Source organism: Tasmannia lanceolata, unplaced genomic scaffold (genome assembly GCF_043159265.1).
Source record: "Tasmannia lanceolata isolate RefF3 unplaced genomic scaffold, GAP_Taslan_0.1 ptg000018l, whole genome shotgun sequence".
Classification (NCBI taxonomy): domain Eukaryota; kingdom Viridiplantae; phylum Streptophyta; class Magnoliopsida; order Canellales; family Winteraceae; genus Tasmannia; species Tasmannia lanceolata.
In genome coordinates, this window is record NW_027518695.1 from 30524352 (window position 1) to 30596146 (window position 71795).

The window sequence follows — 71795 nt, forward strand, 5'->3', positions numbered from 1 at the left end:
TTATCAATACATATAAGGAGAGAGTTACTAACGAGTGATTGTGATGGTCACGTGGTGAATATGACACGAAAACGACGATTAAATTTTAATGGTTTAAATCTCTATCAACAAGACTAAATTTTAGAATTTTGGTTGAAACTTTACTTTTTCTTAGAGGGAGAGAGAGAGAGGGCAACCCATATTCTTTAAAATTGAGAAAAGTAATAAGAATAAAGAGTTAAGCCAACCCACTCTTCCCTAACTCAAATCGCTAAACGGCCTAAAAAATCAAATTGGGAGGCAAACATAATAATTGTACTCTCTTCATCATACCAAAAATATCTCTAGGATTTTAGATCTGGTGGAGACTACTACGTGTCAAGTGGGCTACTTTTCTCAATTTTTAAGAGCATGGGTTTCCCCCCCTTCTCTCTCTCTCTCAAAAAAAATTAAATTTCGACAGAAATTTAGAAATTCAGTCCTGTTGATAGAAATTTAAACTATTAAAATTAAATAGTCGATGTCGTGTCATATTCACCACATGACCATCACAATCACTCGTTAGTAAGATTCTCCCTACATTTATTGATAGCATGCCCACCTGACTCGTAGTAATCTCCACCGGATCTAAAATCCAAGAGACAGAAGAATAAAAAGTGAAACCGACCCAACTCTTCCTTAACTCCAATCGCTAAATGGCCTAAAAAATCAAATTGGAAAGTAAACAAAATAATTACACTCTCTTCATCATACCAAAAATTGCTCTTGGATTTTAGATCCGGTGGAGACTACTATGAGTCATGTGGGCATGTTATCAATAAATATAAGGAGAGACTTACTAACCAATGATTGTGACGGTCCTGTGGTGAATATGAAACGACCATGATTATTAAATTTTAACTTATTTAAATCTCTATCAACATGAATGAATTTCTGAATTTCGGTCGAAATTTAATTTTTTGAGAGAGAGAGACAGGGCAACCCATGTTCTTTAGAATTGAGAAAATAAATAGGAATAAAAAGTCAAACTAACCCCACTCCTACCTAACTCTAATCTCTAAACGGCCTAAAAAATCAAATTGGAAGATAAAGAAAATAATTATACTCCTTCATCATACCCAAAATATCTCTTGGATTTTAGATCCGATGGAGACTACTACGAGACATCTGGGCTACTTTTCTCAATTTCTTAGAGCATGGGTTGCCCCCCCCTCTCTCTCTCTCTCTCTCTTAAAAAATAAATTTCGACCGAAATTTTGCAACTCAGTCTTGTTTATAGAGATTTAAACTATTAAAATTTAATAGTTGATGTCGTCTCATATTCACCACAGGACCATCACAATCACTTGTTTGTAAGTCTCTCCTTATATTTATTGATAACATGCCCACATGACATATAGTAGTCGCCACTAGATCTAAACTCCAAGAGATATAAGAACAAAAAGTCCAACCGACCCAACTCCTCCCTAACTCCAATCGCTAAACGGCCTAAAAAATCAAATTGGAAGGTAAACAAAATAACTACACTCTCTTCATCATACCCAAAATATCTCTTCGATTTTGGATCCGGTGGAGACTACTATGAGTCATGTGGGCATGCTATCAATAAATATAAGGAGAGACTTACTAACGAGTAATTGTGAGGGTAATGTGGCGAATATGACACGACATTGACTATTAAATTTTAAAGGTTTAAATCTCTATCACCAAGACTGAATTTCAAAATTTCGGTCGAAATTTCATTTTCTGAGAGAGAGAGAGAGAGAGGGTAACTCATGTTCTTTGAAATTCTGAAAAGTAATAACAATAAAAAGTCAAACCGACCCCACTCCTCCCTAACTCCAATCCCTAAACGGCCTAAAAAATTAAATTGGAAGGTAAACAAAATAATTATACTCTCTTCATCATACACAAAATATCTCTTGGATTTTAGATCCGGTGGAGACTAATATGAGTCATGTGGGCATGTTATCAATACATGTAAGGAGAGACTTACTAACGAGTGATTATGATGGTCATATGGTGAATATGACACGACAACGACTATTAAATTTTATTGGTTTAAATCTCTATCAACAATACTGAGTTTCAGAATTTTGGTCGCAATTTCATTTTTTGAGAGAAAAAGAGAGAGAGGGTAACTCATGTTCTTTGAAATTCTGAAAAGTAATAACAATAAAAAGTCAAACCGACCCCACTCATCCCTAACTCCAATCGCTAAACGGCCTAAAAAATTAAATTGGAATGTAAACAAAATAATTATACTCTCTTCATTATACCCAAAATATCTCTTGGATTTTAGATCCGGTGGAGACTACTACGAGTCATGTGGGCTACTTTTCTCAATTTCTAAGAGCATGGGATTGCCTCCCTTCTCTATCTCTCTCTGTCTCTCTCTCAAAAAATGAAATTTCAACCGAAATTCTGAAATTTAGTCTTGTTGATAGAGATTTAAACTATTAAAATTTAATAGTCGATGTCGTGTCATATTCTCAACATTACCATCACAATCACTCGTTAATAAGTCTCTCCCTACATTTATTTATAGCATGCTCACATGACTCGTAGTAGTCTCCACCGGATCTAAAATCCAGGAGATGTAAGAATAAAAAGTCAAACCGACCCAACTCCTCCCTAACACCAATCGCTAAACGGCCTAAAAAATCAAATTGGAAGGTAAACAAAATAATTACACTCTCTTCATCATACCCAAAATATCTCTTGGATTTTTTATCCGGTGGAGACTACTATGAGTCATGTGGGCATGTTATCAATAAATATAAGGAGAGACTTACTAACGAGTGATTGTGATGGTCATTTGGTGAATATGACACGACAACGACTATTAAATTTTAATGGTTTAAATCTCTATCAACAAGACTGAATTTTAGAATTTTGGTCGAAATTTCATTTCTTTTTTTTGAGGGAGAGAGAGAGCAACCCATGTTCTTTGAAATTGAGAACAGTAATAAGAATAAAAAGTCAAAACGACCCCACTCCTCCCTAACTCCAATCGCTAAACGGCCTAAAAAATCAAATTGGAAGGTAAACAAAATAATTATACTCTCTTCATCATACCCAAAATATCTCTTGGATTTTAGATCCGGTGGAGACTACTACGAGTCATGTGGGCTACTTTTCTCAATTTCAAAGAGCATGGGTTGCCCCCCCTCCTTCTCTCTCTCTCTCTCTCTCTCTCTCTCTCTCTCTCTCTTTGTGTGTGTCAAGAAATGAAATTTTGACCGAAATTCTGAAATTCAGTATTATTGATAGAGATTTAAACTATTAAAATTTAATAGTCAATGTCGTGTCATATTCACCACATGACCATCACAATCACTCGTTAGTAAGTCTCTCCGTACATTTATTGATAGCATGCCCACATGAGTCGTAGTAGTCTCCACCGGATCTAAAATCCAAGAGATATAAGAATAAAAAGTCAAACCGACCCTACTCCTCCCTAACTCCAATCGCTAAACGGCCTAAAAAATCAAATTGGAAGGTAGACAAAATATTATACTCTCTTCATCATACCCAAAATAGCTCTTGAATTTTAGATCCGATGGAGACTACTATGAGTCATGTGGGCATGTTATTAATAAATATAAGGAGAGACTTACTAACGAGTGATTGTGATGGTCATGTGGTGAATATGACACGACAACGACTATTAAATTTTAATGGTTTAAATCTAGACTACTATGAGTCATGTGGGCATGTTATCAATAAATGTAGGGAGAGACTTACTAACGAGTGATTGTGATGGTCATGTGGTGAAATGACACGACATCGACTTTTAAATTTTAATGGTTTAAATTTCTATCAACAAGATTGAGTTTCAAAATTTTAGTCGAAATTTCGTTTTTTGAGAGAGAGAGAGAGAGAGAGAGAAGGAGGGGGGGCAACCCATGCTCTTTGAAATTGAGAAAAGTAGCCCACATGACTCGTAGTACTCTCCACCGGATCTAAAATCCAAGAGATATTTTGGGTATGATGAAGAGAGTATAATTATTTTGTTTACCTTCCAATTTGATTTTTTAGGCCGTTTAGCGATTGGAGTTAGGGAGGAGTGGGGTCGTTTTGACTTTTTATTCTTATTACTGTTCTCAATTTCAAAGAACATGGGTTGCTCTCTCTCTCTCTCAAAAAAAGTAATGAAATTTCGACCAAAATTCTAAAATTCAGTCTTGTTGATAGAGATTTAAACCATTAAAATTTAATAGTCGTTGTCGTATCATATTTACCAAATGACCATCACAATCACTCGTTAGTAAGTCTCTCCTTATATTTATTGATAACATGCCCACATGACTCATAGTAGTCTCTACCGGATCAAAAATCCAAGAGATATTTTGGGTATGATGAAGAGAGTGTAATTATTTTGTTTACCTTCCAATTTGATTTTTTAGGCCGTTTAGCGATTGGTGTTAGGGAGGAGTTGGGTCGGTTTGAATTTTAGTCGAAATTTCGTTTAAATTACAATATGTATATGCCATCCAACTTGTTCAATCTGGACCAAATCATGATGGCCCGGTTTGGATTGCATGAATTTTAAGAAAAATGAAAGGAAACACTTATCCAATATTTCCTTCTTTTCCATTGTTTGATTTTTTATGAAAAAAATAACTTGAACCAGTTCAAGTTTTAGTGAAAAACAAACTTTCAATTTATTATGGTATTCTTCTAAATATGTCGTAACCGTATCATTTTCCTCTATTTTCCTGAAAGGAATGAATTCCTACAAATCTGCAATCCAAACACAGCCTATATTTAAACATTGGCAGGGTTTGATAGTTAGGATCATTGTTAGCTCTATAGTTTTTTTTGCGGTCTAGATTGACAAAAAGTAGCTTTGATCTAACTCTCATTTTGTACCATACCTACATCTTCACCTATTTTTTCAAATTGAAGCGTACCGTCCACAACATAGGATGATCCAAGCCGTCCATGGTTTGGATCATCCTATGGTGTGGTTCGTACAGTAACATTAAGGCCCAATTTAGGCGCCACCCATATTTTTGAAAATGAAGTGTACCGTCCAGACCATAGGATGATACGAGCCGTCCATAAATGGGTTGTGCCCCCAAAAGGGTTGGCCCATCAAATGAATGGTTTGGATCATCATGTGGTCGTACAGTAACATTAAGGCCTGTCCACAACATAGAATGATCCAAGCCGTCCATGGTTTGGACAATTCTATGGAGTTGGTCATACACTAACATTAAGGCCCAATCGTAGGCCCCACCGATATTTTTCAAATTGAAGCATACCGTCCACAACATAGGATGATCCAAGCCGTCCATGGTTTGGATAATCCTATGGAGTTGGTCGTATACTAACATTAAGGCCCAATCGTAGGCCCCACCGATATTTTTCAAATTGAAGCATATCGTGCACAACATAGGATGATCCAAGCTGTCCATGGTTTGGATCATCCTATGGTGTGGTTCATACCAATTTAGGCCCCACCCATATTTTTGAAAATGAAGTGTACCGTCCAGACCATAGGATGATCCGAGCCATCCATTTGATGGGCCACAATGTAAATAGGTTGTGCCCCAAAAATCATTTCCGTAGGATGATCACAACCCTACAATCTATAGAGGTTGCATAAGATGTAGTTTCTATTTAGATCGGAGGGCAAGGATCCGCCTATGGAAAAATATTTTGGGACGCAACCTATTTACGTTTATGGCCCATGAAATGGACTGTTTGGATTATCCTATGGTGTGGTATGGGCGGGGCCTACGTTGTTCAAAGATGGGCCCACCATTCCACCAATGGTTTTTGTTGGGCCCACCAACTGTTCCTATTGTGTGTGTGTGGAGAGAGAGAGAGACCGGTCAAATGGTGGGAATACGTTAGCCAGCCGTCAACAGGGGGGAAATAGCCTACAGGGGGGAATATCAGCGCCCTTAAATAAAGATTACACAAAATAATAAAGTGTGGGACCTACCATCCTTCAATGTAGGTGAAGAAATTATTGAGGAGTGATTGAGATGGTCGTCTAGGCCTCTAGGGTATGTAGCACTAGTGGATGTATTCTCTTTACTCTCATGTTAGATGGATAGAGAAAGCGAAGACCTTTCCTGTCAAGGTTGTGGGTCTCAGTCTTTAAGAGATGTCACTATTGGTATGTGTTTTTCCCCTATTTGTGAGCTCAGCTTCTACTTTAGACATTTGGATGGACGGTCTAGATTTATTATCGGTGAGGTGACGAATACGGGGAAGACTTTGGATCCACCTTCCACCTTTCCTTCTCTACATATATCTATGTTTAAGCTTAGAGTGAAACTACAACCGAGCTTTTAGTTTGGAGTTTGGAGATAAACTTGTTAAAAATATGAGGGGTTTACATGCGTATAGCATTGTTGGGGCGGTGTTGTTTGTGAGTGTGTATTGCTGCTTTTACGGGGCCCAAGCATGTTTAAAGGAAGAGAGAGAAGCTCTCTTACAACTGAAAGATTCCATCAACAAGCATAGTAATGCTACTTATTATGTCTTGGAAGATTGGGTTGGAGAGGATTGCTGTCAATGGCCGGCTATAATATGTTTTTCTTCTTCATCTCGCGTGATAGAAATCTTCCTTAACAGTGCAAGGGATTCTTCTTTAGGAGTGTGGTATCCTAATGCTACTCTGTTTGCCCAATTCAAAGAATTGGAGTCACTAGATTTGAGTGATAATCAGATTGGTGGATGGGTTGTGCTGGAAGGTAATACTCGTTTCCTCCAATTTTATAAAATCCTTCCTCAAATTGCATAAAACCCTCAATCTATTTTCTTAGGCAATTCAAAGATATTGATGGATGTTTAGCAAATCATGTTTTTCTTTTAGCTCAACAAAGACCTAAAATGGATTAATTGTCTATATATTTTTCTGGAATTCTCCAAAAGGAAAAAGAACAAAAACAACAATGCACAAATGGTAATTTGAAAACAGTGGTATCCAACAATCATTACCGGCATGAGGCCCATATATTTATTATTATTATTATTATTATAAAGGGGGAGGAAATATAGTCATCAACACCTCACTCTCTCATTGTCTCCTCCTTTTTGCAGGGTTCATTCATATGAAAAACTTAAAAGACATTGTATCTTCGGCACAATATGCTAAACCAAAGCAGCAGCCAATCCTTGTCAGGTATCAAGTCTAGATCGAATTTTGCGAACTCATACGCATTCAAAAATTCCAATAAATATTTAGTGGAGTAATAGTTGATAGAATCATATTCTAACGACATCCCTTGGATGGAAATTGAATCACGTTTATGATTTGTATGAAACATCTTGTCTTATTTTCTTCTTAGTTTTCTCATTTGTAAAAGGCTTGTTTTCACTATAATTTGCTCATTTCTTGCAGGATTATGTGGTTTGAAAAACCTACTATCTTTGAATCTTGGCGACAACAAATTTGAAGCACTTCCACCGTGTCTGCTAAGCAATCTTTCTGCATTGGAAGTGTTGTTTTTATATGGGAATTACCTGAAAGGAGACTTACCTGGTATTTTGCATTTTGCCATTTTTTTTAAACTACATTTTGCCATTTCATTTCTAGGTTTGTTGAAGCAGTGTGAAAAATCAAGGAGTAGATTTTTTCCATTTAGACTTAGTGATGTGGAACAGGTGAGTAAGTAATGGGTTTTAAGCTGAACAACTTTGATCTCTATAGACTGAGGTGTTTTAGGCAAAATTCAAGTTTAATTTTTAGAGAAACAACACACTCTATCTTGGAACATTGTTATGGATGAGGATTTATCAATAACAACTCAAAACCAATCGACTGAAAAGAAAAACTTAAAACAGAATGTGAACTCCAACTCATTAAAGAACATGTTTCTAATTTTCCCAGCCACAAATCACTTAGGGAAATCATCAGATTGGATCATTGTGCATGCAAAACTGATTTAGTAGGTGGAAGCTAATGGAGATTCCTTAATTTCTCTTCACACTTGTCATTTGAACATAGAGATAACATGAGAAGGGAAAGACCCTTGCAGATTCAAAGTTGACTTGAAAGAGAAATTTTACAAGCTTGGGACTGATTACATTCAAAGAAATTCAAGATAAAGGAGATGAAATGGAGCACCTTACTTGGAAGGAATCTCTCACTTCTCTTCCTCGGAGGAGGGAAGCCTTCTAGAAGTTGCTGCCATCTTGTGACTGCTCAAGCCAGCTGGCTTGCTAGAGTGGCATGCCACATGGCTTCTTGTAAGGCTCCCAATCATGTGGTCCCTTCATGCCCAAATGGACCCCCTTCTCTAAGCTCCCAATTGAGTGGCACATGGTGTGTTCTTGTGCTTTCAATGCAATCCCACTTCATCCTCTGCAAATACAATCAACTCTCCATCATCCTCTATGAACTGCTCCTTTGTATCTATGACGTCAGACTGACAATCCTCCCAAATCTCAACTTGTGTACCAAAATCCACACAAATCTCATTTTGTGTATCAAACTCCCCTGTTTCCACACAAGAATCTATCATCAACCTGCTCATGTACACACATCAATTGATGTAGATCGCCAATTTTAGATCAAATTGTCATGCTAGTCCCCAAAGGTAAGCAGAAAACTCTAAAGATATGATCTTTAATACTTGGATCTAAATGAAAAGCTTTCAACAGTAGTGATGAAGTTCGATCTACTCACTCTCCAGAAATGAGTTTTAGAATTCCGATCAGGCTAAGGCTTCGCTATCACTATATTCTTTGTGAAATTAATGCTCGTGAATCTCCATATTGCTGCTCAGATTGAACTCTCAGATTGAAGATTCTTCTAAACAAGGACTTTTGATTCTTTAGGATTCAGTCGTGTTTCAGTGATGGAATAATGCTAGTGCTTAAGAGGGAAGAAGAAGAGAAATTAGAAATCAAGAACACAACAAGAGAAGAAGAACCAAAATGGGAGCAATGCTCAACCCAATTGATATTCCATCAATTACATAAGTTTATCAACATTCAAAATCCTCTCTCAAGATGGTTTCTAACTCTTTAAATAAAATAAAACCAAAGAAAATTCGTCCAACTTCCTCCACAAGCTAACTTAGGAACTAACATAACATTAATTGCATTGGAACTCACTAACTATGACTGTTTTGGGAACCCACAAACACAATCTACTAAAACTGCCTTCACTTTCTAACCACTGGACAAATGTTTGAGCACAAATACATATTGGAAAGATCTCAAAGAAACCTACAACTTTCTAGTTTACCACTTTCCATGATTCTTCCATTTAATAGCCCAAAACTTGGTTGAAAATCGGTCAGAAGCTTTAATGCGAGAATGCACCTTGGAACTCCACCAAAGCCACCTAAGCATGACGTGGCTGCCATGTTGGCAGTGCATCATTATCTCCGGGTATCGCAGTCATAAATAAAATATAGCCTAGAGATATGGGTGCACGACTCCAAGCCTTGTGATAACATTCTGCAACCATAGTGCCCGTATCGCAGTCTTGTAGCATGGAACAAACTCTGCGTCCATACTAGTAGAAAAGATCTGACACTAATGCTTCATGTTTTCTATGAGATGAGATTTCCCTCCTTCCACATAAGTAGGAGGACATCCCCTAAAGTAGACTTCATTTAATCGAGGTATTCTATTTATAAGAGAAAATGTGCAGGTTAGCCTTTTGTGACTGATCCTTAAATAGAACATCGCTCAAACAAAGCTTCAAATGAGTCTTACGTTCAAGCCTAGGGTCATCATCATGTTATACATAGGGACAAGGGTGTAGAATCAAGATCATGGATCTGGTGAAAATGAGGAAAACCCATATGGTTCTATTCCCGCACCTAATGGACATCCCATTCACCCAATTAACTGCTATAAACAATCAAAGCTTTAGCGTCTGATAGGGAAAACCTTAACGAAGCCTAATAATACTCAAGTGCTAGTATCATTCAATCAAGTTTGGGCAAACAATAATGGGCTAGGTTTGTGTTCGCCAGTTAGTTAACGAAACAGATCACATCCACAGGGCACAAGTGGCGGGCCCAGGATGTGAGCCCAGGAAGTGATACGTCTTTGTGGATGCGAAGATTTGATAATGACTATTTACCTCGTAGACTATGAAAATATAATAATACAAAGTTAACCTTTTTTTTGGAAAGCTTAAAATGAGGGTTGGTTAAGATCCTAGTATCATGTCTCTTGGCAAAAGTAACAAATTTTCCTTCCTTCAATTGTCTATTCGGTTTGAGCTAAAACAACATACTTTTGTTGTAAGGTGGGGTCCATTTTTTGGTTATCCATGTCATTCAACTCATGCTCATATGTTGGTAGATGAGTAGATCAATGCTATTAAAAAGAACTTTATTCTTGGACAAATTATGCAAAAAAAGAAAAAGAAAAAGAAAAAGGGAGTTAAAGGGGAAGAAATGGAAAGCAGGTCCATTGGCCCACACATAATCAAAAACTACTATTGAGGCATTTTATGTTAAACTTCGTGGCTTTGATGCATGCAGGCATCATCATTGGGAAGTTCGTGGTCATGAGAGTCACACCTTTGATTGATCTAATCCGTTTTTTTCGTTAGCATTGCTTTGGATCTCTAAAAACCCAAGTGTCATTCCAAACGGACACTCCTAACATCTCACAATGTGTCTATCCAAAAGAAAACAAGGCCTAAGAACCACTTTCTTAGCATTTTTCTTATAAGTAATACAGAAATTTGATTTGTTTTCCTTTGCATTGAAAGGAATTTGGTTTTTGGTAATAAATGAAATGTGCTCATATTTTTGTCTTCGTCATTTTCTTATAGGTTTATGCAGCTTGAAGAGACTCCAGACTCTATCTCTCTGGGGAAACCAACTTGGTGATCGAAGTCTTCCACCATGTCTAGGAAACCTTTCGTCCCTAGAAGATTTATATTTATCATATAATAATCTTGGAAACCCAATTGGCATGTCAACAGGTACGGAGTGACAATAGTATTTTCTCATCCGAAATGATGATGGTTAAAGTAGTTTTTCTCTTCACTTTCGCTTATCTCATAATTTCAATGATAAATATTAGATATATTAATAAAAAGTTAACCTTTTTTCTTTTTTGGGGAAACCTTAAAATGAGGATTGATTGATCCATAGGCTAGTATCATGTCTCATGGCAAAATTAACAAATTTTCCTTCCTTCAATTTATAAAGTAACACAAATACCCATTAGATCAATTGTCTATTCGGTTTTAGCAAAAACAACATATTTTTGTTGTAAGGTGGGGTCCATTGTTTGGTTATCCAAGCCATTCAACTCATGCTCATATTCTGGTAGATCAATACTCAACTCAACTCAACTCAACTCAACAAAGCCTTTGTCCCAAACTAGTTGGGGTCGGCTAAATGAATCCTTTTAGAAAAAAATTCATGAAGGAGGTAAAAGGAATCTACCCAGCTCTAATCCTGGTTCTAGTTGGGTTCTTCTACATGGATCATTTTCTTTCATTCTATCCTATCCAAGGTCATGTTCTCTGTTTATGTTCCTTGCTTTCCTCACCGTTTCTACCCAAGTTGTTTTTGTCTACCCCTACCTCTTTTTACTCCATCAATTTGTCATGAGTCGCCTCTTCTCACCGGAGCATCCAAAGGCTTACGTTGGATCTGTCCAAACTATCTTAAGCTGGTAGATCAATGCCATGCAAAAAAGATTTTTTTTTCCTCGACAAATTAGGGAATAAAAGTGGAATAAATGGAAAGTGGGTCCATTGGTGCGGCGATCTAAGGAGAATCCAAGATCAAGGTCAAAATCCATTAGGCCAAAACCAAAAGATCTTGGGTTCGATGGAGATCCAAGAACAAGGTGAACCCCAAGGAATCAAAGATCAATCACGACAATCCTCAAAAAACACAATTATATGTAAAATCGATATTATAGCACTCAATATATGTGATATCCTCTTGTATGGTATTAGTTGCATGGTAAATATGGTAATCCGTAAAGTTAAAAGCTAATCAATACGTGTTCATGCCTTCTTTTGAAGGAACGGTACCATCACATTAATTAAAACATCTAATTACTTTGGCTTCTAGCCAACATCTTAACCATGATAAGTCATATGTGCCTTGAATTATATATATATATATATATATATATATATATATATATATATATATATTATATGCACATAGTTAGATGGAGCATGTGTTGCTAGGATATCTCACCATCTCACTTGATATCAATTGAATATCCCTAGCAAACATGTAATTGTAGCCCAAGGGTTGTTTCTCAATTATTCACCTCTCAAACCCTTGGTGACTCTGTATTGGACAGCCCTTTGGATTCATACTATGTATGAGTCTCTAACAAAGGGGGATGTATATAGTTAATATCTGTCCTTCTATCTTATCATATGTTGTTTGATATAGATGTTACATTACATATGATAATTACACTCATTTGGAGCCCCATTGCTCTATTTGTGTTGTAGTTGGGTCTTGTCTCATGCTTTCATTTTGAGATCGTTTCTCATTCATGACAAGTACGCTTAGCCTGAGCCTCAGTGTTACATATTTCTTAGGCTTTATACTTATCTTGTATGGCCTCATGATAGTTATCTCATTGTCATTGATAAGTTTCTATTCCTATGCCTTATCCTGCAAATCCTTGAAATTCCATTCAAAGGATCTTATCTCACTTGATCAATCTCTTTTCCTATGAATTCCTTCTCTTATCATGTACTTTTGAAGTTAAGTATATCACTCTCTATGATAAGATCCATTGGCTATGTACTCATTGTCACATCTATAGCCATTTTGTATTGTCATGCCTTGCCATAGGTTTCATCTAAGGCCAATGACAAATACTAAGGAGGAGAGCTTAATTGTTTTATTCTCATCTTTATATGAACTATTGTGATGTGCTCACAATGTTCATTGCCCCATTTGTTATGATAAAATGTAAATCTTATAAATTAAAAAAAAAAACTGCTTATCATGCACTGTACTTGATTCTTCTTCTTCAATCTCTATGATAAGCATTAGGTATGCTTAAATGTTATATCATCGTTATATTCATGGGCCATAGAAGTAGATTATAGTATTTTAACACCATTTACTTGTGCCCATTCACATACTAAATATAGGATTGTTTCATACTGTCACATTGTATCTCTATGTTTGAGTGTTCTTATAATGCATATTCCACCTTCATCTCATACTCATGATAAGTAGATTGGGGGAGTAATCTTGGCACTATTGTTTTGAACTTTAACTATTAAAACCTTCATTTTTGCTGCTGCCAAAAGGGGGAGAATTTTTAGAATTAATTAGGCAGTCCATAGTTTATATGCACCACTTGCTTTACATTTATATATTACACTTGTACATATAGTGAGGGGGAGCTATGCTCTAGGGTTATATCATTTAATGCTTATTTGTCTATTCTTTTGATATCTTCTTCATCCCTAATCAATTTGGTTAGCCATCATAAAAAAAGGGGGAGAATGTAAGCCCAAGCATTCCCATGGGTTCAATCATTCACCTTTACCTTCTTGTTTTGATGCTAGCACACCAAAATTGATTGGTCTTTATGGACTAATGTGTTGTCTTTGAGTGTTGTGTCTTAGACACGAACTTGACATGTCATATCACCATTACACAACTCAACACAACACATGGCTTGTGGATCAATGAACAATGGACCAAAGAGCTTGCACATACAGTGGAGACATCATCCTTGGAAGATGTTCAAATCAAAGAGCTCAAGTTGAAGATCCCACAAGCATGCCTAGCACATTCCAGTAGAAGCTTGGAGTTGAACAAGCATTAGTGACACCTCATGTACCTCTCAATATGCTTTGAAGAACGGAGGAAGTCACAAGAACCAAATCAAGTTGAAGAAGTTCACTCCCAAGTCAAAGATGTCCAAAAAACTGCGGAGGAGCCAAGCAATCCAAGAAGACTAAAGGGTATACACTTTAGATTGTATTTGGAGTCCTCTTGTTATTTGTATTTGCACTTTCAAAAAGGGTTTTCAAAATGGTTTCATTAAAACATATTTGATATCTTTAGAAACCATCAACACTCCCCAAAATATGTTTGAAAACCTTGGACAAAAGCCCAAAGACCATGGACCAAGTCCCTGAAATTTTATAATTAAAACTGAGATTTCAAAGCAGGATCGGTCGACGGGGGTTCCCTGGGCGACCGCGGTAAGGTGGCTGGAATTCCAGCACCTGCCGAATTTTAGCGGGCCGGTTGACCGGGACCTCCCGGGCGACTGCGGATATGTTTCTGTCGATCAAAAACAAATCCATCATGGACGGACCAGTCGACCGCCATTGGGTCGGGCGACCACGGATAGGAACCTGGATAAAAATAAAAAAATCCAAGTTGCTCACCTGTGGGACCCGATCCCACGAGAGGGGAGTGGCGAGCCGCCTCCCTCTCTCCTGGTCTCTTGTACCCACGCAGTTGGTGCGTGCCTTTTATTATTCATTTAAATCGTACTTTCCGTGAACTTGGGATCACTAAAGCAATCTGAACTTCACGCAAAAGAGAATGACAGAGTCGCCAAACTGTGGGACCCGATCCCGCGAGAGGGGTGGCGCGACCCGCCTCCCTCTCTCTTGGTCTCTCGTACCCACGCGATTAGCGTGTGTCTTTTATTATTGATTTAATTTGTCCTTTCCGTGAACTTGGGATCACTAAAGCAATCCGAACTTCACACAAAAGAGAATGACAGATTCGCCACCTAGATAAGAGATCTAAGACCCGTAAATGACCAGAAATCTAGATTCGCTACCTGATTACGAGAATGGAAGGTATGGGGAATTACCACCACAAGCACCATTCTTGCCCGATAATCCGGTCTTCAATTCCAAAAGTTAACCCTCTTGAATTTCTTTTAAATGGCTCATTTAACTCTTTATTAATATGCGAACTATGTGACATGCATCATAAAATCTAATCTCAATGTGTTCCCTAATGTGTATCTTGATTTTCTTAATTTATTTGGATTCAATCTAAGTGAATGCTCTTCTAAAATTCTAATTTGAGGAAAATTCTATATATTTTATTAATTTAGTTAAGAATTTAGAAAAAACTAATATACAAAACCCCACCATTTGTGGTGGGCCGACTCGTGCTTATTTTGCCTTTCAAAGCATCCGAAGCTGCCTACATATCCAAGCCTCATGGAATCAGAGTCGATCGTAATTCGGTGACCTAAACTAAGCTACTTGCCTAAGACATCTAGGACACCAATCTAGACTGGAAGGACTGTTTCAACAGTTTAAGAGAGATTGTTTAGTTCAATTTGAGTAGCTTTTATTATCTGACGACTTCATCTAAGATGCTATATGGTCATATCTAAGTGCAAGACATCCCTTAGACTAATGCAGGTGAACCTACATCCTATGTAACTAGGTTTGTCCTATAGGGAAAAATGGGTAACTAGTGTAACTAGATCTATGACTCAATTACTAATAATAACAATCGGTCGTGATGAGGCTGAACTCCCTAACTCTAGGACACCCTACGGCATAGAACACGACATGACATAATTGTTCCTAAAGGGGGTTCTAAAGGTTCCTACGATGGAGACCGCAATCCAACGGTTCCGAAAGACATGAGGTAAATTGATTCAATTTGTTGAAGTTAATGATTTTCAATTCCTTAAAGGTTTCCGACTCCTAAAATATAAGGAATACCAATGGCTTTAATATTGACAAGTTTCCGCCTTGAGTTACATCCATGGAAGGGAATCGTGCTTTCAACCCTTAAATAATTTAGCACGTAAGTTATAATATGTTATTGCCTGGCATATTTCTCAGGATTTTCGTGGACAATGGACCTCGGAACCAATAACATACTATAATTTAAATGCGAAAATCATCGAGGATTGATCGCAATTAGGATACGATTATGAATGCAATCTTGGTGGTTAAACTATCCTACCCAGGCCATTTTACAAAGGAAATCTATGACCCCTACGGTTTCTGTTTTAACGGCTTAAGGAATGAATACCTGATATAAAATTAAAGTTTTCTGAAAGTTTTCATGATGTTTATGATTAATTGCGATTTTTAAGAGATTTTATCAATTTCAAACCAAGTGGATGATTTTACAAAGAAATTCATTGCAAACAAATTCTAAATCACTTGAAAATTTTAAAGTAACATGATATGAATGAATATAGCTTACTGGGAAAATTTCATGGATTTTATATTAATTTTCTATTAATTTCTAATTTAATAATAATGAAACCAGATTGTTACAATTACAAAGAAACCCTTAGTAATCGAGCTCTAAATCATTTAAAATTTTTACAGTAATAAGGTATGAATGAATATAATCTACTGTGAAAATTTCATGAATTTGGAATACGATTTACTATCAATTTCCGATTTCTAAAGATTCAGGTCAGATTATAGATTTACACAGTAACCCCTAGCAAACAAATTCCCAATATGTTTCAATTTTTACAGTAATATGATATTTGTATTATATGACTACTGTAAAAGTTTCAAGGATTTTAATTACGATTTGATATTAATAAAAAAAACCTCAAAAAATCTGGTTGTTCTGAAAGAAAACATCAAAAGCATACCTAAAAGAATTCTAAAATCATGAAAAATTTAAGGCAGGATCATATCAGTACCAAATTATTTTACGACAAAATTTCATTAATTTTAGAAATTATTTGGTATATTTTCCATTTTTCTTCTTGAAAAATATGTCTTTTAAGAGTTTTCTATTTTTTAAACATGATTTTTGATAAAATTATGACTTTGAAAGATGTTCTCTAACATTGTTCTGATATGACGAACACAAAAAAATTATAATATTCTAAGAAACACATCATCCTAAGTTTTCCAATTTCCTAATATTTAAGCCATTAATTTAAATTAAATTTCAAACTTCATTGAAATTCTAGAAATGCTTAGGTCCAACGTCCGATCCGATCCGATAATTCTTTTAGACTAACTAAATAGATTCTCTTATTAAATTTTGAGACGAATCGGACTTCAAAAACACTCATGTAAAACATAATTATGAGCCTACCACCACAATATTAAATTAAACACATATATTTCTATTGCATGCCGAAAATAATGCAAAAATATACTAAAAAAATACACAAATATCTGAGAATAGAATACCTACCTTTGATGATGATCCGTTCAATAATGAGTGAAGGAATTTGATTCCTTTATTGATATTGAGTTCCAATTCGAGACAGTAAGTGAAATTTCGAAAATCAAGTCTCGGCCAATTCTAGAAAGGAGAGGACTCATTTATTCTGACAAATTAATGATGGTGGCTGATAGGTTCGACCACTTGGGGGAGAGATAATGGTGTTGTTATGGGATCTATTGGATTTTTATGAATGAAGGGCACATGGATGTGATCATGATAGTAGATACATAGAGACATGGCATCATGATATAGAGGTGAGAGTGTTTAAAAGCAGGGGAGGAAAGAGAGAGAGGTCGAGAGAGAGGTGTGTGAGATAAAAAAAAATCATCCAAATCTTCTTCTTTTTTTTCTTCCTCCCTTTGGGTCGAGCCAGAAAAGAGCCTTTATTCATTTTTGATAACCCATTATATGGACATCCATTATGGGATGAAAATACAATACATTGCCTAAAGAGATATCCGATTCTAAACTTTTCTCCCAAGCTATACCAATTTTATTGCCATATACTTTCGGTTTCTTTGAAGAGATAGCAATCGCCTTAATACCTGGATCCAACGTGTATCCAAAGCTCATATAATTTGCCAAGAAAAGAGACCTTTCTTAAAGTTAATTGCATGCATGCCTTTTATAAAAAGACTCGGTCAATAAGGGAATCTTATCATGATATCTTTTAGAGAGAGAAAATTAAACCATGACTTGCCTCTCTTTGCAATGACACCCCTCACTTTCCTAATTAGCTGTGAACATTGAATTAAGTGAGTAGTGTCATTATAGAATGAGGGGGGCAAGTTTTAGAAACAATCCCAGCCTTCTATAATAAAGAGTGTAAAAAAAGTTAGGAACGTTTCCCGAGTGCGGTATATCTCACACATGTGGTCCCTACATGTGAAATTTCACATTTTGCTCCCAATAACAGCCGAACCACAAATTAGAATGGACTTTTGATTTTTGTAACCACGAGACTCATTTGCGAAAGCCGAATTTGGGGGAAGAACATAAGCGGGCTCGCACATGTTGGATGCATGGGCTGGGTGGAAATCATGGACCATCAATGGTAGGCCCCACTCACATCTTAATAGGGAAAGGATATATTCAGTCACTTTTCTTCCCTGAGCCACCTCTTCTAGTGTAGATAGAAAGAGAAATGTAGTGAGTGGGGAAAGAAAGAATTGTGTGTTGTGTATGGCTCACATTTTGGGGTGATCCAAACTGTTGAAATGATGGCTTACAATGTAAATTAGCCATGCCCCCTAAATCCCCTCCATTGGATGATCCAATCTATCCAATTATTGGGCTGCAATATAAATAAGTTATACCTCAAAACCACTTTCAATAAAATGATCTACAAGCAAAGACTTCTACAGTAAAAAGATCTCACGAGGCCTAACTCTGATTCCAATCTCAAGGTTTTTTGGAATACGATTTATTAAATTTTACACCTCGGTCGACCGCGACGGTAAGAAAATTCAAAATAAAAAAGGTGAGCACCCGATAGGGCGGACGACCGAGCAACCTCGGTCGACCGCGCCGGTATCGAAAAGTAGTCGTTGGGACTAAAACGGCTAGATTTTTCTAAGCCAGTTATTTACGTTTTTACCCGTAAACGGTCATTTCTTTCCATGGGCTATTTATACCCTATCCAAATCTATCTAAATGACCTTTTGGAAAATCGTTTCACATCTACTTGAGCCTAAACTTTCAAATCTCAAGGTTTTTTGTTTATTCTCTTCATGCTTTGATTTGTGCATCTTTCATTTATCAAGAGGACCTCCATAGGCTTTATCTTTGTTATCTTTTGGAGAGTTTGTGAGAGCTATCATTTTTGTAATCTGCCTATCAAGAGGCTTTGAGTGTTTTTCTTTTTAGTTCTTCATTTGTATTAAGGGTCTCCGATTCGGCCCGTTAAGAAAGGTGAATCTTGGAGTTGTATTGATGGTCTTCGATTCGGCCAGGTAAGAAAGGTGAATCTAGAAGAGGGTTTTCGCTTGGGCCTTATGGAGAAGCTTGATTGTAAGAGGGTCTCCGATTCGGCCCGTTAAGAAAGGAGAATCCGGAGCGAAGAGGGTTTGTCCCCTCGAAGGTGGAGAAGGCGTTTGTAACCGAGGGCTCATTGATCCGCCCCGTTAAGAGTGGAGGATCGCTTAGTGAAGCTTCAAGGAGGTCTTGAAGAGTGGACGTAGGACTTAGTCCTGAACCACTATAAAATCATTGTGTACCTCCTATTGTCTCTTCCTCACTCTATCTCTCTCACTCCCTTGGTGAATGGTAATTTCTAACCCTCTTGTGTGTTTATATTTTAATTTAACAAGGGTTAATAAATACATGATAGTGATATCTAAACCCTAACTCTATTGTCTTAATTATTTGAACAAGGGTTAGATTAATTAGTGCTTAATTGGTAAATTAATTTCAATCTTCTAAATAACTAAACCAAAATTTTTAATTGAACAATTCAACCCCCTCTTGGGTTGCCACACTTGCATTCCACTATACCTAATGCGACGTAAGTTTGAGACCTTTGAAAAGTTAAGAGAATTCTAGAGTGAAGTTGAAAACCGGTTGAACAAGAAGATTAACACACTTCGCTCCGACAGGGAAGGAGAGTTCCTCTCAGATGAGTTTAAGGACTACTTAAAAGAAAATAGAATGGTTTATCAATGGACTCCACCTGCAACACCAGAGTTAAACGGTGTGTCAGAAAGGAGAAATCGAACACTGTTAGACATGGTTGGATCTGTGATGAGCTTTGTACAAGCACATCTGTTTCTGTGGGGATTTACCTTAGAAACGACGCTATACATCTTTAATCGAGTCCCAACTAAATCAGTACCAAGGACTCCATATGAGATATGTACGGGCAGAAAACCCACATTGAATCATATGAGAATATGGGGTTGTCCTGCCAATGTTAAGAAGATAGGTGTTGAAAAGTTGGAGGCACGAACCAATAGGTGTCTTTTTGTTGGATATCCTAAGGAGACAAAAGGTTATATGTTTTATAATCCTGGTGAACAAAACTGTTTTGTAAGCTGGAATGCCGCATTCTTAGAACAAGAGTTCATTCAAGATGCGAGCGGAAATGATAAGATTGCCTTAGAAGAACAACCTGAAAATCCAATAGAGAGATATGAGGAAGTTGAGCAAGTACCCATTAAACCTATTCCAACACTCTGACGTAGTAGTAGGGAGGTCAGACAACCCGATAGACTTGTCTACTTGGGTGAAGCAAGCACAGAAGATATAGATCCCCTTAACTACAAAGAGGTGATGTTAGACATCGATGCGAGAAAATGGGTAGATGCTATACAATTCGAAATGGACTCTATGTATTCCAATAAGGTCTGGACTCGGGTTGATCTACCTGAGGGTATTAAACCCATTGAATGCAAATGGATCTTCAAGAGGAAGAAAGGCCCTGATGGAAAGGTGGAGACCTATAAGGCTAGGCTAGTGGTGAAGGGTTATAGTCGAAAGGCTGGTATTGACTATGAAGAAACCTTCTCACCAGTAGCCATGCTAAAGTCCATTAGAATTTTACTAGCTATCTCTGCCCATTATGATTACGAAATCCAGCAGATGGATGTCAAAACTGCCTTCTTGAATGGAAACATTCAGGAAGATATTTACATGGTCCAGCCAGAAGGTTTTGAGGCTACTGGAGAGGTAATCAAAAGGTGTGCAAGTTGCAGAGATCCATTTATGGATTGAAGCAAGATTCTCGTAGTTAGAACCTTCATTTTGATTAAGTAGTCAAAGAGTTTGGCTTATGTCAAAACGTAGATGAGGCTTGTGTTTACAAGAAGGTCAATGGGAGCGCGGTGACGTTCTTGGTTCTTTATGTGGATGACATCCTACTCATTGAGAATGATGTACGAATGTTATCAAGCACAAAGTTATAGCTTTCAAGCACGTTTGCTATGAAAGATCTGGGAGAAGCTTCATATATTCTAGGGCTTAAATTGTTTAGAGATCGAAAGAATAGGAAACTTGGGCTTTCACAAGAAATTTACATAGATAAGATATTGCCAAGGTACAACATGGTGGATTCCAAGAAAGGATTAGTTCCTTTCAAGCATGGAATCAAGCTATCCAAGAAGATGTCTCCCAAGATACCTGAGGATAAGTGGGTTATGAACAACATTCCCTATGCTTCGGCTGTGGGAAGTCATATGTATGCTATGTTATGTACAAGACAAGATATTTATCACTCTTTAAGTGTGGTAAGCAAATATCAGTCGGACCCAGGTCTAGAGCATTGGACGGCAGTCAAACATATTTTCAAGTATCTTAGGAGAACTAAACATTATTGTTTAGTTTACGGTGCAGATGAGTTAGTCGCTTCTGGTTTTACCGACGCAGACTTTCAGTCTGACGTTGATGATAAGAAATCATCATCGGATTTTGTGTTCACCGGGGCAAATGGGACAGTGTCATGGAGAAGTTGCAAGCAAGACACTACGACAAATTCCACGACTAAGACTGAGTACATCGCTGGAAGTGAAGCAGCGAAAGAGGCGGTATGGCTGCGAAAGTTTTTGGACGACCTTGGGGTCGTGCCCTCTGTTGAGAAACACATTACGATGTGCTGTGGTAACAGCGGAGCGATTGCTCAAGCAAAGGAACTAAGGTCTCATCAGAAGTCCAAGCATGTACTTCGAAAGTATCATGTGACACGAGAAATCATTGACAGAGGAGATGTGGCTATTGCAAAGGTTGCTTCAGTGGATAATGTGGCGGACCCTTTTACCAAACTCCTTAATTAAAAGGTGTTTGACAGGCACGTTGAGGGGAAGGGTCTGAGATATATGCATAATTAGCTTTGAGGGCAAGTGGGAGATTGTTAGAGTAGGTGTCCTAGAACCCAGTGTATTTCGCATGTTAATCAATAAAAGTTTCTTTTCTTGACAATTAATGGGTACAAAAGGTTAAATATGTGTGATATAAACACGTATTTGTCCTTAGGTAGCAAAGTAGGAAACCCATGCTCATGGATTCACAGATCCTAAGGAGCAAGGAGATATGGGATTCCGGTTCTTTGCAAAACTTAATAGTTCCTAGTTGGGGTTGAGGTTGGACACCTCCTCCTATGTACAACTAGCATCTATCTTGTCTACATGCACGAGACGTGGAGTGACTTATCTCAATCACTTGGGTAGTGGACCCTAAGCAAGATAGAATGGGTACGACAATGAGATTGCGTACCCTAAGCAAGATAGAATGGGTATGACAATGAGATTGCGTACCCTAAGCAAGATAGAATGGGTACGACAATGAGATTACATACTGAATAGGATCACATTAGAATGGCTTGTGGACAGGAGACAGTTGAGCTAATCTACCAGACATGACCCTTTAAATGTCCTTTGACCTGAGGGGTCATATTGGTCTGTTGGCGAGTCTCTCATTTTTTTCTATCTAACCATGATTCTCTTGGAGTTACCAGAGGGTAGTATTAGAGTGTTGGACAAACCTTCAAGGCCAATAGTGATGCCCAACATGGAATTCTCCGCCTATAATAAGATAACATTTACGATTTTGGTCAGAGCAGTAGGCCTAGAAAAATAACTGGCCAGGTGGATTTGATAAAATGTTTATCAAAAGGTTTTCACAAAATAAGTTTTAAAATAGTTTTAACAAATGCATTTGTGGGCCGACACTGCTTGATTGAAAGGTATACCATGGGTGAGCCCGGGGGGTAATTAATGTCCACCCACCGTAGGACTCAACTCAGTAGATGTGGACTTGGAGAAAGGACTTGCACATTTGATGTGATTACGGGTATGATGATTTGACGGTTATCTTCAGGGTTACGTCTCGATGGAGGCCACAGACTCAATGTGATTGTAGCATTGGCTACAGAGCAATAATTGCAGTGGGGCACATTTATGGGTTCTGCAGGATCTACGGTTAAATCCCTGCGATGATCCCACTCACTACTCGATTGACCTATTATAATCTATTATTTAGAGGTTCCGGATTTATTTGGTTGCATATACGAACTAGTTTCGTGGCATTGGATGCATTGAAAAGATATACATAGTGTAAATTGTGTATTTGCACTATGAGATACATTGGGAATACAAAAATGGTTACGTATTAACCATAAAGGTTATTTTTGAAATTATAGAAAATATGGATGGAGCTTTTATCCCATTGAATGGAAGGAAATATGTTTATTTAATTAAAAAAATTAAATAAACAATTGTAGGTTTAGCTTATAAACTGGTTTTACTAAAACAGTCATCACTTATTCATCTCTTTGCCAAAAATAATGTTTAAGTACTTGTTTTGAAGAACTTTGAAAGATCTAAAACTTTGCAGTTTATGATTGTTTCTAATTCAGTCATTTACTTGTCCAAAAATGAGGTCAAAATTTGACCTACAACATTATAGCGGGAATTTAGAAGAAGGAAAGAGTGTACGAGATATTTTAGGGATTGTTTTTATCCAATAAAGCAACCACATTTTTTACTAGGAAAAACTCAATTTAGGGATTTCTAAAAGTCTAAGAATTTCTAAAAACATTCCCACATTGTTTGGTTTTGAAATGCAAGTGTGAATACCCAAGAGGGGGGTGAATTGGTCAATTAGAAATTTTAGGCTTAATTAGGTGGGAGATTAAAAGTTACTCCACTAATTAAGCACTACTAATTCTAACCCTTATTCAAATAGGCATATTAATCTAAGCTAGGGTTTAAACATTCTAATCATGCACATTTACTAACCCTTATTCAAATAGATATTATAATGCAATTAGGGTTTATACATTTAAATCAAGTGCATTTACTAACCCTTGTTCCATTAAAAGCATAAACAAGTTAGGGTTAGAGATTACCAATCACCAAACGTGTAAGAGAGAGAGAGAAGAGTCATCCACAAGAAACACGAGATTTTTATAGTGGTTCGGCCTATCACAAGACCTACCCCTCTCTTCTAAGTTTTCCTCATTGGATGCTCCACTAAAGTTGGGATTCTTGAAAGGCGAATCACGCAACCGTACACCACAACTCTCCAACTCCAAAAGGCACACACCCTTTCTGCACGAAGCCTTGCGAGGGACACTCCCTCTTACATGATTCACCTTTGTTAACAGGCCGAATTGGAGACCCTCACCATGTCTTCACTTTTCTTAACGGACCGAAGAGGAGACCCTCACCATGTCTTCACAATTCTTAACGGGCCGAAGAGAAGACCCTCACAAATGAAGAACAAATGAAAAAGAAAAACTCTTAATGCCTCTTAATAGGCAGATTACAAAGTTTAAGCTCACAATCACTCCAAAGAAATAAGCAAATAAAAGCCCTATGGAGTGCTTCTTGATAAGATGTGGAAATACAAGGTCAATGAGGTTTTTGCTTTTGATTTTCAAAGATAAAGCTGAAAGAGAAATGGGATTTTATCTTTCTCAAATGTTCGAAAGCTTATTTAGATAGGTTTTAATCATGTATATATAAGGTATTTGAAAATATGACCGTTTGGGGGTAAAACTGTAAATAACTCGGTTGAAAAGGTCAACCCGCAAAAGCCCCAACGGCTAGTTTGCCCGACTGTCGCAGTCGACCGAGCCACCGCGGTCAACCGCCCTGATCGTGAGCCCTTTTTTTCAAATTTCTTACCGTCGCAGTCGACCGGCCCATGGCGGTCGACCGGCGAGATCAACATGTTTGCTCAAAATATCGGCTCAAAAACCTATCTCGGTCGACCGACCCACGGCGGTCGCCCGCCCAAACCCATGACTGATTGTTCTATTTCAACAAAACTATTTCCGCAGTCGTCCGGATCATCCCGGTCGTCCGGCCCGATAAATTTCCGCAAGTGCTGGATTTCCAGCTACCTTGCCGCGGTCTCCCGGGATACCTTGGTCGACGGGCCCTTTATAAAATTTTATTTTTACTTTAAATTTTAGGAGATTTTGGGCCATGGTCTTTGAGCTTTAGTCCTAGGTTTTCGAACACATTTTTGGGTATGTGTATGGCTTTCAAAGATGTAAAAAGTTGAGTATGAAAACCATTTAAAAACCTTTTAAAATTGCATTTAACATAAAATCAAGAGGACTCTAAATATATTCTAAAAATAAGAACCTTGAGTCTTCTTAGAATGTATCAGCTCCTCTGCACTTCCTTGGACTTCTTCAGCTTGAGTGAACATCTTGAACTTGATTCGGCTCTTGTGACTTCTCCTCCAATATTCAATGCATGTTGCAAGGTGCATGAAGTGTCACCAATGGCTAGTTCAACTCCAAGCTTCTTCTTGACACTTGCTAGGAACTTGTGGGATCTTCATGATGAGCTTCTTGACTTGAACATCTTCAAATGATGATGTCTTCACTGTGAGTGCAAGCTCTTGTTCCTTTGCTTCTTAATCCACAAGTCATGTGTTGAGAGGAGTTGTGTAATGGCGATTATGAAATTCCTGTATACAACACAACACCTCAAAGCAACACATTAGTCCATAAATGCTAAGAGGAAAAAGAGTGTGCGCTCAAGCGTTTTTCCAATTCATGCAGTTGAAGAGAGAGGAAGGTTCTCATTGGCTGTTGATAGTGGGCCCCAAAACGTACGCATTCTCAACTTTTGCTTCTTACGGAGAAAAGACAACGCATCTTATCTCTCCACTGTAGAAACCCTATCTGGTTTTTAGAGTTTGAGAAGACCCAAATCGAAGGCGCCTTCCATCCTATCTTCTCCGAGCGGCGGCCTTGACCTCTCCGACCATCTTCTTCACCCATCCGCAAGCCCCAGGTTAGTTTCTTCCTGGTTTTACTCTCTTTTTCTCCTTTTTTTTTTTTTTTTTGCTTTTAATCAGAGAGAAATACCACCATATAATTCTCCAGGTATGTTTCCCTTTTCTTCTATTTCTTTTCAGTTAGGTTTCGGATATGGTTTTTTTTTCTGCCTCCCTCGTTTTTTTTTCCTGAATCCAAGCACCTGTCAGCCTTCAAGAAATCAATTAGGCTGCATATTTTGGGTTTTTTATTTCTTTTGATAGGTAGGGTTTCTAATTTTTGTGATTTTCTCCAGATAGGTATTAGGTTTTGAGTTTGGTTTCTCAAGTATAATTTCCTTTAGATATGGCCTAGGAATCATTCTTTTTGAAGAATTGAATTGATTTCTGGAAGTTCATTTCAAATTTGTCAGAAATTTTGTTGGATCTGATCTGAGCTTTTTTTCAAAACCTCAGAAAAGCAAAAGAATTTCTGTTAGGAATTGTCTTGTGGACAATTTTTGCATGCCACTGTCGATAATATTCATGGATTACCTTCAAGACCTCATCATCAGACTTTTTTTTTAACCTTCCATGTAGTGGATCGAACTACTCTCACGCGACTTCTTGTATCACTCTCAATTAGTTGAATTTTCCTTTGCTGATGTTTGAGTTACATAAGCTCTTCTTGCTACTTGGAAGATGTACTTGAGTCATCAGTTTACAATTGATTGAATAGAGGCCTGACAAATTGTCACAAAGTTGTGAGAGAACAGATCTGTTTAGAGGAATTTTTACTTGAAGACACTTGCACACACATGCTGCTTCATTTGTACCATCTAATCTAGTGTTGAGGTTATTATGCTTATTTGGTTGTTATGAAGCCTGAGTTGTTGGCATTTGATTCAAATTGATTGCCAATTCTGTGGCTAGCCATATCCGGTCGTTGCTTTTCCATATAATTTCCTTCTTGCAACATAGAGGATCTTTCTAGGATCAGTACTCTTTTGAAGCTTTTTTGGCATGCAGTACTGGAATGACAATTACTGATTTCTTTTTTGGGCTAAGTGATTTCCCTCCTATGGTACATGGGTGTGTTGGGCATTTTGTGGTTTGGTTTGTATTGCTGATTTTGGACCAAAGAAAGTTTATTTTTTCACCCAATTCCTTTCTCACAAGCTTTATCTTTTGAATAGAATGCTCTGAGCACATGTATTTTTGCACCAAGCACATGTTCATTGATCCACTTTGAGTGGCTCTTGATTCCAACTATCTTCTTCTGGATCTTTAGCTCAAATGGAAGAGCACTTGAGAAACATAGCCTAACCTATGTTTCTCAGGAGTATGGTGGTTCGAATCCACCAAGATCCTTAATCACTGTCCTTGAGATGGTATTAAAATGCATTATCTAATATTACAACAAGGTATTTCATTTTTCCCTCATACTCATTAGATGTAATGGTTGTTGTTGTAGAATAGCTATTCATCTCTTGTAGTGATGTTATTTGGAATGATCTCCAGTACTTCAAAACCATGCTTGTGTATAGACTTATGGTGAATGCTTACCATGAGCAATGCACACTGACTGTTCTTCTACCAGGCGTCCAAACATGGAACTTAGTGCTACAATCAATGGGACCTATGGCAACTCTGGAAGAAAATAAAGTCCAACTAATGATATCAACAATAACATTGTAGACATGTTAGTTATGAAATTGTTCAAACCACCCAAAAACATTAAAAAAACTAAGAAAAGAAATACATATAAATTCAAGAATGTGTGGAGATGCAAGTTCATGTTATGAGAACATTACTCAACCTTAGTGAGGTTGACCAGTTAAGTAAGTGGGCCATTGTTTTCAAGAATGAGCATTCCATTTATGCCAAAAGCTTTAAGCTGTTGGTGTTAATTAATCATTTGTACTTCAACAATGTTGTGCAATAGTTTTAGTTTAGGGAGTAGCATTGACTTAGTCTCTATGCATTGGAAGATTGTTTTAGTTAAGCTTGTGCAATAGTATGTGTGAGACTTTAGATTGACATCTAGTTAAGAAAAGGACCCTTCAATGTCCTGGGCAAATAAGAAGCCACACTCCAACCCTATTTTCTCAGGTTACAACACATTAACTCCTTGAGTTTCTTTCCATGGAAATTGAAGCCACACTTCAACCCTCAATTTTACCACTATAAAGTTCATATGATTATGAATAAAGGGAAATTTAATCAAAGAAAATAACTCATGTGGATTATATATATACAAACAAAATACCCAAAAATCATTTGACCTTGAAAACTAAGCTTTAATCCACATTTACCAAGCATAAATCTTCACATTTAGTAACTGTGTTGTCTTAAAAACATTTAGTAAAATGAAAAGGAAAGTGGATTAAAACCCAACACTTTAACACACTCGACTGAATAATAGTTGAACACCACTCGACCCAACATTTGAGTTAAAAATCAGATCCACTAGAGACTATCATTAATAAAAAAAAATAAGATGTAGACATAGGGAGGTCCTTTCTGTGCTAGACAATTCCAATGATCTCGAAAGAAAGCATGCACATTTAGAGAAATCTTTGTTATTTGTTGCCAAAATCCAATTGAATTTCCAAGAGATGGAAGCGTGGACTAGACTAGCATAAAAAATGAATCAAATTAGTGCAAAGTTAGGGATCTTGGTGGATTCGAACCACCATCTTCTTGAGACCCATTTCTCAAGTGCTCTACCTGTTTGAGCTAAAGATCCACAGGAAATACAATAACAAGAATTAGGAAAGGCTCTTTCCAGCCCAGAGCTTATCATATATGAATTCAATAAATACCTATAAAAACCTTGAGATTTAAAAAACTGACAGAATTCCATGAAAATTGCCCTACACAGTCTCAAAGATCATTTGAATTTTGTATGGGCACAACCCATTTCATACTCAATAGTGATAAGTTAAAAGAACTTACCTAAAAGTTAATGGAATGAAAGAGTGCCTATCACATAAATTAATACAAACCTCCTGCCATACCAAATCAAGTTCTTTTTTTGAAATCGAAAGCCTTCCTCAAAAAACTCTAATCAGGTAATTAAATGAGAAAATTGAGAAAAGCCATGTGAACTTTGTGCATTAGAGAAATAGTCCCTAGATCTGAATCCTAGCTGAAAAAATCCCAAATTTACAAAATGAGAGAGGGTTTTCTCCACCAACAAGGCACGGAATAGTTGAGAAACCAAACTCGAAACCTAATACCTAACTGGAAAAAATACCGAGCTGAAAAAATCACAACAATTGAAAAAAGAAACAAAAAACCCTAAATATGCAGCCGACTCGATTTCTTGAAGATTAACAGATGCTTGGATTCAGGAGAAAAAGGAACCAACAAAGCATGGAATACTTGAGAAACCAAACTAAAAACCTAATACCTATCTGGAAAAAATCACAAAAATTACAAACCCTACCTATCAAAAGAAACAAAAACCCCAAAATATGCAGCCTAATCGATTTCTTGAAGGCTGACAGGTGCTTGGATTCAGGAAAAAAATGAGGGAGGCAGAAAACAAAACCAAATCTGAAACCTAACTGAAAAGAAAAAGAAGAAAAGGGAAACACACCTGGAGAATTGTATGGTGGTATTTCTCTCTGATTAAAAGCAAAAAAAAGAAGGAGAACTCAGGAAGAAACTAACCTTGGGCTTGCGGATGGGTGGAGAAGATGGTCGGAGGGGAGGAGGTCGCCGCTCGAAGAAGATAGGATGGAAGGCGCCTTCGATTTGGGTCTTCTCAAACTCTAAAAACCAGATAGGGTTTCAACAGTAGAGAGAGAAGATGCGTTGTCTTTTCTCCGAAAGAAGCAAAAGTCGAGAATGCGTAAGTTCTGGGGCCCACTATCAACAGCCAATGAGAACCTTCCTCTCTCTTCAACCGCATGAATTGGAAAAACGCTTGAGCGCACACTCTTTTTCCTCAAATGCTAATCAATTTGAGTTTGCTAGCATCAAAACAAGAAGGTAAGGTGAATGATTAACCCATGAAAACCCTTGGGCTTACAGGTTTCTATTTTGAAAAAGCAGACTAGCTTGTTTCCAAATTGGAGCTTCCAATTGTGGCTAGTTTCTATTATTTTTAAGAATTCTCTAGAAACTTTGGATTGTGCATATGAAAATTGAGAACTATATAAATACAAGACAAAGGAATAGAGTTTGCAACAGCTCTTCCATAATTCCTTGTGCTGGAAATTGGTAGAGACACCCCAAAGTCTTTTCTCTTCTTCTTCTTCTTCAATTCCATCAACTAGTTTTGTCTTTTCTAAGCCCAAGAAAAACATCCAACCAAGCTCCATTAATCTAAATATATATTCCCATATTATAATTTGATTTAGATCAGATTATAAAGTAAACAAAGAGTTGTTTACAAGATCATTTGTGCAACGAAAGGAATCCATCGGTTCAACTTGTGGTTTCGCATCGATTAGATCGTTGGCCGATTTTCGAGGAGTAGATCATGCAGATGTTTTTCTTCTCATCAGAAAAATAAGGTATTTATATTTATGTTTATTAAATCACTATAAAATCAATTAGTCCCTGGAATCCTGGGTTAGAGCAAAAATTTTGTTCTATACGGTTTAATTTTCCGCTACGTGTAGTAATTTTGCTCGGGATTTTTCTAACCTTTCTAACACTTTGAGCATGAATTGAACTTTGAGTCGCTTGCAAATCTCGTCATTGACAGTGCACAACTCTTGCATTCTGAACCGAAAAACATAGATAGCATGGTTCTAGATACTGTATCAGAAAATCGAAAACCAAAAACCATAACAGCCTAACACTATAGACACTGGCACTCCATGCAATCTGACAATATGCACATTACATAGTTTTGCCAACCGTTCAAGTATCATACCCATCATGATAGCCAGAAAGTGAGCTGATTTTGTTAATCTATCCACAATCACCCACGCAACATCATTTCCTTTCGGAGTACGAGGCAATCCGGTCACAAAGTCAAAGTCTACGGTGATCCTTTCCCACTTCCATTCAAGAATGGAAAGAGTTTGTAATGGTCTAGCAGGTCTTTGGTGCTCTATCTTGACCTACTGACAAGTCAAATAATGGGCCACATACATAGCTATCTCCCTCTTCATATTATTCCAACGGGGATTTCCCTTCAGATCCATCTGTGTACTCTCAGGATGTACTAAGTCACTAGTGCTTTGGACCCAGAAATGCCAATGCATTAATACCGCACTGGCGGGATCCAAAGTTTAAACCTAAGCCACACAAGACGTGTGAAAATAAAATATCACAGTAGTCATGTAAGCATATCCATTCAAAGTTAAGAACATGAACTGTGGTTTGCATGAATCAACATGGTAATCAGTGAATAGCATATCCATAGTCAAAACAACGATGAGGCAAGTGAACTGCATTGGAATGCTAGAAATACCAAAGCACAGAGGCATGCTAGATCTAGGGTTTATCTAAGAGGGTTACATATCAGGTTATATATAAGCTGGATTCCGTAAGAAATATGATAATTTCAAGGGATTATCACAGAAGGTTTGGTGTCAAAATACTAAAGCAATCCCATATGTACTTCGATGGTAGACCCAATGCTGTTTGTATTCCCAAACTTCAATCACCTGTGTTCAATGTGGGAAAGATGTCTTAGTGAATCCAAACGTCAAGATTGATTACATAGATGTCGAATAAAATGCCCAAAACGACGAGAATTAATACTAGGAAAAAACCCATGTTCCGTCGAGCAGCCCCTCTTAGGTCGACTGAAGCCGAACACCAAAAAACTAGAAGAGGGTGGTCGTTCGATTGAGCCCTTGTCCGGTCGATCGAAACTAAAAATCCAAAATTTAAAAAAAAAATCTAGTAACTTCGATTCGGTCAACCGAAGGCCCATTTGGTCGACCGAACACAAGCTTCGACCAACTCACGAACAGGGGTGGAGCCAGGAATTTGTGCTAGAGGGGGCAAACAATGGTTGTTATACATGGGATCCTCCATGCTTCCTGAAACTTTCTCTACCTTAAGGCACTGTTTGGATTGCAAGAAAAACATTTCTTGTGGAAATGTTTTCTTCAGATATTTTTTTATTTTGACAATTTAGAAGGAAATGATAAATTTTAGGGATGTCATTATAAAATAAAGGTCCATGTAAATAAAATTATGGAAAATCATTTTGTAAAACTGTGGAAAAGAATTTTTTTCATGTCACAAAACTATGGAAAAGCATGAAATTTTGAAAAAAAAAACTATTTTCTAAACTTCTCCAAAAAAATCCTGCAAAAAATTATTTTCTAAACTTTTCCAAAGAATTCTTGCAATCCAAACACGACCTAAGTAAGAGATTGAAATTTAGTGCGTGTTTGGCGTACCGTTTAAAACACCGTTTTGGAGTGTTTGGGTGCGCAGCCACCGTTTGAAACACCGTTTTGAACCCTCAAAACGGTGTTTTGCAAACGGAGGGGGGGAGGTCCGTAACAATGCCCTTTTTAGTCATTTTACCACTAAAACTCTGTTTTGGGGCATTTGCAACCAAACACACAATACTTCTGTTTGCCGTTTTGATCTGGCCAACCAAACATGAAAACGCAGTTTGGCAAAACACCGTTTTGAACCGAAATGCCGTTTTGCAAAACGGCATTTTAAACGCTATTTCAAACGGTACGCCAAACACACCCTTAGGAGTTTATAGGGTGCCCGACCGTCGAGTACCATCAAAACGGTCCCACCCTTGAAGCCACAATATAATTTTTGGAAATTTAGAGGTTTTATATGTTGTGTGCGTAAAGTCCCATATTTTTCAAGAGGTGTCGTGGGCCTACTTCATAGGATGATCCAATCCTTTCATTTGTTGGGCCACAGTAAATAGGCGGTACCCAGCAAATAACCTCACAACATATAAAAATCTCTTGGTATTTATTTCCAACAATAAATAAGTAATAACATTCTCCCTCAAGTAATTAAAGGTCACAAGACTAAGGTAGGTTTCAAAGAACCAAGCCCTGCATCTCGTTTGGATTTCCTTGCCTTTTGTTCACACCCCTTTTTTTAGAAATGGAACCTCCTGATCCTGGAAAAATAAAAAATTCCCCTATACGGAGAGTGGAAGGAGAAGGGTGGCCGACGCAAAGTTCCCCTTCGGAAAAAATTTTCAACTTCCTAGGCAACCTTCAGGGTAAATACCAGACAAGCCGTGACATTGGCCTTCTCCCTGATGAAGACGGAGAAGACTTCAGGAAGTCCCTCCAGGATGGTGTTCCTCAAACCGTGCAAGAACTCGAAGATGAATATTGCTTCGACAAAATCTAACCATCGTTTTCGGACCTCGCTGCGAGGCCTAGTCCTCCAAGTTCCCTCAAATTCAAACCAGAGAGCCTAAGTCCAAACCCTCCCTCAGCACTTCACTCGAGACTCTTTGGAGATATAAGTCTCGGTCCTACAAGTTCTGGATCTGAATCCCCTGAATGCTTTGTCAGATCAGGGACCCGCAACCACAAAAGACTTCCCAAACCCATCTCTTCCACTCCAAGGAAACCCAGAAGAGTTGAATTACCAAACCCTTCTTTCCTTCCATCAAACTCAGTATCCTATGACCCTGAAACCCTCCGAGCATTTGCTCCTCCCCCCTGCTCCAAAGCTGAAGCTTTTCCTTGAAACTCCTCTAGCCAATAATGAAGGATACCAATCTTCATCCGCCTTTGGAAAGTATGTTTCCGAAACCTCAATCTCTTCCAAAAATAGCCATGAACCAGACCATGATCCAGCAGACAACCTCAGCCCATCATCCTCCCTTGCTGAGAACCCAAACATTTTTGCTTTATCTGGTAAGTCTAAATCCCCTGGTTTAGAGCCTTCTATTTGTGGTAAACCCAGCTCACCTACCCCAGTTCAGGCCCTACCCCAGATATTAACCAGACGTTAGTTCAGGCGGGTAAGGTGGAAATGCTTTTTGGCAAAAATTCAAACCAACTGGAGTTTCATATTTCCCGCCTGACAGCTGTCCCAAATTCCAATATTGAGACTTCATACCCTCTACCACCTTTTGAAAATTCAAACGAATCTTTCCCGCCTATTACTGAAGCTTGCAAATCAAATTGTGCTAAACAAATCTTATGCCCCATCTCCAGGCCCTATCTCTAGGAACTCTCCCCTTAGGCTCTGTTCACTTGCGTTCTCGGGAAATCGAATCTCGGGAAAATACCATTTTTTCCCCAGAAAGCTAAAATGAGGGTGTTCACTTGTTTTCCTGGGAAAATAACATAGTCTAAGTGGAAAATGAAATACATGGCAAATAATGATGTGGATATCTCTCTTTTCCCACAAGAGTGGGAAACCAAATCCGACTAATTTGGTGCGATTTGGTTTCCCAGGAAAAGAAACTCGTGTGTTGCGAAACAAGAAGGCGAGAGAAAAAAAAATAACAGGCAAGAGTGACTCCTCCTGGCTCGTTTCAAGGTGGGTTTTTTCCTCCTCGACCAGCGTGGGTTTCTTCTTCCTCGAGAAAAAACAAACTCGAGCATCTTCTTCCTCGACCAGCGTGGGTTTCTTCTTCTTTTTTCAATTAATATGAATTAGGGTTCTTGGGTTTTTTTGGGTGGAAGAAGAAGATAATGGTGGGTTTAGAAATGGGTTTCTTGGCTCGAAAAAGAAGACAATAGTTGGAGTTTAGAAATGGGTTTCTTGGCTGAAAGAAGAAGATAATAGTTAGGGTTTAGAAATGGGTTTTATGGCTTGAAGAACAAGATCATGGGTTTGATTTCAGCTTTTTAGGGTTATTGTCTTTTGCCTTATTCTTAGCAAAGATGGCAGAAGGGAAGCCCAAAAAAAATCTATGATTTCAGCTTATTCTCCATCGTAATGTAGCTAAGATGCCAGAAGGGAAGCCAAAAAATATAGAAGAGGAAGAAGACGATGGAGATTTCAACTTTTTTTTTGCTTTAGCTTCTATTCTGCTATCACAGATAATTTTCATGGTAGATGGAGGTTTTGATTTCGATTGGCTCTGTAAAGAAGGTTAGAAACCCAACCAATCGACACTGTAATTTGCTCTGTGAAGGAGGGTTTGATAAAACCCTCCTCATTCGACGCTGTAATTTGTGGAGTAAACACTGATTCTCTGAAAACCTGTACAACAATTTTTTTGAATTGCATAAAGCCCAATTTTTTAAGGTGATTTAGCATAAAGCCCAATTTTTTTTGAATGGCATAAAGCCCAGTTTGTTCACAGTACTGTAATGTTGTGAATGAAAAACTTATTACTGAAAACATTTTCCAATTAATTTGTTTGTACACAAAAAAGGGTCAATTGATTCAGGAATTTTAATATATGTACCTCTATTCAGGAATTTGTCTGTATGGTATAACAAGGGATATGTACCTCTATTCAATGACCATTTAACCCTCTCATTGATCAGTTGTGGTTACCCATGTTTTACTATCCTCACTTTTGTTGGGATGGGGATGACTCATCCCCCACATGTATTACTTCAATCTAGCTCCACCGCATACAAACATGTAAAACACACACCAATCCAAGGTATCTGCCAATGTTTATGTTTATGTTTATGTTTAAAATGATTTTTTATGTTTGTGTTTCCTACCAATGTTTAATTGGCAAGTGAACAGGCGCGAGAAACCATTTCCTGCACAGTTTCTCGGGATTTCTTTTCCTTTTGCCACATCAGATTCTCGGGAAACCTTTTCTTTTCCTTTCCTGAAAAAACAAGTGAACGGAGCCTTAGAGCATCACCTCCCCCATCTGATATCCCAGAACCCGGTCGTCCAAACCCACAACCTCTGAAAATAACTAAACCTTGGACTAACCGTTTCTCTCCCGTAACTGAACTAGTTGAAACAAAAATTGATTTTCACTCCCCAATTCACACTGAGGAGGGATTCACGGAGGCAATCTTTGAGATGGAGGACTTTGAGGAAGCAAAATCCAAATGGAAAAGCTGTCTCTATGGCTATTTCCTTGGCAGAAAACCCTACTTTGCAGCTCTAAAAGATCACCTTCAGCGAAAATGGAAGCCTAAGGCTCTGTTCACTTGTTTTCTAGCTCCAGGAAAAGAAAAGAAAGGAAAAGAATCCGACGTGAAAAACTGGAAAAGAAAGAAAAAGAAACTGTGAGAAAATTCCTTTTGTGAGAAAATTCCGTTGTTCACTTGGCCGAGAAAGGAAAAGAAAGTATGCAGGCAAAGTGGTTTTCTCAGGAAAGTGATCTTCCCATCCTTTTGGTGAGAAAATTTAGAAGGAAAGTGCAAGAAAGTTGGTTTTCCATGTCATTATTTATATGTTCCACCTGTGTAATTCCGCTTTCCCGAGAAAACAAGTGAACGGCGGAAAATGTCAAATCATGTCCAATCACGGAAAAATTCGGTTTACTTTCTTCTCCTTCCCTTTCTCAAGAAGGCAAGTGAACAGAGCCCATGGGTATTTCGATTTTCACGGGAAATGAAACGAACGGCGAAAAGCAAGAATCGCGAGAAAATTTTGGCTATTTTCCTTTCCTCTCATTTCTCGAGAAGGCAAGTGAACAGAGCTTAGGAAAAGAGGAAAAGCAGAAGTATAACCCAATAGGAACTCAACAAATCCCCACTTGCCATGTGGCATGAAAAAAACCTTCCACTAGTTTTTTAGGTTTCTATTCTTTCCCTCGTATATTACTCGCTCATGTTATTTCTTTGGCCCCATCATCTTCAGGAGAAGCCCTAAATCCAAGAGGAGAGAAGTTCTAGAAGAAGAACAAGCCTCTGGAGACCGTTCCTAGAACCGGAGAATCTGATCAAGATATAAGAGTAGAACGTGATTTTCGTATTAACCATCTTGAATACATTGTTTCCATATGGGTTAGGTTCGAAAAAGGGGGATTTATACCTTGTTTTGTCGTCCCACGAGTTCCAACAAGTTTTCGCCTTCTTCGTTGGACACTTTCGAAACCTATCGCCACGAGCTTTCCAACGAGTCCAACGACACTAGATTCCGATCAAAAACAAAGAAACTAGAAGACTTTAAAGTTTTGTAAAATATCAGAGAAAAATCGCATTGGGAGAAAAACTCCCGTTATTCGTGAGCAAGGGCGGAGCCAGGGGGTCAAGTGGGGGCAATTGCCCACCCGGAAAAATCTCAAATTTTTTTTTATATAAAGCTTCCAAAATTCTAATACTACCCCTTGCCCCCATCAATTTTCCAGTTTTTGTGAAGAGGGGCAAACATCCTCCCGTTAAAATATTTAACCCTTTAAAGGCAAAAGCCAAATCTTGCTTCACCGATGCTATTTTTTAGGGATTTCTTCCAAACTTTCTAACGATTTTATGGGTTTTAATGATTTTAGCAGTTTGTTCCCACAATTTCCCCCTCTCTCCATCTCCCCTCTCTCTTGGTCTCTCAATCTCCATCTCAATTTGAGATTTTAATGCCCCCCTGGAAAAATCTCCGAAATTTTAATGTCCTTCCAATGCCCAACGGTATGCTCTCTCCCCGCTCTCTCAATCTCTATCTTATCCTCCTCAAGATCTCAAACGAACATCTATCTCTTGGTCTTTTGGTTTTAGGCTCTGCATATAGCCTTGTGACCCTTTTTTTTTTTTTTGGTGAGTAAGCTCGGGTTAGGCAAGACCTCGACCAGAATATATTAGCTAGCAAGAAGAAAATACATAAGGATCGAAAGGCTAATAAGCCAAGAGGCTAGCACCCAAAGGCTAGCATAAAAGGAAAGATTACATTCTAGCATAAATCATACTGACACTGTCTTTGAGAATAGAGTCCTGAAGCTCCGGAGTGATCACACTCATACACAAATCTTCTCCTTTTGCCGGGAAGCCTCTTTTGGAGAGGATATCGGCAGCAATATTTCCTTCCCTCCACACATGGGTGATTTTCCGGTTGTGGAATTTTTCAAGGAGATTGTGGATTTGGTGGACTCTGTTAATCTGGTTCCAGGGGCACTTTGCAGATTTCTTTACAATGTCAACTGCGTAAGAAGAGTCCGATTCAATCCAAATGCTATAAGAGCTATGGCGCAGGGCCAGGTCAATGCCATTTTTGATAGCAAGAAGCTCCAGCCCAAAAATCTCCTCCGGATCTGTGAGAAGAGAAAATATTGCTATACCAAACCCATCATTAATTCTGAGAATGCCCCAGAGAGTGATTGACCAGGGGGGTTTTGGATAATTAACATGGATTGAATCCCAACAGCTCTCGGAGGAAAACTCACCATCAGTAGTTGGTTTCCATATTGGAAAGTTTTTGTTTTGGTTGTTGAAGATGGAGTTTTTGAGAATTGCCATTTCCTCCCTCGGGGAGTGCTTTTCCAATCTAGGTTTCCAACCATTTCTATTATGAAGTTGCGAGAGAGAGTGGGCGGATGCCAAAGTGAGGTTTGCTCTGTGCCTTAAAAATTGATCGAGGGGGCCCTTTGGGTGCCAAGGTTGTAACCAAAAATCCACTTCCTCATCTTTGCCAACATTATAGCAAATGAACTTCTTAGCAGAGTCTCTCGCTCTCATGATACCTCTGACTCCCCAGGAAGCTCTAGCCGGCATTTTCATGGTCCAAAAATTTTGCCCTTTTATATATTTGGAGTGCACCCAAGAGGACCAAAGAGAGTCCGGCTTGTTAAACATGTTCCATAGACACTTGATCCCTAACGCTTGGTTCACCTCAACAAGCTTGCGGAGACCCAAGCCACCTTCCTCTTTTGGTTTACAGATGTCGCCCCAGCCAATGGAGTGAAATTTTCTTTTTTCCGGAGTGTCTCCCCAACAGTAATTGCTGAAGATTCTTTCAATGTTTTCCAGCACCCCTTTTGGATATTGAAAGTAGAGGACCAATATATCTGGAAAGCATTTAGCACAGATTTTCAATGTTCAACTCGGCCCGCTTGACTAAGATGCCTACTACTCCAACTTGAAATTTTTGCTTGAATTTTGGAGACCAGAGAAGAGCAATCTCTGATACTCAATCTGCTTGTGACCGGGGGGAGCCCAAGATACTTAATGGGGAATGAGCCTTCCTTGATGTTCATCAGCTGCAAAATGTTCTGCTTTGTCCTTGAATGCAGACCTGAGAAGAAAATTTCGCTTTTCTCCAGATTGGCTTCAAGGCCTGAGATCTTTGAAAACCTGCTGAGGCACTTGAGAATGCCTTTGGTTGACGTAATATCACCCTTTAGGAACACCATTAGATCATCTGCAAATAAGAGGTGAGTGATAGCAATGTCTGCATATAAAAGGGGTGGAAATGCGCTGTTTTTGGAGACTTTTATCAATAGTAATGGAGATCATTTCCATTGAAATACAAAACAATAGAGGAGAAAGGGGATCCCCCTGGCGCAGACCATTGGATGAAGAAAAGTAGCCTTTAGGGGATCCATTAAGAATGTCAGAGAAAAAAGGGTTGGAAATGCATGCTGATACCCAGTTCAGCCAAATGCTGTTAAATCCCAGTTTTTTCATAAAATCCAGGAGAGCACTTCTATTGACATTGTCAAAGGCTTTGGTGAGATCAATTTTGATGCACATTGCCGGATTGGGGGATGGAAGATGGAATTTATGGAGAATATCGGCATTAGGAGGATATTTTCTTGAATGTATCTGTCCTTAATGAAGGCTGATTGGTTTGGACTAATAAGGGAGTGGATTACCATTCTCAATCTAGAGGCCATAATTTTGGTTATGGTCTTGTACATGAAATTACATAAAGAAATGGGTCGATATTTGGATGGGGAAGAGGCATCAGCAGTTTTGGGGATAAGGGTAATGAAAGTGAAATTCACCTCTTTCAAGAGTTTTCCGTGAGTAAAGAAGTTTAGGACCGCTTTTGTGAAATCCTTACCAATGAGATACCAAAAGGATTGGAAGAATCGAGCAGTGAATCCATCAGGCCCCGGGGCTTTGTCTCTACTAGCCTTAAAAACCGCATCACGAATCTCTTCTGCAGTAACTTCTCTAGTTAGAGAAATTGAGTCCTCCGTAGAAAGCTTTCTAATCGGATTTGGGGTTTCTCTAAGCTGAACCTTTCCATTATTTAGAACTCTATGGAAGTAATTTACAAACAGATTGGAGATCTCAGCATGGTCTTCAGTTATAGATCCATCGTCCATCCTAGTTGCAAGGATACTATTCGAGTTGATTCGGGACTTGACTGCAGTGTGGAAGAACTTAGAATTCGAATCACCATGGTTGAGCCATTGGATTCGAGATTTTTGCTTGAGCAGAAATTCTTCTTTCATCGAATATTCAATCAGCTTACTTCGGAGGGAATTTTCTTCGTTGATCAGATTGCGGTTTGCAGGGTCAAGGGTCAGAGAATTCTGAACTTTTTTGAGCGAATTTTTAATAATGGGAGTTTCAATATCAATCCTGCCAAAAATACCTTCATTCCAATCTTTTAGATGCTTCTTTACTTCCTTTAGCTTCTGAGTGAAAGAAAACATGGGGTTACCAGAGACCTTAACAGCCCATGCCATTTCGACAGTGGAGTACAAAGAATTGTCCTGGAGCCACATGTTCATAAATTTGAAGGGTTTAGGGCCAAAACTGTTGTAGGCATTAAGAGATACTGTCATCTTGCAGTGATCTGAGATTCCAGGAGCTAGGATTTCAGCATGGGAGATTGGGTGGGAATGTAACTAGAGGTCATTTATCAGGTCCCTGTCCAATTTTGCATATTTCCTCTCCCCAGAGATGGCTCTGTTATTCCATGTGAGCTTATGCCCCACAGCTCTTAGATCTAACAGGCTGCAGTTCTGAATGGCACGAGTTGATGTCATCCATATTAGAAGGGTCAGCAGGGGCCCCTCCCTGCTTTTCCTCAGCATATCGCACTGTATTAAAATCACCAATGAGGATCCAGGGATCATTGATCCTTGACCCAAGCTCCTCGAGATCAGACCAGAGAGTTCTCCTAGAAATGTTATAATTATGAGCATAAATGGCAGTAAGCTTAAAAGTTTCTTTAGATTGGAGAATCAGCACCTCGGCATGAATCATCTGGCTTGATTCTTCTTTGACAGAGACTTTGACTACTTGGGGATTCCATAGAATCCAAATTCTGCCTTTGGTTACAGTGGAGTAGTTCCCATGGAAGCGCCATCCATCTGAAATTCCCATGGAATAGTCTTTAATTTTGTGACATTGGGCTTTGGTTTCTAATAAGCAACAGATAGGGAGATTATTTGATTTGATGAAGGCAGCAATCTCTTTTCTTTTCGAACTTGAACAAAGTCCCCTTATATTTCAGGCACCAACAATTTTCATTGACATGATGAACCTTTGGTTGTTTTTGGGGCTCCTGTAGAGTCAATTGTGTCCTGGTTTTGAGATAACCGGTTGGTGGCATGGTCTTGTGAATTTTGGACAACTTGGGGCAGAGAAGTAGATTGGGGTTTAGAGGATGCTTTAGCTGTAGCCATTGAGGGGATTGCATAGTGTGGGGACTTTGGTTTTGGTTCCGGTGAGGATTGGGATTCATGAATTTCAGAGTCAGGTGGGGGAGCATGAGGTTCAGAATTGGCAGTTTTCTCAGAGGGAAGAAGCCCATGTTCTGAGTCTTCCAGACCATCAAGGACACTGAAAGAATTTTGGGAGATGGAGCTGTGGTCACGACTGGGCCCTTTTTGAGCTTTTTCTTTTTGGACTGGAGGCGATTGAGTCTGAGGTTGAGCTTGGACATTTTGAGTTGGTGCTTCTTTTTGCTGAGATTTTTTAACCCATTCCTTTTTAGGAGGCAGATTTGGCTTGGTAGTCTGGGCAGTAAGGGGGCAGGTTGCCTGTGAGTGACCAAAATCTTCACAAGTTTGGCAGGCAATTGGTTTCCATTTGTACTCCACCTCTTAGATTTCGAGTCCCGTGGGGGTCTGGATTCTCACATGGTCTGGGAAGGATGCTGTGGCTGAGATGGAGACACAAACTCTAGCGAAAGTTAGTCTGGTTGACTCAGCAGTTTGAGTATCCATATACATGGGTTGACCAATGATACTTGCTAGCTTTCCTAGGCCTTTTGGAGTCCAGAACTTGAGGTCGAGGGCTGGAAACCGGATCCATATTTGTAGAGATGATAGCTTTTGCCATTTTAAAGGGCAACCTGGAGACCGACGCTGTAATATGAGGGCTCTTCCTCCATACGTAGTGATCGGTCCTTCCAAGATGCGGGTGCAGTCTTCTTCTAACAAAAATTTGAAGATGAGAAACGGATTTGGGAGAATAGTAAGCTGAAATTAATAGAACTCTATTCCAAAACACTAACAAAGCAAAGCCCTTGGACAAACGACAAACATCGATATCTCACATCTGACAAATAATCCCATGACTAGCACCACATAGAAAATAACATTTGGCATCTCATCTGCCTTTGAAAAGAGATTTAGGATAACATTTCTCTAAAAAACAAAAGGGTGTATACATTTTCCAAATGATGAAAACATGTTTCATCTATCTGGAGAGACTTTTTTATTAAGGGATAATTACATTTACACCCCCTCTAGTTTCTCACATATCCACTTCCACGCCTATAGTTTAAAACGTGACAAATACACCCTGTAGTTTCAATTTGTTTAAGGTTTGCCTCCTGAAGGTTCGTCCATAGATTGAAGGGCTAGGATGATCCGATGGAGCTGATTTTTTGGGCACACCCTATCTATGTCAGGACCCATCAAATGAACGCTTTGGATCATCCAAATAATGTGGGCCCATACCCGAATCCAAGCACTACCAAAAGCTTTGGATTCGGGTATGGGCCCACATTATTTGGATGATCCAAAGCGTTCATTTGATGGGCCCTGACATAGATAGGGTGTGCCCAAAAAATCAGCTCCATCGGATCATCCTAACCCTTCAATCTATGGACGAACCTTCAGCCGAGGGGGCAAACCTTAAACAAATTGAAACTACAGGGGGTGTATTTGTCACGTTTTAAACTATTGGGGTGGAAGTGGACGTGTCAGAAACTAGAGGGGGTGTAAATGTAATTATCCCTTTTATTAAATTAGAAGTATCTCTTTCAACTTTTCTACCTTCTCTTTTGATTAATAATATGTATGGTCTCCCTTGTCCTCTTACGATCTTTATCACATACTTCATTATCAAACATCACTCGTACAATATTAAATTCCATCAACCAATCCACTCATCTCCAACCACTCCAAAGACTTACTCTTTACTTTGTGAGTAAAATAATACAGCCTCCTTTGAATACTTTTGTATTATTATCTCAATTGAGATATATAAAATGTTTAGAAAAAAATTTAGGAAATATCCATATCATATTATTTTTTAATTTTTCATTAAAAAGGTAGGCAAATGATATATGCACTCCCTTAGGGCACTCGTTAGCAAAACCCTTCCTTTTTTTATTGAATTTGTTGGTGGATTGTTCTATGTGATATTTAAACCAAGTAACAAAATTTATTTTTTGTTGCAAGATACTTACATTGGGTCTCATATGATAGTTTCTTTGTTTTCACATTCCAGTTTCTTCCGTCCGGCCTTGGTTAGGCCTTTCTTGGACTCCTTGGAGGCATCCAATAAATGAAGTATGTAATTATGTATTCACTTATTGTGTTTAGACATCTTTCTAACATGAACAGTAAAGTTATATTTTTCATATCTTGTTTGCTTCCGATAATTTCTTTTAATATTTATACTGTTAGATCTAGGCAATCTCAATTGATAATCCAATTTTAGTAGATCTATGTATTTCAATTGATTTCTTTTAGTGAGGGCTTTAACATTAATAGAATTTAGCATTATTATCTCTGTAATGCAGGTTTTTGTATTTTCACGTTTAGGTTGTGTATCTCTAACCAATTAAAATGCTTTTCAAGCTCTCTAATACAGATTGATCTAAATGAACCCCCAAAAGAAATGTCAATTTTGTCAGATGATAATTTGGATTTAGGGGGAATGGACGAAGATGAGATTTTAAAAGAGAATGACCTTCTACCTTTTATTGGTCAGTGTTTTCTTAGTGAAGAAGAGGCCTACATTTTTTATAAAAATTATGTAAAGCGGCATGGGTTTTCAATTCGAAAAGGTCGATTTATTGCTAAAGATAGAGAACTAAGAAGGCGTGACTTCTTTTGCAACCGTGAAGGAAGACAACCATTAAAAATAGTGGAACCATTCAAAGAACAACGGAATAGAATCTCATCAAAATATGGATGCAAAGCTCATTTAAGAATTACTCTGGGACAGTCTTTCGATATTTTTCCAGAAGAATGGCATGTCACTCAATTTATTGAAAACCATAACCATGAATTGTTGACCCCTTTAGAAGTGCGTTTTCTTCCAGCAAATCGAACCATCACTAAAGATGATGAAGATTATATTCTCTTATTAAAAGAAGGGGGTCTTTCGGTGAGACAGATATTATGTGTTATGGAGTTAGAGAAAAACATCAAACATGGATATCTTTCATTTTTTCAAAAAGATATTCGTAACCTTTATGTCAAAGTTAAGAAAAACCATGCTGAGAATGATGTTATAGGTCTTTTACAATATTGCAAAGCTGCTACGGAAGAAAACCACAAGTTTCAATATGCATTCACAATAGATGAAGATAGAAAGTTAGAGCATGTGTTTTGGTCTCCCGCACATTGTTTTGATTGGTACAAAAAATATGGGGATGTAGTTGTTTTCGATACAACTTACAAGGTAAATGCCTATGAAATGCCATTTGGAATTCTTGTGGGTATTAACAATCATGGAAAGACAATACTATTTGGATGTGTACTTCTTCGCAATGAGACAACGAATGCTTTTCGTTGGTTAATGAAGGTAAGATTTTAGCTATATGGTAATATTTTTATTTGGTTATATAGTGTTGTTTTTTAATATGTTTTAGTTTGATTGCAGACTTTTATTTCTCTGATGAAGAAGCCACCAGAAACTATTTTGAGTGATCAAGATCCATGGATGACAGATGCAATTGCAAAAGAATTACCATTCACAAAACATAGCTTTTGCATATGGCATATTACCGCTAAATTTAGTGGTTGGTTCACCGGAATTCTTCGTAAACAATATTCAAAATGGTGTGCTGATTTTTACAAGTTATATAAGTTGGATAGACCTGAAGAATTTGAGCATCAATGGTATGAAGTGATTATGAAGTATAACATGCATCTCAACAAACATGTGAATGGTTTGTACCAAATCAAGCACTTTTGGGTACCCGCTTATCTTCGTACTCATTTCTTTGGCGGGATGATGACAACTGGAAGATCGGAAAGTATAAATGCATTTATCAAGCATTTTGTTAGTTCGCACACAAACTTGAGTCAATTTGTCAAACAGGTTAGTCGTTATCTATTAATTATTTTTTATATGAAATGCATGCGATTGTTTAATTCTTTTGATAAATAGTTGTTAAAGTTTTTTACATTATTAGAAAACTTCTAAACTAGTTCATGAATTAAATTTTCAGGTTGATCTTGCTATTGAGGATATTGAACAAGTGCAAATGCATGATACAATGTTGGAGACATATAGATGTTCTTCTTTAAGAACAAAGTCATCATTAGAAGAGCAAGCTTATGATGTTCTCACACCATTTGCTTTCAAAAAGTTTCAAGAGGAGTTTGGGAGAGCAACTCAATATTCGATAATTCAAGAGAATAGTAATGATTTTATGGTAAAGCATTATAAGGAGATAAATAGCCAAAAGCATATGATTTTTTGGGATGGTGAAACGACTACTTGTAGTTGTAAGCATTTTGAAATTTTGGGGGATAATTTGTCGCCATGTATTAAGTGTATTTCTTCATAAAGATTGTTACAGAATTCCACTTATGTACTTACCATAACGTTGGTGTCGTGAAGTATTACATAATGGAGAGGAAGTGCATATGTTGGATAAAGAAATCACATCAGATGGAGATGCTATATTGGATGGTAATGATGAAGCCAATGAAGATGATTTAGTTTATTGTCCTCCAATCTCAAAGACAAAAGACCGGCCTAAGAAGAAGAGAATGAGAGGTGGAAGGGAATTAGGAAAGCAAATCAAGACTTGTGGACTTTGCAAGCATGCTGGTCATAATGTTACAACATGTCCTGAAAAGGAAAATGTTGATTTGTCACAAGCACACGGAAGAAAGAAAAACAAATCAAAAGACTTAGGCTTAAATCCCGTGTTTAATTTGAAATTTTAAGAAAAGTGATTCTGTAAAAAAACTATGTACTCTTTTTATGTTATTGGATGTGTTTTGTCTCTTTTTGGTTAGATATAAAATCTTGGAATTTACTTTACTTTTGGCTAGATTTGTTTTATCTCTTTTTGGCGCGATGTGTTGTCTCCTCTTTTTATATTCTCTCTTATCTAGGCAAGTTTAAGGGTAACTAGTATTAAGGTCAATTCTCCTCTTTATATATATATATATATATATATATATATATATATATATAGAGAGAGAAAAGGGTTCCTAAGGGTGCCCTCATATAGCTTATATGAGGTGGCTCTTTAAAAACATAGGGGCCCCACATTGTTAGGATGATCCGAAGCATTCATTTGAAAGGCCACATCATAGATATGGTGTGTACAAAAAATCAGCTCCATTGGATCATCCTAACACCTCCAAAAGTAGGGGCAAAAATGGATAGACACATTTTGTCCACAAATCTGCCCATTTTTGCCCCCACTTTTGGAGGGGTTAGGATGATCCAATGGAGCTGATTTTTTGTACACACCCTATCTATGATGTGGCCTTTCAAATGAATGCTTCAGATCATCCTAACAATGTGGGGCCCCTATGTTTTTAAAGAGCCACCGCAGCTAAGCTTAGCTGAGGGCACCCGCAGGAACTGCAAGCTCATATATATATATATATATATATATATATATATATATATATATATATATATATATATATATGAGACTAGAGTTCCTAAGGTGTCACCTCATATAGCTTATATGAGGTGGCGCTTAAAAACATAAGGGGCCCACTTTGTTTGGATGATCCAAAGCATTCATTTGATAGGCCCTCACATAGATAGGGTGTGCCCAGAAAATTAACTTCATAGGATCATCCTAACCCTTCCATTTGTTGAGGTTGAAATGGATGGGTATAAACCTCCATAAATCTGCCCATTTTTAACCTCCATAAATGGAAGGGTTAGGATGATCCTATGTACCTGATTTTTTGTAGGCACCATATCCATCTAAGGGCCTTTCAAATGAGTGGTTTGGATCACCCAAAAAATATGAGCCCCTTATGTTTTGTGAGCGCCACCTCATATAAGCTATATGAGGTGACACCTTAGGAACTCTATTCTCATATATATATATATATATATATATATATATATATATATATATATATATATACAGAGAGAGAGAGAGAGAGAGAGAGAGAGAGAGAAAACGGTTCCTACACATATGTGTAGATAAGTTCTCTACACACTAGCTTAAAATACAGTGGGGGCCACATTATTTGGGTGATCCAAACCATTCATTTTTAAGGCCCTCACATAGATAGGGTGTCCATAAAAAATCAGATCCATAGGATCATCCTAACCATTCGAACTGTGGAGGCAAAAAATGGACTAATTTGTGAAGGTTTAAAGACATCCATTTTACTTCCACAAATCGTAGGGTTGGGATGATCCTATGGATCTGATTTTTTGTAGACACCCTATCTATGTGAGGGCCTTTAAAATGGATGGCTTGGATCACCCAAACAATGTGGGCCCCCACTGTATTTTAAGCTAGTGTGTAGAGAACCCTCTACACACATGTGTAGGAACCGTTTTCTCATATATATATATATATATATATATATATATATATATATATATATATATATATATATATATATATATATATATATATATATATATAGAGAAAACGGTTCCTACACATATGTGTAGATAAGTTATCTACACACTAGCTTAAAATACAGTGGGGGCCACATTATTTGGGTGATCCAAACCATTCATTTTTAAGGCCCTCACATAGATAGGGTGTCCACAAAAAATCAGATCCATAGGATCATCCTAACCATTCGAACTGTGGAGGCAAAAAATGGACTAATTTGTGAAGGTTTAAAGACATCCATTTTACCTCCACAAATCGTAGGGTTGGGATGATCCTATGGATCTGATTTTTTGTAGACACCCTATCTATATGAGGGCCTTTAAAATGGATGGCTTGGATCACCCAAACAATGTGGGCCCCCACTATATTTTAAGCTAGTGTGTAGAGAACTCTCTACACATATGTGTAGGAACCGTTTTCTCATATATATATATATATATATATATATATGAGGAAACTGGTAGTGAGCTTAAGCTCACCAAGCTTATGGTGAGCTAGCTTGCCCAATCACATGGGGGCCCACTTTGTTAGGATGATCCAAACCATTCATTTGAAAGTCCCTTACATAGATGGGGGGTGTACCAAAAATCAGCTCCATAGGATCATCTTAACCCCTCCATTTGTGGAGGACAAAAATGGACAGACACAAATCTGCCCCATTTTTGTCCTCCACAAATGGAGGGGTTAGGATGATCCTATGGAGCTGATTTTTGGTACACCCCCTATCTATGATAAGGCCTTGCAAATGAATGGTTTGGATCACTCCCCAAAATGTGGGACCCCATGTGATTGGGCAAGCTAGCTCACCATAAGTTTGGTGAGCTATATATATATATATATATATATATATATATATATATATATATATATATATAATTCATTATAGGTTTGATTTCAATTCATTAGATAATCAACCAGTGGAGAACACCTTGATTGGCTAATTTTAGATCTTCAATTATCAAGCCCGCCCTTTTAGGATTTATTATAGGGTTGATATACTTATGGGCTTCTGGCTTGATGTGTTTTATCATGCTTGCACATACATGAACTTAAGTGATAGTCACCATTGATCCTGTCACCTACCTAATGGGCCCCACTTGTATGATGCTCCAAATCGTTCATTTCCAACGGTTTATTGTAGAAGGTTAACATTGGTTTTTTAAATGACTACATTTCCACCCCTAATTTTTCCTTGATAATAGAGTTAGTTTAGGAAAAGACAAACAAAAGGGTGGAAATTCAGGGAAAGGGGTAGAAGAGAAATCATGTGATGGGTGGCCATACACACCCGTATTTTTCAAAATGTACGGTTTGGCCCACTCCATAGGATGTTCCAAACCGTCCATTTGTTGGGCCACAATGTAAATAGGTTGTGCCCCAAAAATCATGTCCATACGCTGATCATAACCCTCCGATCCATAAGATGATCCTGAACCCTCGATCTATTGAAGTTTGCTATGGATCGGAGGGATATGATCATCCTACGGAAATGATTTTTGGGGCGCAACCTATTTACGTTGTGGCCCAATAAATGGACGGTTTGGATCATCCTATGGAGTGGGCTGCACCGTACATTTTGAAAATTACAGGTTTGTACTGCCACCCATCAGCTCATCACAACTAGAAAAAATGGAAAATAATGACGATAGGTTTTTGGTCCATTTTTTTACTTTTTACAACCCGGTCCAATGCATTTATGACTCATCTTTTACACTAAAATGGGTTGTCCCAAGTAATAAAAGGGTCGAATATGTCATCCCCTATATTTGAAACCGGAAACTTCTCGTTTAGGCACAAAAACCGCATCCTCTTATTTTGTAGAACGAATGGGACATCGGGACCTAGACCTGGCGAACGCGACCTGTGCCCGCGGGTCAACCCAACCCACGCGCAAATTTGCGGGCACGGGTCGGGGTTTTAGTGACCCGCCAAAACCGATCCGCGAGTGACCCAACCCGCAAAAACACGGGTCGGGTCGGGTCAACCCGCTAAGAGCATCTCACTTTTTGAGCTAACCCTCCGATCTAAAGAGGGACTGAAAATATGGAAACTTCTATAGATCGAATGGTTGAGATCGTCCTATGGCAATATTTTTGGGGCACGATCTATTTACGTTGTGGCCCATCAATGGACGGTTTGGATCATCCTATGGTGTAGGCTGTATCGTCCATTTTGAAAATTAGGGGGTGAATTCATAGAAGGGGACCCATAGGAATGCGGGTCATTTTGACCCGCAACCCGCGTGACCTGCACCCGCATGACCTACGGGTCGACCCGACCCGACCCGATCCACCCGTTTGCCAGGTCTATTGGGACCAAAAGCCCTCCCACTAGCCGCTAACTTTTCATTCAGGAAAAAGGGAACAAAAATCCGGCTTCCTAAATTGGACCTATCCAAACCCTAAATGCAGAAAAAATTTCGGCAAAAAATGAGGGGGGGGAGGGGAGTGCCCCCCCTCGACCCCCCTTGTCTCCGTCCTTGGGCTCACCTTTGACTCCGGTAGAAAACTCCCGTAGAATATGATCCAAGTATATATATGGGAGACCCACTTTTGTTTTGATATGGGCACTCCTCTCTTTAATAGGTAGGGGTGAGAAAAGAGAGGCTTTTGAGGAGTGTCGATATCAAAACAACTATTCTTACTATTTAGCTATGCTAATAATAGAAAGCTATTTTTGATATAGACACCCCTCTAAGCTTCAATCTTCTCTTGATGTTGACAAAAGTGGCGGGCATTTAATGAAAGGTGGGAAAAGAAGGGCTGCCGTCTAAAAATGAGGAAAAAAGAGAGCTTTTAATGCTCCTTAACTTAGGGCACTCGTTAGCAAAACCCTTCATGAAATTAGCATGTATTTTATTCAAAAACAAAGTATGGCGTGAACGGAGTATGGCAAGTCTATCCAAGGATAAAAAAAAATTAGAAAGACAATCTCAGGAATAGCTCATCCAAGTGTATTTACCCGGGACGTAAACTCGGGAAAATTGGGACTCACTTGGAGGCATATAATGGAGCCCGTTAGATCAATCTCAAGCATTCAAATATCAAACAGTGGGTCCCACATGGGGACACAAGATCCCAGACTTTAATTTGCTGTGCTCCTATTCAGGCTTAAATGCGTCAGAGTAGATCAAGGAGCAGGATCATCCAATTAAAGTAGGACAGATGAAAATGGGTTCAAATCAAAGGTCCAATTAAAGTCGGGCAGAAGTAAATGGATTCATTTCAAGGGTCGAATGTCCCTACGTGGCACACAAGGCCCAAAAAGTGGTCTTATAGTAAAGAACAGTAAGTGGGCATGTGATTAATTTGCGAATGAAAATGCTAAAAATACGATTTAGAGATAGTTTTCCCAAATAAATATTGCCTGATATCCGCACTAACATATTTTTGAGAGTGACACAAATTTTTAAATACACGGTTCATGGTTATTATTAAAATACTAATGGATTTCCTAGCAAATCCCTAATACTAAGATAAGTGAAAAACACATTCCAACCAAAATTGTGCTGAAGACCGCCGGGGCGGGGGGGGTGCTGGGTGGTTAGTAGTGCTATTATCTGATGAAGCCCAAAATCCGACTGCACGTGCTAGCTGGGTTCAGAGTTGTGGCTCCGGATGGCCACTTCGACACTAAAGTCAGAGATGGGCAATCACAGATAAAAGATGATGAATAGGGGGAGGGCCAAGACAAGTTACCAGACCCGTAGAGGGGGAGAATGGATTTTCCATCTCTTTGCTTGAGTGCGTAGATCCCTCTTTATTGGGGAGGAGACCCACGATACTGTTGGCGGCAATCTTGCCCTTAATTTGGTCCACGTGGGACGTGACGGGCGGAGAATAAAATCGTGGGGATATGATTTCCTGTGTTTTTGGGCGGAGATCGTGGGAGGTGGCCTTGGCGGGATGTTTTGAATTTGAATGGAGCGCCTTATGCGTAACGGTTGCCCGGATTGGTCGCTTAATGGAAAGATTCCAGCGATCGTATCGGGTTCCTCCTGATGGTCGGTACCAGATTAGGAGAAATGTTGCTGGTGCTTTGATGTGAGTCAGTGCCGATAGTTTCCTGTACAAGATGAGTTGACCTGGTCCACGCGATGGGGCGTGAATATGAGAGTCGGTACCGGGTATTCCGATTTTACCCCCAACATACTGCCCCCTACTTTCTTGTCCCGTTATACAGGCCGATGAAGTAGTTGAGTTTCAAAGAGGTAGACTGGTACCGATTGTCTGGCAACGGTGGAGTCGAAATGTCTTTGGCGAGAACTGGTGGGTGAATCTGCTGTGTTAAGTTACTTGATGGGCGTAGGTTCTCGATGAGACGGTTCGTAATGAGGCACACTTCCCCACGGATTTTTATCCGTTTTTCATCATTATGAGTTTTGAGAAGCGGCGGAACCATTGAATTCCCGTTTGATTTTTTCGCTTTGCGGTTTCGAAAATGGGCGGGATCATTAACGTCCCGCCTAAATTTCCTCTTACGCGGTTTTTTGGAAACCGGCGGGATCATTAAATCCCGCCTTGTTTTCTCGTCCTGTGCTTGGCTATTTAAGGAGTGAAAGGGAGGTGTTTCTCGTCGTTTTTCTCCCTCCTCATCTTTTCTCCCTTCCTCTTTGGTTTTTTATTCCGTCGGCAATGTCCAAGAACTTGTCGGAGATCAAGCCGCAGTGGTGGTGGAGGTGAATTCGCCATCGGATGGAGACAGGGAACACCAGGCTTTCGCCGAAGAGCCGGTAGCTCGAAGAACGCGGGGGTCACAGAGGGGGAAAAGGGCGCCTTCGGTGGGGTCTGGTTCACCAGAAATGGTGACTCCGGTGGCAGTAATTTCGGCGGCAGAGTCCCTGATGGTCGGAGAGAGGGAGAGGGATCGCAGGTCCCAAAGTAAGAAAAACAGAAGGTTGAGTCCAGAGGTGATCCGAATCCTCGTGCTCCCAGCAGTAGCCTTGCTCCCAGTGTTGTCTCAAGTTTTGCCGCTAACTATAAGCGGTCTCGGAAGCACGCGATGGAGAGAGGATGCGGGGTGGCGGATCAACTTCTCCGGTTGGGTGCAGATGTTCTCTAATTAAGGGCCAGAGTAGCGAAGCTGGAAGAAGGGAACGAAGCTTTGAAGGCCCAGTTATGAGGGACATCCGAAGGTGACATGGGAGCTGGCACCGCATCCCCTGGTCTCGAGGCTCCTCCGGAGGAAGATCCATCGGAAGAGGATCCTGAGGAAGACCCTGTGCAGGATCTGGAGGAAGACCCGACCGAGTGATTGTCACCGTCATCAGCCACAATCCTGATAACGGTACCACAAGGATCAAGCTTCCTTCCGGAACAAAGAAGATTGTGCCAAGTAGGTGCCGTGGCATGAGGGAGCTGGATGGTGATGGTGAGGTCCAATGTCATGTGAAGCTCGGTAGAGTCTTAGGCGCCTTAGATTTCTTTTTATTTTTGTAATCAGCTGTAGCTCAGTAGAGTTCCAAATGTTTAGATTCTCTTTTGCTTTTCTGTAACTGGCCTAGAAGCCTCCCTTCTATAAATATTTCTTCGTATATGAATAAAAGACAAGTTTTGTAAATGATTCTGTCCACGAAGCAATTTTTAGAGTTAACTGGTACCGAACATCATGGGGCTCTTTGGCGTTATTGTACAATTGTAGGATGCCGAGCGATGCAAATACTTAATGGACAGTCTTTCGTAGGTTTCCGTTGGTTCATCATCCGAGACCGACTTTTAGGGAGAGCTATTTTGTAGCGTACGTAGAGACTCGATATTGGATAGACGAGTTGGGGCGAGTGTCGGTCCCGCGTGAGTAACCCACTCCTATCATTTTTATCAGGCTTCGATGAGTGACCATTGGTACCGCTGTATACTTTTCATTCGGAGGCCTTCTGATTAGACAGGTGGGAGAGTCGCAACATTCTGATGTTAGCGTAACAGCGGTTTGGTGCTTCAAGTTAAGATGATGAAACGGCGCATTTATGGTCTTAATAGCCGTGCGCGAGTTATGGGGCGTCATGCGGCAGTCCATGTCAACGGGACGCGACTTTTGGGTTTCCCGCGCATGGGTCTATAAAAGCCCGCCCATTTCACTTACTTTTTTTTATCTTTATTCCTCTTTTTCTCTTCGTTTCCTTCTTTCCTCTCCTCTACTCCGGCGAACTCTTTCTACATTTTTCGGTGGACTGCCTCCTTTTTCCAGTGAATTGTTTCCCTTTTTTCTAGCCGAAACTTTCTGCTATCTCTCGTTTTCTCATTTTCGCCGAAGTTTCGTGAGGTTCCGAGTTTTTCAGTCAAATTCTCTCCTTTTCTGGCAAAATCTTTGGCATTGGTTCGTCTTCTTCGGCGAGTTTTCCGACGATCTTCTTCTTTCATACCGGTGCGTTTCTCATCTCGACTTTGTATTTCATTTTCTTTTAAATAGTCATGTCGGAGAACACCGATTCGCAAAATTTGTCCCTTGAACCCATCGGGATGGCGGAATCCTCTTCATCTCCCGTTATTCAATCGGAAGAAGAAGTCGAGAGTCACCTATGCAGCCGGCGACGAGGAGGTGTAAAGTTAGAGCCAAGAAAACTGGTGACGTCCTGCCGATTGAGAAAGGGAGGGATCTCAAAAGAAGATAGCACCGCGTCCAAGGAAGGAGGTGGAGTCAATGCTTCCCATAGAACCCCTCGAGACAGCAGAGGCGGTGACGAGTGATGCCCCCTTGATCAAAGCACTATCGGCAGATAAGAGTGATTCACGTTCAGCACCGATGGAGGGTCAGGCTAAGCGGCTTGCTCAGGAGTCTGCGGAACTTCACGAGCCTCCGGTGCCTCACGGAACGGCCGATAGACCTGAAGAAGCCATGGGTTCGATAGGCGTTCTCAAACCTTCGGACCTTACGTGTCTACGAGAGAAGTTTCATATTCCGGAAGTGAAATCCCAATGGGCAACACACAAGAGGGGCTGAATTGGGTGTTTTAAAAATTTTCTATTCCAAATGTTAGGGCTTATGAAATTAACCTAGTTAGTTCTAACCCTAGTTCAAAATTATATTCAAATAGAACATGGAAAGAGATTACCAATCACACCACATGGGAGATGAGAGAGGGCAAGGAGACTATACGGCAATTTTATAGTGGTTTGGTCACAACTTGACCTACTCCACTACCCAAGTACTTGGTATTTCCTTGGGATTTTCTCTACTACGGTAAGGTTCCTCAACGCCGCCTTACAAAGCGTTACAAGCACACTCTACCTTCACAAGGGGACACACCCTTATATTATAACTCTGCCTCCAAGGATGTTCTTCTTCGTTGCACCGCGGCCTTGAAGCAAGAAACTCCTCTTTGCGATTCCAAATACAATAAGGAAAGAAAAAGAAGAAATGAAAAACTCTCAAGCCTCTTCAAGCTCCCAATGTTCTCCCAATGATTAAAACTAAATGCTTTGGGGAGTTCCTCTTGACAAGAAATGGATGCAAGTCTTGAATGCACAAGAGGTTTGAAGAATGATCCTTTTGATTTTCAAAGAAGAAAGCTCTAGGGTTTGATATTTACTCAAAAGGTGTAAATGAGGGTCTTTGATGGGGTTTAAATAGCCCTAGTTCATTTTCAAAGAACCAAGGGCAAAACTGTAATAAAACAGGGTGGTTACACCTACCCACTGTAGACCCCAACGGCGCGGTCGACCGAGCCACCGCGGTCACCCGCCCCTATCAGGCTCCTCATTTTTATTTTCAAAATTTTTATTGCCGTGGTCGCCCGCCGAGGGCTACTTGTTCGAAAAATATTTTGGCTCGAAGACAATATCGCGGTTGATTGGACCCTCACGGTCATCTGCCCTGGACAAATTAAAGATTTGAAAGTTTAAGCTCAAGAACATTAAGCGGTCGACCGAGGGGGATGCGGTCAACCTCCGAGACCAACCTGGATGATTTCTCAATTTTGAGAAATCATTCTGCGGTCAACCGGTATTAGCCTGGTCGACCGGGCTGATAAAATTCGAGATGCCCTGACATTCCGGGTAGCATCCCGCGGTTGCCCGGCCTAGCCCGGTCGACCGGCCCTACTTTAAATACTTGTTTTTAAAATGTTTGTGAGAGGGACTTAAGGCCTTGGTCTTTGGCTTTAACCATGTGGTTTCAAATACATTAATGCACTTAGAAAAATGGTTTTAAAGATGATTTGAAAATATTAAAACATGCAAACACTAAATGCCATGAGGACTCCCATGCATTCTAAAACGATAACCTTGAGTCTTCTTGATCTTCAATCTTGTTGGGCGCTTACATGATCTTCTCCTTGTCTTGAGATAGTCTTCAATTACATTCTTGCACTTGTGGCTTCCTTGATTCTTCAGTACACCATACGGCTTCAAGGATGACCACCAAGACTTGACTTTCTCTAAGACTAGCCCTTGTTCTTCTAGCTTCAAGTGTTGACATGAATGAAACCTGTCTAAATCACAACACTAGAGAAGCCATTAGCAAACTACCATCAATTTGGGTTTGTTGATCATCAAAACAAGAGAGGGATGTACCCTTGGGCTTACAGGAAGACTATCACATACGGCGCCCAACTTCTGACGAACGAGCGTGGAGGGGGAGACAACTTTTTACAGGGAGGTTATAGAGACGGGCGTCTGATTCCCTCTTCATCCAATCATGATAGATTTCTTAGATTTCTTTAGTTTGGTCCCATCTCAGATTTATCCCAATGGGTGGAGGGGTCTTATGGCCTACATGGCCAAGAGTAAGATGGTGAGGGCCCCAATGTCTTTGGACGTAATCCGGGAGTATTTCCTCATTCGACATAGCGGCTGTTGGGTGGACATGGGTCAACGACGAACGTTGATGATCACCGCCGGGGCTCCGTCATATATCAAACAGTGGAAGAACGAGTTTTTCTTTGTGAAGCTCCCTTAGTCAGTCGGTTGGAGGTTCTCCTTTGATTGGAGAGAGACTAATGACGAGAGAATGGGATTGAAACCCGATTTAGGAAAACTTGGCAAGTTGGTGTTTAATGATGTTGTAGGTAGGGGGATAGAGGTATGGAAAGTGAGGTGTGATGTTCGGGAGTTCATGTCCGAATGAAAATTGGTAGAATTTGGAGCAACATGGTGTTAGATTCGGAGGATGAGGTTCGGGATGATGGAGAGGGGGAAGAGGAGGAAGATGAAGAGACAACTGTCAGTGAGGGTCGAGCTGGTGACTCTCTTTTCTGCTCTTTTTCCCTGTATTTCGAGCTTTCTCATTTGCTTTTTCCTTGCTGTATTTTGGTGTAAAATGTTTCTTTTTTGTTACAGGGATGGAAACACAAGGTTCGGGTGCTAATATCTTTGCTTCGGTAGTGGAGGAGTTGGCCAGGAGGCTAAAGACCGAGAAAGTAGCTCGGCAGAAATGGGAGAAGGCCTTGAAGCGGCAAGCAGATAACTTAGCCCGCTTCAAGGCCGTGGTACCTATTGTTAAGTCCAAGGAGGTTGTGTTTGCTTCTCAACCTTCGCTGCGTGGCCTCTGAGTTTATTCCCGTCGAGGGTCGCGAGAGGACCCGGGCCCTTTTCCGGTCGATAGCTCTTTCGAAGGAACATGCACTTCAACAGGGGCCCTATTATGATCCCGGCTGGAAGGTCGGTACTGAGGATACGGGCACTCCATAATACGAGGGTGGCCGTGGAAATGGCGATGTCAAGCATTCTGCCGAGGGACCTTGTAATAACCGGTAAAAAATATATATATATATATATCTATATATATATATACAAATAAATAAAAATGGCCTCATAGGTGGGTAATCATCGGCCATTACTCATTTTTCCCCGAGTTAATCGGGCATGAGGACATCTGGCATAATGAGGCGTACGCGATTCGAACCCAACTCTGAGCGAGGATTGAACGGCTTCCTACCACTAAACCACCGCCTCAGATGTCAACTAAAAATGAGTAGATACTTACACATATTAAAAATTACCAATAGTCACTATTCACAATAATCACTATGCAAGATTACTATGCAGAAATACTACGTAAGATTACTATGCAGAAATACTATGCAAGTTCACTATTGAGATAAACTATTCAAAATTACTATTCACAGTAGGACCCACCGAGTACTATTCACAAGTAGGTCCCACATCAGCGGGCCCACACAAGCGGGTCCTACCACCAGTGGGACCCACAACAAGCAGGACCCACAAATAGCGGGACCCAACGCCAGCGGGACCCATCACTAGTGGGAACTACTACCAGAAGGACACACCGCAACCACTTTCATTAACTCATTGGTTAAGCGGGTCACTCCACAACCACTATCATTAATGAGTAGTTGCGCTTCACCGACGAAAATAATAATTAAATAATATTAATCATCCTGTTACTATTCAAGCAGCCTTTACTATTCATTTATTTATACCTTTACTATTCCTATATTTTTGTGAAAGCATTTAAGAGAGTAGTTGTGAATTTAAGACTGTAGTTGAAAAAAATACCTATAAATAGAGGAAGAGAAGAAGAAGAAAAAAACGAGAGAGAGAAAAGAGAACGAGAGAGAAGAAAGAGTAAGAGAGAGAAGAAAGAGTAAGAGAGAGAGGAAAAGAGAGAGAGAGGAGAAGGAAAAGGAAATCCATTTCATCACTACCAAGGTAAGTCTTTCATATAGATAGTTAAAGTATTTATTATGGGTAATATGGTTGGTTCTACCACCTATGTAAATATTAGGATAAAGCAAGCATAAGAGGCGATAACTCGCTATAGATTATGCAAGTTTTATCATCTTATTTGAACGGTGAAATGCTAGCATAGTAACTATAAAGTAAACTTTAATCAAAGAAAGACGAACTGCTGAGCATAGTAGCCCATCTTATTTGAACGATGAAATGCTAGCATAGTAACCGTAAAGTAAACTTTAATCAAAGAAAGGCGAACTGCTGAGCATAGTAACCAAGAAATAAACTAAATCAAAGAATGGTGAACTGCTGAGCATAGTAACATGTGGGGTCCACATGAATAGTAACATGTGGGGTTCATATGAATAGTGCATGCTGGGCCCCATGATCTTAAAAATTTAATAGAAAGAACACTGAACACAGGGAACATTATTTTGGACATAGATGGACATTACCTGGACAAAAAGGACACTGCCTTAAAACATGAATTTGATAAAATTAGAATATATTTACAGGTTATCCACTCCAAGGTGTAAGCTCAAACAAACCTGTGACCGAAAAACTATATGTAAGGGTTTTCTTCCATTGATTCTCTTTTGCTATATGTAAGGGTTTTCTTCCATTGATTCTCGTTTGCTATATGTAAGGGTTTTCTTCCATTGATTCTCTTTTGCTATATATAAGAGTTTCTATCCTTCTAAGATCCACAACTGATGAGAATCCAAGGGGGATCCTTTCTTTCAGACCCCATTCCTTTCAGATAAATGATTTTACTGATAAAGCTATAATTCTATTTTGTATCCTCGAAACTTGTTTCCGTGAGATATGTTCATGTTTAGAGTTTATCTTGTGATACCCTAATTCTGAATATGGACTGAGTTATGATATGATGACGGGTGGACGCGTTATAGTCCTCCATGTGCACGTGGGTAAAGACGACTCTAGAGAGTGTAAATCTAGAGGATTATGAGCCGAGGTATGGCTATGAATGGGCCGAGATATGGCTATGAATGAAAGCATCTATGCTTAATGAAGTCTATATATATAATTCTATATATAATTCTTGATATCAAGTTCTGTAAGTTTTCTCTATACGTTTGGAAAGTATGTTGTGCTTATTCTTTCTTTCCATGTTTATAATGTGAGATGTCCTATCTGCAAAATATCATGTTCTTATGAGCTTGACAATTCTACATCACTTGTTGTTTATACCCTACTGGGCTATTTGAGCTCACCCATTTTTCCTTGTTTTATTGTTCCAACCCGCAGGTGAAGTATAGATGAAAGATGAGGAATGCTAGAGTTGAATCCAGAACTGTTCTAAAGGACAAATATGTTTTAAATATGTATCAACTATGTCTTGAATTAAGATGTAATAAGTTAGACCTAATTTCTGTAAACCCTCTAAACGTAGTTGTTGTACTTGAGATCTTGGGAATAATGAAAGTTTTTTGAGAAAGATGATGTAATATTCTTCTACGCACTGAGTTGGTATTTCTAAAAATCCGGGGCGTTACAGACCTGGTAGAGATGGAGAAGTTTTCGCCCTACGCTCTGGGCAGGGATATGGTCGCTCTGGCCAAGAAGGTGAGTGGCTTACTTTTAGTCCTCGATGTTTCTTAAGGATAGGAGAAGCTCATCTCCTTATTTTTGTGTTTGCAGATGTCCGACATTTGCTCCTATTCCTCGGGGCGTATGGAGAAATTCCAGTCTCTCTATGCCCAAGCGTCTAAAGAAGTGAAGTCTTTCTCGGAGAGGAAAGCGAAAGATAGGAAAGTGCTTGAGGAATCTTTGGCGAACGTAGAGAAGCTTGATTCTGTCACGCAGGCCGCACATCATAAAGTCGTGGATGATCTGGAAAAGGAGAGGAGGCACGCACTGACCTTGAGGAGAATTGGGTGAAGCTGCCCAGCGGGAGGAGGAGATTTGGACCAAGGCGATCAAAGACTTCAAGGGGTATGGAGAGTACCAGATGGACATGTCCCTTCATGTTTTGGACTTTGAGGTGAAGCGATTCGTCAACTGTCAGGCCCAAGTTAAGACCATTGACTCCGAAATCCCGATCGAAAAATTAAAGGGATTGCCTGGGACCAAACTTTTATGGATGGAGAAGATTCCGAAGCAACTGACCAGATGGTGCTGATCCCATGGTCACGTCTCCTAAAGAGGAATCTTTTGTGCCACCTGCTGCTACGTCTCTTGTGGAGGAAAATTTGGAGAAGGATGTTTGAGGGTCGGGCCCTTTCCTTTTTGTAGTCTTTTTTGTCATTCCTGCGAACTATGTACTGAACTAGTTATGGTAATATTAATGGAAAATCTTTGGCGGTCTATGCTTTTCTTTATACACATTTTACCGAGCCTTGTAGGGCGTCAATTTTTTAATGTACCTAACGTTGGAGAATTTCGGCGATGGTAGGCACTCTACCGAGCCTCCTAGGGCGTTGGTTTTCGAGTGTACCTAACGTTGGAGAAATTCGGCGATGGTAGACACTCTACCGAGCCTCGTAGGGCATCGGTTTCAGAGTGTACCTTAACGTTGGAGAAATTCGGAGATGGTAGACATTCTACCGAGAGTAAGTGTTAGAGTGTACCTTAACGTTGGAGATATTCGGCGATGGTAAGCACTCTAATGAGTCTGTTAGGGTCTCAGTGTTAGAGTGTACCTTAACATTGGAGATATTCGGCAATGGTAAGCACTCTACTGAGCCTCTTAGGGCGTTAGTGTTAGAGTGTACCTTAACGTTGGAGATGTTCGGCGATGGTAAGCACTCTACTGAGCCTCTTAGGGTGTCAGTGTTAGAGTGTACCTTAACGTTGGAGATATTTGGCAATGGTAAGCACTCTACTGAGCCTCTTAGGGCATCAGTGTTCAAGTGTACCTTTTGTGCTCCGTAACGTCTGTCGTTGTTCTCTTGAGCGATCAACTCGGAGGTAACAAACCCGCCCGCCTTGACTTAGAATGGGACTTTTACCCATGATGTTTTGTGGTGATTTCCAGGGGATCAAACCCGATCACGCACGTATCATCTCGAGGAACCCTTTTATTCGGATGGCCCGGAGGCCCATCCGATTGGCGTTAATTTCTTTATATAAGTTAATTGTCGGTTCGTCCGGCCTGGAGATTTATTAATTTTGGGGAGTAATCACTCAACGAGTGGAGAAACGAAAAGGAGATTTCATTATTTGGGGTGAAGGTTACATGTCTGCAATATTAGAAGACAAATACAAACACATAGATTTATTATAAACAGATGAAACATAAAAGATTACATTCTTGCCTACTGATAGAATTTCTTCAAATTGGACAAGTGCCATGCACGGGGAATAGGGTCACCTTCCAAACTTCCAGGTGATACGAGCCTGGTCAGAGTACACGGGAGACGCGGTAGGGTACTTCCCGGGTGGGAGATAACTTTCCCGTGTTGTGGGGGTTGGAGACTTCGGCTCTGCATTAAACTAGATTGCCCACTCTAACTGCTCTTTGATTCATCTTGGAATTGTAGTATCGGGCGACCCTCTGTTGGTATGCCGCCATCCGGACTCTGGCTTTCTCTCGGGTTTCCTCCATGAGGTCGACGCTGCTCCTCATCAACTTGGAGTTAGCGCGTTCATTATAGGCTTCAAGTCTTAGGGAGTGTGTGCCGATCTCCACTGGTATGACTGCGTCTACCCCGAAGACAAGGCTGAATGGCGATTCTCCCGTTGCTGTCCTGGGGTAGTTCTGTAGGCCCAAAGAAGATTCGGTAATTCTTTGGCCCGTAATCCCCAGGCACTCTCTACCCATTTTTTCAACCCCTGTAGGAGTGTTTGGTTGGTCACTTCAACCTGTCCGTTGGCTTGGGGATGACCGACTGATGTAAATCTTTGCTAGATACTAAGCCTTCCGCAAAAATCCTTAAATTGTCTACTCGCAAACTGAGTCCCATTATCGATCACTAGAACTCTTGGTATCCCGAACCTGCAGATGATGTCATGGTAAAAGAAGTTCTCTGTTTCCTTGGAGGTGATTTTTTTTCACGGCCTTGGCTTCGACCCACTTGGTGAAGTAGTCGATAGCCACATACATCATTTGGTGCCCCTTGGTCGAATTTGGGAATGGTCCCAGCAAGTCCATCCCCTACATAGCAAACGGGACGGGACTGGATATGGGTTTGTAGGGGACTGCTGGGAGGCGTGGCACAGTGGCGAATTTCGGACGCTGTTCGTATTTTCTGACAAAATCAGAGGCTTCCTTGTAAGCCCAAGGGTTCCCATGGGTTAATCATTCACCTTACCTTCTTGTTTTGATGCTAGCAAATCAAATTGATTAGCTTTTATGGACTAATGTGTTGTTTTGAGGTGTTGTGTCATATACAGGAATTTTATGTCATAATCGCCATTGCACAACTCTTCACAACACATGGCTTATGGATCAAGAAGCAAAGAAGGAACCAAGAGCTTGTACCTACAATGGAAGCATCCTCATTTGGAGATGATCAAGTCAAGAAGCTCAAGATAAAGATCCCTCAAGCTACCTAGCAAGTGTCAAGAAGAAGCTTGGTGTTGAACAAGCCATTGGTGACTCCTCCTGCACCACTCAACATGCAGTGAAGATTGGAGGAAGTCACAAGAGCCAAGACAAAGTTCAAGATGTGCATTCAAGCAGAAGAAGTCCAAGGAAGTGCAAAGGAGTCAAGACATTCCAAGAAGACTCAAGATTCTTATTTTTAGAATGTATTTGGAGTCCTCTTGATTTTATGTTTAAATGCACTTTCAAAAGGTTTTCAAATGGTTTTCATACTTAACTTTTTACATCCTTGAAAACCATACACACACCCTAAAAAGTGTTTGAAAATCTAGGACTTAAGCCCAAAGACCAAAGCCCAAAGCCCCTTGATTTTAAAGTTAAAAATGGAATTTTACTCAGGGCCGGTTGACTAGGCTATGTCGGGCAACCGCGAAATGCTACCTGAAAGTCTAAGACATCTCAAAATTTATCGGGCCGGTCGACTGGGGTAAGCCGGGCGACCGCGGATATGTTTTCTGAAAATCCAGAAAACATCCAGGTTGGGCTTGGAGGTCGACCGGATAGTGTTTTTGAGCCGAATTTTTATTCAAACAGATTGCCCTCGCTGGACGACCGCCTTAAGGCCGGTTGACTGCGCCGGTATGAAAATTTGAATTTCAAATAGAGAGCTCGATAAGGGTGGGCGACCGTCGCGACCTGGAAATAGAGACGTTGGAGCTTGCGTAGGTTGACTTTTTCAACCCTGTAGTTTATGGTTTTACCCCTCGAAACGGTCATATTTCCTTGTAGGCTATATACACTATCTAAACCATTCTAAATAACCTTTTGCAAGATCAAATCCTATCTTCTTGAACTTAAACTTTTACATGAAAGGTTAAACCTCTTTGAACTTGTATTTTTACATTCTTTCAAGAGAAACTCCACCGGCTTTACATTTTATCTTCCTTGGAGTGTTTGTGAGCTATACATGGTTTGTAATCCGCCTATTCAAGAGGCATTGAGAGTTTTTCATTTTATTTCTTCATTGTATTTGAGGGTCTTCTCTTCGGCCCAGTAACAAAGGTGAAGACATTGTGAGGGTCTACTCCTAGGCCAGTTAAGAAAGGTGAAGACGTTGTAAGAGGGTGTGTCCCCTCTTAAGGCTTTGTGCAAAAAGGGTTTGTACCCTTTGGAGTTGGAGAAGTCGGATGTACGGCTTGGAGATTCGCCCGTTGAAGAATCTCATATTTAGTGGAGCGCCAATGGAGGTAAACTTGGAAGACTGGAGTAGGTCAAGTTATGACTGAACCACTATAAATTTCGTGCCTTGTGGATGCTTTCTCTTCTCCTTCTCTTTGCACTTGGTACTGGTAATCTCTACCCTTTAATTGCATTTATGGTTTATTGAACAACGGTTAGAGTATATAAGTTTAAAGTAACATATAAACCCTAGATTTCACTATATTGATTATTTGAACAAGGGTTAGATTAACTAGTGCTTAATTAGTAAATTAATTTTAATAATCCTCATAATTAAGCCCCAAAATTTTTAATTAGCCAATTCACCCCCCCTCTTAGGTTGTCACACCTGTATTTCAGTCCTATTGAAGAGTTGGCCAAAAGAAGCCCCGACGGAGGATCTTGTGGGACAAGACTTTGCCCCCTGAGTGATCCCCGCAAGACTTTGCCCCTTGAGTGATCCCCGCAAATCCCTTCATGGACCTCTCTAAGAACAAGTTCCGCGGCCGAGGGTCGGAGGCATTTCAATAATGACCAGGAGAAGGACCGCTTGTACAATGTTTGTCCATCGAAAACGTAATGGGTTGCTTTGGCGACCAGGCATCGAGCTTCTTTCCTGTCCGGGGCTAGAGTGTTGTCTTTCAGGTACTGGAGTATTGGATCCATCCAGCTGGGTTCTTCGTCGATTTGTAGGATCTCGCCTTTCTCGATGCTAGGCCAGGAGAGGATCTCTGTGTAGACGTTCCCTGGTTCAATGATCCCCGATGATGCCATCTTGGAGAGGGCATCGGCCCAAGCATTCATGGTTCAGGGGATTTGAACTATCTGGAATTCCTCGAAGGCGGCGATTTCGCTCTGCTCTTTTTCTAAGTACTTAAGCATCCGTTCCTCTTTGGCCTCGCTGAAATCGTTGACTTGCCCAACGACCAGTTGTGAGTCACTGTGGGCTCTGACTTGGTTGGCATGTAGTTCGATGGCAAGCGCTATCCCGGCGAGCAAAGCTTCATATTCTGCTTCATTCTTAGAGGCCTTGAAGTCTAGTTTCAGGGCGTACTCTGCAAGGAAATTATCCGGTCCCGTCAAAACTAAACCAGCGCCACTGCCCCCGGCGGTGGCGGAACCATCAACGTACAACATCCAAAGACGACCCTGGACCGGTGGGTTCAGGGCTGATTCCTTTTTTGGGTTGCTTGGGTCTTCAGGCTCATCCACCGGTACCGTACGTTCAACTACAAAGTCCGCAGGTACCTGAGACTTGATTGCTGGGCGGGGCTTTACTTGAATGTCAAACTCCCCTAATTCGATGGCCCAATTGATCAGCCGCCCCGAAGTGTCGGGCTTCTGTAAAAATTTTCGGAGGGGCTGGTGGGTGAGGACCGTAATCGGGTGAGCCTCGAAATATGGGTAGAGTTTTCTAGCAGAAATGACGACCGCAAAACCAAATTTCTCAATCTCTTGATATCGAGTCTCAGCATCATGGAGTACTCGACTAACGTAGTAGACGGGTTGCTCCAGCTTTCCTCCCTGCCGGACAAGCACAGAGCTTACTGTTGTGGGTCCAACAGCCAGGTATAGGACAAATCTTCACCCGGTACTGGCTTGGAGAGTAATGGAGGAACCTGGAGATACGCCTTCAATTGGTCGAAGGCTGTCTGACATTCGTCCGTCTATTGAAAATCCTTAACATTTCTAAGAGTTTTAAAGAAGGGCAGGCATTGTTCGGCTGACTTAGACATGAACCTGCTGAGGGTCACGATCCTGCCTGTAAAGCTTTGAACTTCTCTGACTTCTTTCAGAGGGGTCATTTCAAGAAGTGCCTTTATCTTTTCGGGGTTGGCTTCAATCCCCTGTTGACTGACTATGAAGCCTAGGAACTTTCCAGATGTGACCCCAAAGGAGCACTTAGCAGGGTTCAACTTCATTCGGTTGCAGCGGAGTACGGCGAAGGCTTCTTCAAGGTCGGCTATGTGGTTCTGGGCTTCAAGGCTTTTGACGAGCATGTCGTCGACGTACACTTCCATGTTCCTTCTGATCTGCTCGATGAAAATTTTATTGACCAGGCGTTGGTAAGTGGCACCCGCGTTTTTTAGGCCGAAGGGCATAACTTCGTAGCACAATAAGCCTTGGTCGGTGATGAAGGAGGTTTTCAGAATATCGGGTTTGTACATCTAGATTTGGTTATAGCCGGAGAAGACATCCATGAAGCTCAGCATCTCATTGCCGGCGGTGGCATCAATAAGATGGTCGATCCTCGGTAGCGGGTAACAATCTTTGGGGCATGCCTTGTTGAGATCGGTGAAGTCTATACAAATTTGGCATTTTCCATTAGACTTCTTGCCCATCACCACCCTGCGAATCATTCTGGATAACGAATTTCTCTTATGAACTGGGCGCAAGGAGTTTGTCCAGCTCTTCCCTGATGTGCTTCTGTCTCTCGGTGGTGAAGTTGCATTTCTTTTGCTTGACCGGCTTAAAGTTCGGGTCCACGTTCAATTTGTGGACCACCACATCAGAGGGGTGTCCCTGCATATCGGAGGCGAACCATTCGAAGACATCCGAGTTAGTCTTTAAAAATTCGACAAGGTCGGTCCTGGACTTACCTGAAAGGAGGGAGCCTATCTGAACTGTCTGTTCCTCAGACCCTGGAAAGAGAGGGATCTTCGTGAGCTCCTCGACCGGCTCTCCTCATTTCACTTCTACTCATGGGTCGGGCCCTCCGATGGAGAAAATTTCCTTGGCAGCTTTCTTCTTCTTTAATAGGGCGGCGCAGCATACGCGAGCCTTTTCTTGGTCACCTTTGACTTCCCCAACACCGTGATTTGTGGGGAACTTAATCTTTAAGTGGGCAGTGGAGACCACTGCCCCCAGTTCATTCAGCGCCGACCTTCTGATGATCCCATTGTAGGTGGAAGGTACTCGAACTACTAAAAAGGTTTGCATGATGGTTCGCTGGGCGGGGTGAGTCCCAAACGTTACAGGGAGCTTAATCTTTCCTTGTACCTTGATCTCTCCTCCAGAGAATCCAAAGATGGACCAGTCGACCGGTTCTAGTCGATCCTTGTCGATGTGCATTTCGGTGAAGGCATCCTGGTGAAGAACATTGATAGAGCTTCCGGTGTCTACTAGAATTCTGCTTACGTTGAAGTTAGCGATGGCGAGCCGGACCACCACTGCATCGTCATGCGGTCTCTCTATGTTTTCGTAGTCCTCTTCTGTGAAACTAATGGGAACATTGTTGTTCGAGTCCGACTTTTGGTTTCTTTGAGGGAGTTTCCACAGAGTTTATCTGTCCCGCGTAGAGCGCGCATCCTTCCTCGGTCGGTCCCCCAGATATAGGGCCGCCGTATATGGTGTCAATGTTCCCGGTTATTTTGGGTACTTCTTCTCCTTGGTCTGGGGTCCTCTGGCGACTGCTTTCTGCCTTGTGACCGGGGGAGCGTCGGCGCGCGGGAGAATGACGTTTGTCCGTCTTTCGGTGAACTTCGGACGTAGGTGTTCCTGACTTCTTGGAGGGTTTTGGAGGTAGCGGTCAATTCGACAGAGACCTGCGAGCCTCTCAATCTCATTCTTGAGTAGATAGCAACTGTCGGTCGTGTGACTGTGATCTTGGTGATAATGGCAATACTTTATGGAGTTTTCTTCTTTCCGGTGTTCCTCATTTTCTCGGGCCAGCGTATGGGTTCTCTATCCTGAATTTCATACAAAATGTTGGACACAATCGTATTCAATGGGGTGTAGTTGACTTTTTCGAATTGGGGAATTGGGGCTCGATGACTCGGCCGGTCATTATTTCGTGCTTGTTTTTTGTTCGGCTCCGATCTAGAATCATCCTTCCGTTTTTCGCTTCCCTCGGCGATCTCTAATTCTCTCTCCATGGCGAACAACTCTTTGTTGTTTATATGCCGATCCGCGATGGCCATGAGCTCTTGGAGGTCTCGAGGGGGATTGACATTCAAGGATACTTTCATGTCCCGGTCCTAGATGGCTTGCCGAAGGGTGGCGCAGACCATATTGAAATTGGGCTCCTTGATTTGGTGAAGCTCTGAGCGGAATCGGCTAATAAACCACTGGAGTGTCTCATCTTTTCCCTGCCTTAGAGCCAAAAGAGTGTCGACAGGCTTCCATCAGGGCCGACTGTTTACGAAATAGGCAACAAATTCTTTCCAGAGTTCGTGGAATGTCTCCATGGAGTTGGGTTTTAACCGCCTGTACTAGTTGCTTGCATCTTTCTCTAGGTAGGCGGAAAAGACCTTGCATATCGTGGCGTCTGTCGCATTCCTGAGTATCATTGTGTGGTGATAAGCGCGAAGGGATTCCAAAGGGTCAGATGATCTGTCATTTAGGTCCAGGAGAGGCATGTCAAAGTTTGTAGTGATGATAGAGTCGGTGATCTTTGGAATGAACGGGAAGGGGATCTCGCCATCCCACTCCGCCAGGAGGTCCGGGTCGCACGACGCTTTCATATGTTGTTGGACCTCTTTAATCTGTCGCAGGAGGACGGCCACGATGGTGAGATTTTCTTCCGGCCGGTCATTTCTTATCAGGCTTCTTTCAGCAGGAGGAGGTATTTGGTGAGTGAAGTTCGCCAGCGTTGGTTCCGCTATAGGATCATCGCGCCTCTGTTGGGGATTTGTTTGACGGTGATTAGGTGGTGGACTGGTGATCGATGCGGACCCCTGTTGATGACGGCGAGATCTCTGATTCCTGGGGTTTCGTCCCTCTGAGGATCCACGTTCTTCTGCGACTTCAACGGGAGGTCTTCCTCCACGTGTGGAGCTACAGGTCGTGGTGGTGCCATTGATTGGGGAGGGAGTCTTTGCAATACTTGTTGGAGGGCATTAACAACGTTTCCAACTTGTTGTGTGAACCGGTTGAGTGCGGTCATGGTGACTGGAGTATCGCCGGAGACAACCATTTCTCCTGTTCCTACTGGTTGTTCTTGGTTTTGTTGACTTGCCTGGCTTCGCGTCGCTATTCTATCGTTAAGTTGAGAGGGCTTTAGATTTTGGCATCGAGGTCCCACGGATGGTGCCAATCTGATGACTCCCAAAATCCGACTGCACGTGCTAGCCTGGTAGAACTTGTGATCCTGTGCTAACAGAAAAATCGTCAGTGGGCCCGGAGTTGTGGCTCCGGGCGGCCACTTCGACACTCAAGTCAGAGATGGGCAATCACAGACAAAAGACGATGAATAGGGGTGAGGGCCAAGACAAGTTACCAGACCCACAGAGAGGGAGAATGGATTTTCCATCCCCTTGCTTGAGTGCGTAGATCCCTTTTTATGGGGGAGGAGACCCACGATATTCTTGGCGGCAATCGTGCCCTTAATTTGGTCCACGTGGGACGTGACGGGCGAAGAATAAAATCATGGGGATATGATTTCTTGTGTTTCCGGGTAGAGATCGTGGGAGGTGGCCTTGGCGGGACGTTTGAATTTGAATGGAGCGCCTTATGCGTAACGGTTGCCCGGATTGGTCGCTTAATGGCGAGATTCCAGCTATCGTATCTGGTTCCTCCTGATGGTCGATACCAGATTAGGGGAAATATTGTGGGTGCTCTGATGTGAGTCGGTGCCAATAGTTTCCTGTACAAGTTGAGTTGAACTGGTCCGCGCGATGGGGCGTGAATATGAGAGTCGGTACCGGGTATACCGATTTTACCCATAACATTATCAAAATATGGTAGTAAGTAGGATATCAGTTTCAAAAATATAATGGCATATAGAGGACTGATATCTGCACGAACATGTTTTGACAATGAGAAAAATCTTGTTTTACGTTTATCAGGTGATACTGATATTCACACTAACCAGTTTTGCTTTAAAATTATACCAGTAAGGCTGTAGTTGGGTCAAACATCAAGGGCGGTGTTATAGTATAAAAGATTAAATAACACCTTCTGCAACAGCTAAAGCTTGTGGAGTAATTGGTAGTTTCAAATGGTATCAGAGCAAAAGTTGAGTTCAAACCTCCTTGAAATTTAAAATTCACATGCAATGGCCAAAACCAAAAGACATGTGCCACGTGCAGGCCGGCCAACCCCAAAAGAGTGGCCACACGTGGTGGGGGGGGGGGGGTGGGGGGGGGGGGGCGTGGGGTGTTAAGAGTATAAAAAGATTAAATAACACCTTCTCCAACAGCTTAAGCTTGTGGAGAAATTTCGTAGTTTCACAGGCGGCACATATGATTAAACCATGGTTAATCACATGAAGAAGCGAACATCATATAAAAACTCAAGTTTTTAAAATGGGACGAACTCACCTTGTCATAAAAACTCCATTTTTTTATGATAGGGCAAACTCACCTTGTCTTTTATTATTTAGCACGCTGTCAAAAGCCACAACAATTTCCCCCAAAAAAACTCAAGCAGCCCAAGGTGAGATCACCCCATTATCAAAACACAGTAGCGTGAACATCAGTAGCCTTCTCTAATTGACTGCTGAGAGTTCTTTTCTATTTTTGGGAAATGTAATAGCTTTTTACAGCTAGTTGAAAACGTTTAGAACAAGTTGTTTCGTCCCATTATCAAAAAATGGTCGTGGGGGTAAGAGCCCCCTATATTTCCATGGCATCATTTCTAAAAAGAACGACAACATGCAAAGGAACAAAAAGCAAGAACAAGTGATAAAAAGCATAAGAACAAAACTTAACAAATGATAAAAAGCATAAGAACAAAACCAACTTACCAAATCTATACTAAGATATATGAATTATTGGGAAAAGTGAGAATCAGAGAAAGGATCCAATGCACTACAAGCACAAATCCTTATATTCCAAAGACACCATTATAACCACAGCTTCAAAGTTCAAACACCCATATTCCATTATAACCAGAGAAGGAGAAGACAAAGAAGAAAGAGGAATAAGAAGACGAAAGAAGAGATTAAAATACAAAGAGAAATCAGCTGACGAAAATTATGGAGGGATCACAGCAGCACTCATCAATAAGACAGCAACAGCAAAGAGCAGCAAGGCTGCAACAAATAACAACAGAAATTTTAATAAGAACATAAAAAAATTAATAAGTGAAAATAATAAATAAAGGATCCTGATATTGGCACTACCATGTTTTGATAATTGAGTAAATAATCTTGTTTTTAATTATTTAAACAGCTTTAAAGGTTATTACTGTTTAAAAAAGATCCCAATAAGCTAGGGGTGTTCATTATTCAGTTATAACCGAATAACCGAACATAACCGAATTGGTTCGGTCAGTTCGGTTCGGTTTTTTTTCTTTTCGGTTCGGTTTCGGTTTTTTTTTTTCCTGGAAATTCGGTTATTCGGTTTCAGTTATCTCAAAAAAAAATCGGTTAACCGAATAACCTAAATTATGGATGAAAACCATTTTTTTCCAAAGAAAAAAGTGCTATATGTGCACTCCATAGGATGATCAAAACTGTCCATTTGGTTGATCACAACTTAATTAGGTTGTGCTCAAAAAATCATTTCGATCAGATGATCCTTGCCCTTCGATCCAAACCAAGATTTCCTTTCTTCCCTCTTTTTCTCCCACAATTCGGCTATTCGGTTATAACCGAATAACCGAATTGTTAATCGGTTCAGTTTCGGTTTGGTTTTTAGGAATTTCGGTTCTGTTTCGGTTACCGAAATTTGATAACCGAAATTATTTCGGTTATCAAATTTTGGTTTATTTAGTTTTGTTATAACCGAATAACCACCCCTACAATAAGCCGGTTAAGAAATAAAAGACAAGCTGAGTTTTATAAAATTGTTATAACATGGTAGTGCCAATATTAGTAGTCTCAATATATCAATTGAGATGAAATTAATAATACCATCCTTCAAGGAA

General features: G+C 40.1%; 3 protein-coding genes, 3 long non-coding RNA genes and 1 pseudogene across 6 annotated transcripts in view; 4 read left to right on the forward strand and 3 right to left on the reverse strand.

The window, feature by feature from the left end:
* The first annotated feature begins 6322 nt into the window (after nt 1-6322).
* On the forward strand, nt 6323-7666 carry LOC143850277 (receptor-like protein 9a). The gene is made up of 4 exons (XM_077359536.1): nt 6323-6692; nt 7343-7483; nt 7538-7605; nt 7652-7666. Exons 1-4 carry the CDS (start codon nt 6323-6325, stop codon nt 7664-7666), a joined length of 594 nt encoding a protein of 197 aa, XP_077215651.1.
* Nucleotides 7667-7952: 286 nt separating this feature from the next.
* On the reverse strand, nt 7953-17488 carry LOC143851979 (uncharacterized). Its single transcript, XR_013236577.1, has 3 exons — nt 17082-17488; nt 8630-8818; nt 7953-8469 (listed from the first exon to the last, which is right to left on the reverse strand). It is a non-coding gene; the product is annotated as an uncharacterized LOC143851979 (long non-coding RNA).
* A 3663-nt stretch (nt 17489-21151) lies between these two features.
* On the forward strand, nt 21152-21877 carry LOC143850278 (secreted RxLR effector protein 161 pseudogene; annotated as a pseudogene).
* A 15552-nt stretch (nt 21878-37429) lies between these two features.
* LOC143851527 (uncharacterized) lies at nt 37430-42067 on the reverse strand. The gene is made up of 2 exons (XM_077360987.1): nt 39657-42067; nt 37430-39011 (listed from the first exon to the last, which is right to left on the reverse strand). The coding sequence occupies exons 1-2, from the start codon at nt 40387-40389 to the stop codon at nt 38683-38685; spliced, it is 1062 nt and encodes a 353-aa protein (XP_077217102.1). The 5' UTR covers nt 40390-42067; the 3' UTR covers nt 37430-38682.
* Nucleotides 42068-43684: 1617 nt separating this feature from the next.
* On the forward strand, nt 43685-45972 carry LOC143850279 (protein FAR1-RELATED SEQUENCE 11-like). Its single transcript, XM_077359537.1, has 4 exons — nt 43685-44596; nt 44675-45115; nt 45246-45525; nt 45641-45972. The coding sequence occupies exons 1-4, from the start codon at nt 43685-43687 to the stop codon at nt 45970-45972; spliced, it is 1965 nt and encodes a 654-aa protein (XP_077215652.1).
* A 13562-nt stretch (nt 45973-59534) lies between these two features.
* LOC143849423 (uncharacterized) lies at nt 59535-60491 on the forward strand. The gene is made up of 2 exons (XR_013235669.1): nt 59535-59848; nt 59924-60491. It is a non-coding gene; the product is annotated as an uncharacterized LOC143849423 (long non-coding RNA).
* Nucleotides 60492-70667: 10176 nt separating this feature from the next.
* LOC143850824 (uncharacterized) overlaps nt 70668-71795 on the reverse strand; it is a 2600-nt gene continuing 1472 nt past the window's right edge. The window contains exons 2-3 of the long non-coding RNA XR_013236073.1: nt 71782-71795; nt 70668-70959 (exon numbers count right to left, since the gene is read on the reverse strand). The exon at nt 71782-71795 is cut by the window's right edge and continues 71 nt beyond it. This is a non-coding gene — a long non-coding RNA (uncharacterized LOC143850824). The remainder of the gene's footprint in view (nt 70960-71781) is intronic.

Bases quoted from the DNA above. Each gene is read 5' to 3' on its own strand.
- LOC143850277 (XM_077359536.1), top strand. From the start codon at position 6,323: ATGAGGGGTTTACATGCGTATAGCATTGTTGGGGCGGTGTTGTTTGTG. The intron at 6,693-7,342 runs GTAATACTCGTT...CATTTCTTGCAG, and splicing joins TGGATGGGTTGTGCTGGAAG to GATTATGTGGTTTGAAAAAC. The intron at 7,484-7,537 runs GTATTTTGCATT...TTTCATTTCTAG, and splicing joins CCTGAAAGGAGACTTACCTG to GTTTGTTGAAGCAGTGTGAA.
- LOC143851527 (XM_077360987.1), bottom strand. From the start codon at position 40,389: ATGACAGTATCTCTTAATGCCTACAACAGTTTTGGCCCTAAACCCTTC. The intron at 39,012-39,656 runs GTAAGGATTTCA...TCTTATTTGCAG, and splicing joins ATCCTTTTGGTATCTCATTG to ATGATCTAATGGTGTTCCTA.
- LOC143850279 (XM_077359537.1), top strand. From the start codon at position 43,685: ATGTCAATTTTGTCAGATGATAATTTGGATTTAGGGGGAATGGACGAA. The intron at 45,116-45,245 runs GTTAGTCGTTAT...TTAAATTTTCAG, and splicing joins TGAGTCAATTTGTCAAACAG to GTTGATCTTGCTATTGAGGA. The intron at 45,526-45,640 runs GTAAGCATTTTG...GGTGTCGTGAAG, and splicing joins TGAAACGACTACTTGTAGTT to TATTACATAATGGAGAGGAA.